This window comes from Cibotium barometz, chromosome 61 (genome assembly GCF_041138505.1).
Source record: "Cibotium barometz isolate CiBa-2024 chromosome 61, ASM4113850v1, whole genome shotgun sequence".
Taxonomy (NCBI): domain Eukaryota; kingdom Viridiplantae; phylum Streptophyta; class Polypodiopsida; order Cyatheales; family Cibotiaceae; genus Cibotium; species Cibotium barometz.
In genome coordinates, this window is record NC_141106.1 from 7936009 (window position 1) to 8008097 (window position 72089).

At 41.0% G+C, this 72089-nt stretch overlaps 2 protein-coding genes across 2 annotated transcripts; one reads left to right on the forward strand and one right to left on the reverse strand.

Moving 5' to 3' along the window:
• Positions 1–20448: 20448 nt before the first annotated feature.
• On the reverse strand, positions 20449–27540 carry LOC147604518 (uncharacterized). Its single transcript, XM_086794740.1, has 2 exons — positions 27140–27540; positions 20449–20543 (listed from the first exon to the last, which is right to left on the reverse strand). Exons 1-2 carry the CDS (start codon positions 27474–27476, stop codon positions 20449–20451), a joined length of 432 nt encoding a protein of 143 aa, XP_086650866.1. The 5' UTR covers positions 27477–27540.
• Positions 27541–52541: 25001 nt separating this feature from the next.
• On the forward strand, positions 52542–53462 carry LOC147604519 (uncharacterized). The gene has a single exon (XM_086794819.1). The coding sequence runs from the start codon at positions 52606–52608 to the stop codon at positions 53338–53340; it is 735 nt and encodes a 244-aa protein (XP_086650945.1). The 5' UTR covers positions 52542–52605; the 3' UTR covers positions 53341–53462.
• Positions 53463–72089: the final 18627 nt, after the last annotated feature.

Below are 72089 nucleotides of genomic sequence, written 5' to 3' on the forward strand. Positions count from 1 at the left end.
TTGTACCAAAATTGTGCATATTTCCCAAAATTCCTAAATTTGAGTTCCCTTGACTAATCTTCTCAAAAAGAATATCCCGTTTCAATGGTCTGCCAGGTGTCAGAGTGCTTTTGATAAGCTGAAGACCGCCTTGGTGAAGTTGCCAGATTTCTCTCTACCCTTTGAGGTAGTAATAACTGATGCCAGTGGTTTTTCCCTGGGAGGTGTGATCATGCAGGAAGGTCATGCAGTGGCCTATGAATCCCAAAAACTAGAACGCATGAGAGAAATTATGTTGTCCATGACCCGGAGCCTCGAAGTTGTGGAGACATTACCTACTGGGTCAAAGATTCACTTTGATGAAAGATCATCAGAGCTTAAAGTGGATTTTCACCCAGAAGGATCTCAACATGCTCCAAAGAAAGTAGATGCAGACCCTACACGAATTTGATTTTGAAATCAAGTATCGCCCAGGCAAAGAAAATGTGGTAGTAGATGCCCTCAGCAGAAAAGCCTCGTTGCTTGCAATCACAGTGGTGTCAAGTCCATTGATTAATGAAGCAAGAGAGAAGATCATGCAAGATAGATTATTTAGCCCTATTGCTACCCTACTTATGCAGAAAAGTAACTCTTGAGGAGCTGAACCGAGTTCAAGGGTACAGCCTGGTGGATGAAGGAGTTATGTATTACAATAGCAGGCTATGCATTCCCAATGATGAGGGAACTAAGGGTCAAATTCTGAATGAAGCCCATGACAGCCTTATAGCAGGACATCCAGGTTTCATCAAGACCTACATGTCTGTAAAGAAAAGCTTCTTTTGGCCTGGACTAAAAAAGGATGTACTTAACCATGTACGTCAATGCCTAGTTTGTCAGAAAGTCAAAGCCAAGAGAGTAAAAATGCCTGGGAAATTACATCCGTTAGACATCCCCCAAATGAAGTGGAAATTACATCCGTTAGACATCCCCCAGATGAAGTGGAAATGTATCCGTATGGATTTTATTACTCGACTACCTTCAGTGCAATCAGGTTACAACTCTGTCTTTGTGGTAGTTGACAGACTAACCAAAGTTGCCCATCTAATTCCAGTAAAAGAAACCTACGTTGTAGTGGATGTGGCCAGAGTGTTCCTCAAGGAAATCTCATAAAAAAAAAGTCATAGTTTTTATAGTTAAGTTTTTGTTAAATGCATAGTATTCTTCTTATGATAATAGAGGGTAAATAGTTATTTTTTTACTTGGCTTATTTTATTTTATTTTATTGAGAGTATGTCAATATCATAATTATCTTCTTCATTAATAATGTTATTATTTTTAGGTGAATTGTGTTGTGAAATTTTTTATTGCTTGATATCTTCTACATTTTTAGTATCGATATTAAATAAAATAGATTTTTTTCTAAGTTTACAAAATGTGCATTATGCCAAACATTGTGCAAAATGCAAGTTGTTCATTTTCTCTTTTGGAGAATGGTACAAAGAGAAATATATTTTCTTTATATAAGAAAATTTGGGTCCTAATGAGAAGCATAATCTTCTATATAAAATGTATATTTAACAAAGTAATATAAGTTGAATTTGTATCTAACTTCTCTTAGTGAATTTTTCTTTAAAATAAACACACGTGATTATTTAATAACTTGAATTCTCTTGATGGTGATCGATGTGATAAATGCTATGTGGGCATTCATCTTGTGTACATTATCTTTCGTAATTTATGGTAAGCTGATATTTTGTAACTGCTCATCTTTCATATTTATGGTAATTTTTCTTCTTCAGATATGTTCATTGTGTTCTTGCAAGTGATTGTTGTTGTTGCATCCATTAAGTTATGTAGGATGTGATAGTCATTGTTGTGTCCATTTGAGTTGTGTAGGGTGTGTAGTAGAGTAAGGAGTAGTATAAGGGTCCATTATATATTAAAGATCCATATTATCTTGCCATAGATAGATCCTTTTGGGATTGAAATTTGTCAATATCTCTTTGGTAAATTGTTTTAATATTAAAGTTGGTATTTCAAGAGAATTGCTTATTGCAAATATGTATAATTTTTCTCTTTAAAGTTTTAGAATAAATTACCATTATCAAAATGTTATATTTTTTAAAACATCTAAGGAATTGTTATATTTACTTTTTTTAAATGTTTACTTAACTCCATGATGGAACTACACAATGTAAAAATTAGATGCACATTAATTGGAAATTTTGGATTCCCAAAACAAAAACACTTCTTAAGTTTTTAGAGCAAGTTTGGCTATGTATATGTGTATGTATGTCCCTTGTATTTGATCGTGAATCATATATGATATAATTATCTATAAATTATATCACTTATTTTGTTGCATCTTCTTCATATGTTTGCACATTATTTGTCCATGGTCATGCTAGCTTCCTCTACTTTCATAGTAATCCATGGTCATGCTAGCTTCCTCTACTTTGAAAACTCAACTACAAAAAACAACTCACTTATTTATCCTATAATTTTTACATAGTTTAATAAATTACTAGAATTTGTTATTTTAATAATGTGTGCATGTTGAAGGGTCTTTTTTACATTTAAAAATAAATCATTTCTATGTAATTTACTAAAATACTAGAATTTATTATTATAATAATGTGCACGTTTTGAAGGGTCTTTTTTACATTTAAAAAATAAATCATTTCTATATAATTTTAGTACTAAATGTTTTTTAGATTTTGGAGACAATTGTTTTAGCACATGATAATGATAATGTGATAAAAAAAGTACGATGACCTATTTGATGCATCATAGCAAATACATTTTTGCTAAATTTTATTTTTAATCAATCACGAAGAAGTTCTTAGGCTTTGAAATCTTTATATCCTAGAGTTGATTCAATATTAGTATTAATGTTAGTGTTAATTAATATAGATTTAATTGTAATATGATATATTTGTAATATGATATATTTGTATATCCCTCTTTTTGTATACCCTTACCCAAATTGAATCTATTGTTATTTTCACAATGCTTTAAAATATTGATAAATTATGTTTGCTATAATTTTTACAAGAATATGACTATTATGAAACATCTCTCATTATGCTACTTGTTGACAGCAGTGAGGTTTAAATATCATGTTACTAAAATGAGGTTCTCCATATAATAATGATGAATTTTGCATTTCTTCACTATCTTTGAAGAAGCTCAGGTGCTATTTTCTTAACAAGGTGCAACCATTTTACATTGTGTTTCATAACCGACAACTTGTTCTACTATTGTTAAATTGTGGCACAATATGTCAGTGGAATTGGCTTTATTACTAGTCTCTTCATCAATTGAAAAATTAAGGTCTTCTTCAACATCTTCTTGTATTGTTCATGTGAATGTTTAACCATAGTTGATTTATCTCTATATTGTCTTGTTTGTGGAGTGTTATTCCAAGCAAATCCTTTAGTGTTGTCATTTCCATAAAAGGCCTTACATGACCCAACATGTAGCTATGTTTAAATTTCATCTTCCTTTTTATTCCTATCATTAAACTAGAAGAAAATTCCTACATGCTTGGAAGAATTATTTGGGATTTGCTTGTATTTAAAAGAATTTCTTGGGATTTTCTTGCATTTGCTAATACATTTACAAAAGACCCATGAATGTCACATTGTTTATTATGACCTAATTCTCATATTTGTCCAATTCTATTCTTGGATATACTAATCTCTCCTCTATATCATTTAGATTTTCTAAGTTGTTTATTAAAAGTCATAAATTTTAGAAATATACATTTCTTAAGAGTATTTAAACAAAAATCAGAAACATTTAATTATTCTTCTTTTTTTGTAGCTACATCTAGGCTTACATTTTCCACAAAAACTCTAGTAAACTTGGATCTATTTTATGAGTTTGTTTCTTCAAAGATAACAAACTACATTAAACACAAACTATAATAGGAATATATTTTACTATCTTTGTTTTTTTTTTGTATTTTAGTAAAAGAAAATTGAAATTTATTTCAAAATTCAATCTAACCATAGTGAAATTTCTTTTTTACACCCATTGTGAATTTTACTTTTTTACTGCTTTGTAATATATTTAAAGAGCTTTATAATTTGAATTATTTATTTCTTATTTTTAAAAATATATTTTATTTTATAATATATTAATCAATTTATTGATTTTAACATGATTATTTTGTATCAATAGGAGGATAAATCTCACTTAATCTATCAATTTTAATTGATTTATTTAAGTTTGATTCCATTTCTATAATTTCATTATATATTTATCTTTTGGAAGAAGGAGATTGATAAATTACTTGTAAAAGATTGTTTAGCATTGTTGTATTAAAGATTCAAACTTTTCCCTTCTTTTATTTATATTTATGAGTATAATTTTTATTATCTCTTAGTTCATTTGTTACCATATCAAAGTAAAAATCAATAGTTGCTACATGGAGTGTTTTAGAAAATATTCTTTCAAATAATTCACATTCTAGTTTTCTATTTTATAGATATTTTTTAAAATTTAATACATTTATTGAATTAGTTTAAGTTTGAAATTACTAACTAAAAACATCATTTCTCCTTAAATATTTATCAAATTTTGTAATATTATATAAAGAATTATATAGAGAATTACTTAGTTACTTTAGTGATGTTTCATCATTTTCTTTTGATTTCCTTAAATAAAAACACTGTTGCGGACAAAATAGGTAATATTTCTTGAAAACGAGAAACATTTGGCATCTTTCAATTCTGTCAAAAAAGTTCAGTTTTTTACTTCTTTTTAAAAAGTGGTCTATGCATGCGTACAACACTGCCAAAAAATGATAATATTTTGGGCACTTTTCACGTTTCTTACAAAAATTGACATGAAAAAAAAGACTTCGTTTTACTTACTTTTTGAGATTATAATTAAAAATCTAATAATAAGTTTTCAAAAAACATGCCAAAATAGAGATAATGTTTATTATTTCCATCTTCAATCCATTAAAAAATGATACAACTGTAAAAAGAAGCCATTTTCTAAATATATAGCTTATGGCATATGTATGGTTCCTCATAATCATCGCTACACAATCATTAGTTGATGTGCCTTTCCCTGAGAAGGTAGACGAGGCATCCTCTTCTTCACTATCACAAATACAATTTTTTTCTTCTCTATGTGTACACTTGAAGTTTAGACTCCTTGGGTCATCTGCTATGTTAGCATGATTGAGGATGTTCTAATTTAGTGATTCCGGTCGCGAGATGACATGCTCAAATGACCTATTCCATAAATTTTGAGTACCAGCAGGACTATGTTTCGATGCGATGTGTAGACGTCACAAAGCGACTTGCTGATGTCGCTTTGTGACATCTGCACATCGCATCGAAACATAGTCATGTTGGTACTCAAAATTTATGGAACATGTCGTCTCAACATGCTTGCGTAAACAGAATTGCTAAAACAGACCGTTTGTAAAAATCAACATCCGATCCTCTAACTTTCTTCTCTAGAGCACCTGAAACTTGATGTAAAACATCAAGTTTTGTGGTAGAGTTCATGTCTTGCATCAACTTTGATGCAAAACATCGAGTTGTGGAAAAGTTGATGTTTTGCATGAAATCGATGCAAAACATCAACTTTTAGCCTAAAAGTTTTCTTTAATTCTATGCAAAACATCAAGTTTTTATGGAAAAGTTGACGTTTTGCATAAAATCGATATAAAACATCAACTTTTTCATAAAACTTGAGCCTAAAAGTTGATGTTCTGTATCGATTTGATGCAAAACATCAATTTTTCCACACAACTCGATGTATGCAAAACATCAAGTTTTATGAAAAAGTTGATGTTTTACATCGATTTTATGCAAAACATCAACTTTTCCATAAAACTTGATGTTTTGCATAGAATTAAAGAAAAAATATACCTAGAATAAGGTGATATAGGTAGAACATAGGTTTATGGCTAAGGATCTGAAAAACACATATGGTCGCAGCCTTTGACTACAAATTTGAGAGGAGGTCATTAAAAAAATTCTTGTCTATGCAACCATGTAACCTTTGTATCATAAATAATATCGCTACATAGTAGATGCCAAAAATTCATGATAATAGAAGAGCTAGATGAGATAATCCATGATGACCTTTAATCCATTGGTTTTAATCCAGATGTGTAAGGCTCCATTGAATTGAAATACCATGAGTCGATTGATTTGCCAATCCTGATTTTTGTTCTACAATTCAATTTTAAAGCTGAAGAACTATAAGCAAATACACATGGTACGACCATCTATGTCGAGGAGGGGGGTGCATGTGAGCGTGGACTCTGCCATGCCTATGTGCAGTAGTATGCTCTCCAGCACAGGGGACCTTGAATCTACCATCATCATGAAAGCTCTAAGCTCTTCTTTACCACCATTCCAGAAGCCCTAAGCTCCTCTCTTTTCTCTTTGTACACAAAGACAATGTCTTGCATCTCTTAGCATCCTTTGCATTTCCTCCAAATAATTATAACCAGAGTTCATTCTACACTACCCTTAGACATACCATCTTTCAACATCCTTCACATGTGCTATAAATAATTATAACAAGAGCTCATTTCTACACTACTCTTAGATATACCATCACCTATGTTCATGATAATGGCTATCTGGATCAAACATCAACATATGCATACTATGAATTTTTACCACCACCACATATGTACATGATATAGGCTACAATTTCTTCCCGCCACTCCTATCCATATTGTATAACAAAATTCCCTTCATGAAAACAAATGCCTATGTGGGTCGAAATTTACATCCATAGACTATATGATGTCTGCCTCTAAGATTGTCCTGCTGAAAAAATATTTCAATTTTATACTCTTTAACATGCTTAGGTTTACTTAGAGGCTCCATAGCTACCATCTTCTATATATATATATGAATACAAGTCTACCTTTGCACACCTATAAGTTGACCTCTTTAAACTCTTGGCATTAGTTATATACCATACCCACTATCTGCTTATAAATAATATAGCAAATAATTATGTCATGCAAATTGTCAAGGAAAATATATACTAAAGGCTTTACTATTCGGGTCTAGAGATAGACTGAAGGATGTTTGTAGATTTTTTCATAAATTATGGAGCTTATATTATTATGTATTCTAATAGTTTTTGAGTGCTATCAAATAATGTGCATATTTATACATAGTGGTAGAATTTGTCCCAAGAAAATCCATTTAAAAAAGTGTCTTATATTCATAAAATTTATAAAATAATTTTTTATTTAAAAAAGATTAATATTTCTTTAAGTTATGAAGACTCATGTGTCATTTTGTAAGTCAAGTTTATTTTTATGTCACAAACAACAGTAGTTTATAAATATACGAAGGTCACACGTGTTTTCAATTTTAAATTATGTAGCAAAATTCATGTATTTTTTAAATTTATACATGGAATTCTAGATGTGTTTTCAAAAAACTATGTTTTTAAGCCATTTTTGAGATTTCATACATTTTGGGAGAGAATCTTTTTAGGTAATCCTTGTCAGTTATCTATTTTGCTCGCAACAGTGTTTAAAACTTAACTTATTATTTCCTTATGTTCAAAGGAGCAACATGATAACCTATGAGATTCAAAAATGAACCTAAAATATGAAGAACTATTTTTCTCCTTTATAATCATGTGTTTCAAGCTCCACCTCCACACTGTCACTGTAGAGTTGCTCACACCACCACACAAGGCAATCGCTCTCTCTCACTCCTCCACACAAGCATACAAGTATAGAGAAGGAACATGTGCTAGAGTACTCTCTCTCTCAAGACCAAAGTAAGAACTCTCATAACACAAAGGTGGATTGTGTCCATTCATTATGAGAAAATGCCTTATATACAATTGGCCCTTATTCATACTTGGGCGCCCAAAACTTACTTAACTAAGGCCTTGGGTGGCCAATATCTCATAATGTACACCTTTTATAATGCTTTTGCATGACACTTATTAATCTCCTTAAATGGAGGAGCATATTTGTTAATTCAAAATGGGATTAATGCATAGTGTTCTTGGTCATTACACAAACTTGGGCACAACCATCAATGTACAGTTTGGGAATTCAGCTGAACTCCTTTCTTCTCCTTCTTGGAAACCCTTGTGCTAACCAGTTTGCTCCATGTCCTTCTGAGTTTAGGGCACATCTAAAACAACTGGGGCCAAGTCAAAGTGGGTCCCTTTTGGGGGAGATCCCTCTTCAGATCATACTCTTCTTCGTGAACCCCTAAGGGAAAATCTTGCATTCCAATATGCCTCCTGGGTCTTCTCTTCCACTCACCTTCTTTGAAATGGTCATCTACTTGCTTTCCCTTCTTCCTTCTAGATGGTCCTGCTTCATCTTCACCTTCTGCACCCCTAGTTCTTTTGTTAGCTAACATATCGGCTTCTTCATCCATTCCAATTAGATTAACCTCACTTGGTCTAGGCCCATTTGCTGGTTGTGGTGGCTAAACCTAAGGTCCTTGTTGAAATCTTCTCTTCCCTTTTGACATCTCGCCTTTCCTCCTTTCTAGGTGCCACAGAATATACATCTCCTCCCATTCTCATGGGGTAAGGACACTGAGGAGAAATATGACCCCTTTCCATACAGTTGAAACATTGGATGGAGAAATATGACCCCTTTCCATACAGTTGAAACATTGGACATTCATGTTGGGTCCTCCTCTACCTCTGCCTCTCATTCCTTCTCTTTCACCTGCCCTAGGGGTAGTTCTCCCTCCTTGCAACAAACTCATATTTAAATTCTCCATTTGCTAAGTCAGCTGATTAATACCTTGCATCAATTGGTCAACAACCATTGGAACTAGAGCAATCCTCCATTTGTCTCTCAGATCATAGTAGGTCTGTTCTCAACTAGAACCTCCTTTTGCTTCTGAGCCAACCTCTAAAAAGCTTGCATTTCTTCTCCCTTGCAATCCTCAAGGATTATCAAGGATTCATTAAAGGTACCTGGTCTTTTTAACTCTACCTTCTTCTTCAGATCAGCATGAAGGGATTAAATGAACATATCCTTTTTAAGGAGTGCAGGTGGGTGCTCTACTCCCAAGGAAGCATCCCATCTTCCCCATAGATCCTCAAAATGATCTATAAATCTATCAAATACATCCGATAGACTATGCTTCAATTTTTGTATATCTTGCCATATAGCATCTGGGGATTCACCTTTTTTGTAATGCTACACTAGAGCTCCTTTAACATCCTCATATGCTTACCTTTGATGTGGCTGACCCCTCCAAGTATGGAACCACCTTTTTGCATCCCCTTTCAATAACATGGACATCAGTGTCAATTTGTCCTCATCTCTATCCTTTCCAAATGTAAAAGATGCCAACTCCATCTCGGCCAAAAAGTCCTCTGGATCCTCATTAGCATGACCATGAAACACGGGATAAGACATCATGTTACAACCATCTCAACAGCCGTGACACTTCTCAGCTTCTACCCAATAGTGTGAAGGGTGCCTTAAAAGCCCTCCTCAGTGGGGGCACCAAAACAATGATAGCTTCGGGAGAAATTGCCCTTTTAGCCCCATCCCAATCTCACCACCGTGAGAGGAGACAGCACCACAACCCAGCAGAAACACCACTACAGGGCACCAACACACCTAGCTGACGTTCTCTGGTCCTCAACTGCCCCAATTGTATACTTCAAAACCCTCCCAACCTCCCTATTCAATCTGGCTACTTACTCAAATTGTCCTCTTAAGGTCAGCTCTAACCTCCAGTACCTTTGATCAATCAACCAAGAGCACCTCCTAACCTCCGCTGACTCCTAGCTGAATAGAACAACTTCCAACTTCCACAGAACTAGCTAAAACCTGCCTCCGAAGTCCTCTACTTGTTTCATGTCAGCAATCTGCTTTCTAGAGTCCCAAAATGTCCTCCACGGTCAACTAGCCTCAAAACCTAGTCTTAAAACCTCTCAGGACCAAGCAGCTGTGGAGGTAAAACCTCCTATCTCCTTTGTAGAGTCCCAAAATGACCTCCACGGTCACCTTGTGGAGGTAAAACCCCACTAGGTACTTCCTCTGTGGCATCGTCTACGCACATTTAAAAAAATGCCTAGTAGAGGTGAAAACAGTAGAAAAAATTCAAGTGTAAAATTTTAACATAAAAAGAAAATGCAGAAATGACTTTCCAGCAAGGCCGAACTATTATGCTCCGTCTCTTTCACATAGTTGAGAAAATTCCACCATGTTGAAGCCTGTTTTGTGTTGAGAATTTTCCACGTGGAGCGATGTTGTACGAGGCTTCCCATTTCTTTGAGACAGGTTAAAAATTGTGCTGCTGATCCATTAGATTGTACTTCGTCGTTACAACGTAGATTAACGGTGGATTGTGATCAATGGCCGCTGTGAAAGATATGCTAGTGGTGGCCTGTGGATGATGAAGGCGCGCTGCAGGCAATGACGTGGGCGGCGCAAGCCAAAGACGTTGCTAGTACGGCGGAGTTGTCTGCGGGCGGCGCTGGAGGAGAAGGCCAATGCAACGACTCAGAACAGGGCGCTGGAGGCGGAGGAGGCGGCACTGAGACGGCGGGCGGAGAAGGGAGAGGAGGCGGAGGAGACTCTAGATAGGAGGCTTTGGAAATCTTAATTGAGGAGGCCAACATGCGCATTGCCTCCCTACACCTTCAACAGCCACAAAGACAAAGGGGAGAAGGTGCGGGATGCAGACAGCTCAGCATCGACGCAGGGCGCAACCACAATCAGCCACCTGTTCAACCAGCTGGCCGAGATGCAGAGGAGGCTTGTGTTGGCATATAAGCCATATCACACTTGTCACTCACGCATGTAACTGTCTCAAAGGCTATAAATAGCCCTCTCGTGCATGTAAGCGCATAACAACATCTGATCAACGAGAACCGCCTTATGTAACTGTCTACCTCTCGTTCTTGTTCTTGTTCTTGTTTTCTTTTTCATGTTTGTCTAACAGCCAGCACCATGGCTTTCTTCCTCAATCTCTTGAGGCCACCAGGCTTTTATACGTCCAGTCGTCAACACCTCACGTGCCTGTGGAAGCGCCCGTCCCTGCTGCGCCCTGATTCTTTCAATCTCTCTCATGCTGACTTCATCTTGGGCCTTCTCGATCAATTTCATACCCCGAGAACCTGTGCAAAAGTTTGCACCAGAAGAAGATCAAGCAGATGATGCTCTTCTATTCGAAGAAAAGAAAATAAAGAAGAGGTGCCCACAATGCATGAAATCACTAATGCAGAAGCCCTGGTCCGGCAAGGTGTAGACAAGGCAAATGATTCCCTGCTGCCCATAGAAGACCCAGACGCAAAGGAGGATGGATATCAGGCAAGAAGCCCGTATGCTGCTTCGAACCAAGGCGCCCATATTACCCTTACTGCTGCTGTTGCGGACGCAGCCCATCCCGGCACTCATGCCGATGTATAAGTCAACCCCAGTTCGCCCTCTACTGCGTTTCCAAGAGACCCACAATGAAGATGCAAAAACAACCCACGCAACAGATCATGTCTCCCCTGCTTATCAACATGAAGACAAGACTGTTCAAACACCACAATCGGCAATTCTTGCAAAGGGCAATCTTTTGCCTACGACTTCCTCACAGGCAAGCCAAGATGTAAGTGGTGAAACCCCTGCACCCTACATTAGCAGCACATGAACTCACTGCCATACAAAGGGATGCAAAGAGACTATTCTGGTCATCAAGCAAGAGCATGTAAGCGCAAAGCCACTGCTCACCGAAGATGGAAAGGCAAACACACATGATGTAAGGCAGATTATATCTATTGGTACGAATCCTGCTGCCATTTATTTTGCTGCAAAAGCACCAATAGCAGCACAACAAACACGTGGCCATGCCACAAAGGTAACACAAGAAGCGGATCAAAGCCAAGCGGCGGAACTAACCGCTCACATGCAACCTGAATTTGATGCCCATCATCCTGAAGATTCAGCGTCAGCAAATGTTAGATATCATGCAATCTCTAACCCTGCACACAATGCAGAAGAGCACCCGCATGGTGCTCAAGGAGGAAAACCCACTGCTATTCCAGCAGCTCATGCCGATGGTCTAATCCATGAAACAAGCAATGCTACCGATGCAGTCCAAGAAGCTATTTTCAACATGGTTTATGTTCAAGTTTATTTGCCATTTTCATATGCAGGAAAAGATACAGCTTCATATGTTTCTCAAGTGCAATTCATTGCCTTGCCTCATGAACAAGTGATGATTTTCTCCTTCTGTATTGAAGGCTTTACACTGCAGCTTCCCTCTCCCTTTGGGGGGGATTATGATGAATTAAAAGCTCGAGTGAAGCTGCCCAACATTGCTGCAGTTTTCAGGATATACATGCACATTACGATGGAGTTCAAAGCCCAAGTGAAGATGAAATCAGAAGTAATCATATTGCTTCTCATCTTGATCCGGGCATAAATTGATGTAATCATATTAGCCTAGACTGTACTGTGCATAGGGTGCAACTCACCACACCCTTCACCAAAACGGGTGATGCACGCATGTCGCTCACTAGGAGTTCATGACAATGAAAACCATATAGGCACATCTTTAGCACTGTAATAAGTACCCTCTCATTTAGACGATAAGTCTTGTGGGGGGTATTGGCAATAAGCGATATCATCTAAAAGGCTTTTCACTCATGTATGTAACCGTCTCAAAGGCTATAAATAGCCCTCTCATGCATGTTTTTCTTTTGCATGTCTGTCTAACAGCCAGCACCATGGCTTTCTTCCTCAATCTCTTGAGCCCACCAGGATTTTATACGTCTACAGCTTGCAGACACAGAGCTTGCACTACAATCTGCCCAGTCGAAGCTCCAAAAGCTAGCTCGTGAAGCGCGTCTGAAAAGCTGAACGATTCGCTCCAGCAACTCTTGGCCCTAGCTGGCGAGCCCTCCCAAGGCCAACAAGGAGAAGCCGCAAAAAAAATAAATAGATCAAGCTCAAGAACAAGGGAGTAGTCTCGCGGGAGCTGTGATCCCTGATGCAAGAGGCCACACGCTTGTCTCTCTATCCCTCCAGACCATGCCGAATTTGTGAAGCTCAAGCTGTGATGAAACCCTTCCTCCATTGGCCTTTATCTATAGATACATTTGTATGTGCACACATGTGATAGGGAGGCCAAAGTTGTATTTGTTACACTTACTGCATACAGTGGTCATTGGATATTTGGCTATTTGTATTATTAGGGCCACATGGTTTTATTTCATATGATACATTCCATGGGGCTGAGGGGTTGTCCACGTGTAGCAGTGTAGTTGGCTATTGGAAGAGATTTCATTCCTTCATGCGAGGTTGGAATCACATGTTGCTTTTGGGGTTTTCTTGTGTGCTCTAATAGGTTCCCGATGCCTCAAGTGGAAAGACATCTAATGGGGTAAGATTTCTTTTTCAAATGAGCCAATCTATGTATAGAGATGGAGAGAACTAGAAAGGGCTTGTTTTGTGTGTCGATTGTTCATTTGGTTAAAGCTTGTTCTTTTTCTTTCCCATGGAGTGAAGAGTTGAGTGCCAGGGATTTGGTAGTTCCTCATTTGGTATAACTTTAGATTAGGATTAAGTGTGTGAGAATTGACAAAATGTTTGTGTAATCAAGAGGTGAGATTGAGATTAGGATTTTACATTTTCTTACACTATTATTCTCCTCTTTACCATCGAGTTGGTGAAAGCAACAAGGTACGTGTTTCCTCCACACTTGTGCCATTGACACATGTCTAATCGAGGGAAAGAGGCTACTTTGGCGGTTAGCAAACAGATTTGGTGCAAAATTTTAGTCTTGCTAGTTCATACAAATGTGGCCAACTAACCTTTATTATTTCCTTCTCATCCCATTCAAGCTTGATTGAATTCTTAATTTGCAAAATGTAAGTCATAACCAACTACATTAAATTTCCTCCTTAATAGCTTTTAAAAGTTATGAAAAAGACATACATGTCATCCAACTTTTCAAATTAAAACGTAAAGAAAGTAATAAGAAAGACATTTTTACGCAAAAAGAACAATTTGTTACAGGTGTCCTTATGAAATTCTCAATGTCATATTTTTTAGTAAAGTTAAGTTTGAAACCAAAAATGCAAGGAGAACACTAGGTCTTGGCAAGACCAAAAAATTTAGACCCCCAATCCATGTGAATTAGAGCAACCTTCTGGTACAATGACATCATTTCTTGTTCTTATGGAGGTCGATCGAAACGCCTCTAGAGTACTTCTTGCTTTTTATGAGGTCAAGTGAATTAGCATTGATTAATGAGCACCTGTGGTATTTAGTAGCATTATGTGTTTGCTTGTTTTTATCTCAAGGAATGCATATTGACACATTCTTATTTATTTCTGTTTTGCAAATATTACCACCTCTTCAAGTTGCCGCATCTAGCAATTACATCTAGCAATTATGCTCAAAGAGGTGCTTATTTGAAAAGAGACTCATGTTGAGGTTCCAAAAAAGGTACTTGATAAAAGACCTTGAAAAGGGACTTGATAAAAGACCTTGTGGTTAACACCTCTATTGGCATGCATTTTTATGTGTAAGACAAAATTAAGATGGCCAAATAAGGACCTCTTGGCTATGGTTGCCCAAATAGGGACCCCCATATAGCTTTAAAGTAGCTAAGAAGCTATGCTAGTCCATGTTATGGGCCTTCTTCCTAATTAAGATTGCCAAATAGGAGCCTTCTTGGCATAGAAGTATATGACAGTTCATGATCTATTGTTAATAAGCATGGAAGTATATGATCTATCGTTCGTAAGCATAGAAGTATATGCCAGCCCATACATGGGTGGGCTTGGGTACTCACTAACCCCCTTCCTCTTGACATGACAAGCATGTGATAGATCAATCTCACTACATGAGTACTAGAAGAGGCAAAGGCCTGCCAGTATGCACACCCCATTGATATGATAAGAGGTGACTTTGACTTATAATACATGAAATGCCTTGAACCAGTGCTTTGTGCTTCATTCCAAAGCACCCATCATTGCAAGAGGGAAATAGGACACAAAAATCATTTTTGATGGTATTAGTTAGTTAGTTTAAGGTTAAACTTTTTTATCAAGTAAGGTTGGGAAATAGTTTCAAAAAGTTGAGAAATAATCCTATATATAGAATTAGATCCAATATAATCTACTCAAATTGTATCTTTTTACGAATGTCGTCTTTGCATCGTTTCTACCTTTATACAGTATTAAATTCAATATAATCTACTAAAATAGTATCTTTTTACAAATGTCATTTTTGCATGGTCTCTGCCTTTTGAGATTCTTCATGCGCACTCTCTTTCTCCCTCGAAGAATCATGAACCTCTCTCTCCATCTCTCTCGCTTGTAGACTTGTGTAGGAGAAGAGCGCTTACTATCACTGATGTTCTCTCTTTGGACCTACGTAGTAGAAGACTACTCTCTGTCCTCATCCATCTCTTTCTCTCTCTCTGTCTCTCTCTCTCTCTCTCTCTCTCTCTCTCTCTGTGTCTCTCTCGAATTGCAAAAAAGAAGGTGATTCTCTTTCTGTGTGCCTTACAGGTTGGGCCTTTATGTGGCTCGAGGTTGAGGTCGCTGGTGGAGACAAAAGAACAAAGTGGGAGGTTGGGACGGCATGCTCCCCGCATGCATAGTCTTTCTTAGCCCAAGCATTGTCTTTTTTGTCCCACATCATATCAAATCCAGGAGTCTCTCTCATGCAAGTGGCGGTGAGGAATAGTGTGGAGGTGAAGGATGACGGTTGGAGAATGAGCCGGCAAGGGAGACCGACAAGAGGGTGGAGCGTTGGTGTTGGGTGTACTAAAAGTGGTTGTGATGGTGTAGACCTTAGAAACCCCTCAGGTAAGGACATTAATTAAGTAATGCCACAATAAAAAACCTAAATAAGGACCCACAATACTAAGTTGAATAAGGGGGCCCTAAAACTCTTATGCCTAAAGAGACTAAAATGCTCAAAATTGTAAACTTTATTATAATTGAGCCATGTGAACAAACGACAGCCTTGTTGTGTGTAAATTCCTTCTTTTATTTAAAATAATTATCTATATAGTCTTTCAATTAAAAAAAGAGGAGGATAAATTTGGGCAGTATAAAATGTGGCAAATTGCAAAATGTTCTTGTCCTGGCAATCATCTAACAAATGCTATTTAGGCACGACAAAGGACATGAAACTTTTACTAAAATTGGAATCGATTTCGAGGGCTTGATGGGTCCAATTTTCATACCAAAATTGGCATGTGTTGTTACGAGGGGGAGGGGTTTTTGAGCGTTGAGGAGGACAGGTTCTACAGCTTGAGCTTGGCAAGATCTTGGAGGGAGAGAGAGACGAGTGTATGGTCTGCATTGGGGTCATCATCTTAGACAAGTTCTTGATTTTTAACCATAATTTCTTCCAGGTCCTCCTTGTTGGCCTTGAGAGGGCTCGCCCATCGCCAACAAGCGTCGCTGTCGCGAATCGTTCAGGCACATATGATAGTGCGTCCATGCGGCCTGCGAGCCTCCTCTACATCTCGGCCTAGCTGGACATGCGACTGATTGTCGCTACCTGAGTGGATGCTGAGCTGTCGAGCGTCGGGCACATAGATACTCCTTGTGCTGTTGTTGGTTTTAAGAGAGGCGATGAGTCTATTTGCTTTTGAATGCTCCCCCTTTGTCCATCCCTCCCTCTTTTACTTTCACGTTCTAGAGGGACCCCTTATTGCACATTGTAGAGAGAGCTATAAGTCATGATACAGACCCAAAAGAATCCCAAAAGCCTAGCCCACACACATTAGAGCTTGAACATGTGCGAGCCCATTACATTAGACCCAAAAGAATCCTAAAAACCTCACACCTCATGCTCGGTAGCCGTGCCCTCACACCCCCGACACACCAAGTTGCCTCCTCCTATTGGCATTGCCTTCGTCTTGGCTCCATCCTTGCTAGAAGTAAAAGTAGCAAAAATCTTGAAAACAATGCTAAAATAAATATTATAAATGCATTAAATAAGGAAAAACAAAATCAATTAGAGAGGACGAAGACATTGCAATTGAGGGAACAACCACATTCAAGTCCTATAGCTTGTGCCACCTATCATGGAGGTGTTAAGATATCGAGCTTAACTTGTGTTGGGTAATAGCTTTTGCACTTAAGTCACTAGAGATTACTTTCCCTTATCTTATGTTATGGTTGTAGAGAAGAGATATAGAAGAAAATTTAGCCATCCATCTCTCTTGTGTGCTTGTTTACTCTTGTGAGTGTGTGTGTGTGTGTGTGTGTGTGTGTGTGTGTGCGCTTGCAACAAGGAGCTCAAGTTCTCCCTCTCTCCTGTATTCTTCTCCCTCTAATTCTTTCTCACCCCATTCGGCCACATAACTTCTTCTCACCCCATGCAAGCTTGAGTGAATTCACAATTCTCAAAATGTAAGTTATAAGCAACTGTATTAAATTTTCTCCTTATTAATAGCTTTTGAAACTTCAAAGGGCTATGCAAAAAATCCATAAATGTAATCCAACTTCAAAGATAAACATAAAAAACTAATAAGAAAGTGTAAACACACGAAGAAAATTTTTAAATGTATTCTCAATGTTATATTTTAGTGAAGTGCTTTGAAACCCAAAATGCAAGGAGAACACTAGGTCTTGAAAACCATGGGCTCTAGGCTATGTAGGGATGTTGGGGGGATTGGCTATGCTAGGGAGATTCACTGAAACTGAAGGGGCTAGCAATCTGATTTTTTGCCTTATTAGATATTATTGTTTGTGGGAGATCTGGCACTCGAGGAACTGCTTAGTGTTTCAAAAAGAGCCAAATAAGGGGCTAGATGTGACTGAGTTGATGTATAGATATGTTCACCAATGTTGGTATGTATATTATGTTAATAAAATGAATGATAGCTCCTTTATTGAGGTTGTTCAGGCCCTTCAACTTGGAATTGGTTGAGCTACTCACTGACTGTGGAGGTTTCAGGACATACTAGGGTGACCTAACAAATCTTGATATGTGGTAGGGCTACACTAGAAAGGACTTGAAGGCAAGATGACCAATGTTTGGACCTAAAATGAGGAGATGTTATTTGAAGGAGTAGCAGTCGATTTATACTTTTGTAGCCTTCGTTGTGAATCCCATGAGACTTGATGTGAAGGTTTGGATAAAGAAAATTATATAGAGGCGCTAACTCCCAAAGGTTGTACTACTACTTGTGGTATGTATACAGTTGGGCTACCATCTTTCTTGGCAACACTCTTCCTTTGTTTGGAAGGATCAAATCTGTTGCTTGCTGAATAGAGATTGGGTGGGACAGATGTGGAAAAAGGTCTTTTGTAAATGACTGCTTTTAAGTTATAAATATAACTATTTTATGTTTGCCCCCAAAAAAAGAACACTAGGTCTTGGCAAGGCCTAAAAATTTAGACCTCCAATTCAAGTGAATTTAGATGGTCTTGTTGATCAATAAGTGCCTCGTGGTAATTAATATCGTACGTAGTATTATGCATTTGCTTGCTTTTATCTCAAGGAATGTCTTTTGACACATTGTTTTTTATTTCTCACTATTTTTGCAAATATTACCCCCTCTTCATGTGGTTGCATCTAGCAATTGTGCTCAGAGATGCTTATTTGAAACTAGATTCATGTTGATGTTGCAAAAAAGAGACCTAGCAAAAGACCTTGTCCACAAGTTTAGTTTAGTTTGCACTTGCATAATTTCAAAAATACCTTCAAATTTAAAACTTAAAGGTACAAATACCTTTAGATTTTGAGAAATTATAGAATAAGATTTCAAGATTTTCTTTTATAAACAATTTCAAAATTTTTAGATAAAGGTTTTTCACTTTTTGAGAAAATACTTTTTTTTTGGGGAAACACTACCTTGTTGTTGTGGTCATCTTTGTTGATGTGCATTTCTCCGTCTTATAGAAAAAATTAAGATGGCCAAATAAGGGCATCCTTGCTCTCGGGGGGAGGGGGGTTAGTATATGTAAACCCTCTATAGCATGTGCGTTCAAGGCCTATTAAAAAACCCCTTATCTGTGAATGTTTCATGAATAAAATGTACCCTTTTTCTATTCAATTTGTGAATACCCCTTTTAAATGGTACCTTTTTATATATAAAAAATGTGTAAGATAAGGATTTTAAAAATCCATTCTGTTGAACTCATGTGCTATGTTTATATATTTATGAGTGACCCCCCGAGTCCTTACTAAGGTTGCAAAATAGGGACCCCCTTGTACCTTTAAAGTAAATAAGAAGCTCACTGATAAGACTGCATGACTAAGTGCCACGGGTCTTAAAGACCATTGCTAGGTGATATCAATTGATGGCATTGATCAAAATCACAATGCTTTTTTTGGATTGTCGGATAAAGTAGACTAAGGTCAGTAAACTAGGGCCAGTAAACTAGGGGTGAATAATATAGAATATAATGGCTTGAAACCACATGGTTTTTTTGCTTGAAGGTATAGTGTAGTGGTAAGATGTTTCCATTGGTGACCTGAGGTCTTGAGTTCAAATCTTCTTTCGCACATAACATTTTGCTCCAAAATTTTCTAAGTCTCAAACCCAAGTTTACCCTCATTCCATGATGTAAACTAGAAAGTAAACTATGCTCGTTTAGTAAACTAGAAAGTAAACTATGCCCGTTTAGTAAACTAAGAAGTAAACTATGATTACTTAGTAACCTAGTTTATTGGCCCTAGTTTACTGGCCTTAGTTTACTTCATCCGACGGCCCGAAAAAGGCGTCGTGGTTTTTGCTCAATGACATCCATTGATATCACTTGACAAGGGTCTTTAAGACCCCGTGGCACTTAGTCCTGAGGCTGATAAGCGGTGACTTTGACTTCGAATATGTAAAAGCCCTTGAGATTGCGCTCTGTGCTTCATCCCAAATTGTCAGATCAGATTCACAACTGAAACAGAAGGAGCCCACACAACGGCGAGATATGCCTAAGAAAGAGACAAACACTCAAAAAGTGCAAAAATGCAAGCTTTGTTATATTTAGCCACTTCAAAGCACAGACGACAAACTTGCTGTGAGCCTGTGTGTATATGTCCTTTAAAAAGAAGTAAAAAAATCCTTGTAGTCTCTTGAAAAAAAAAGAGGAAGATAAATTTGGGCAGTGGCAAATTGCAAAATTGTCTTGTATTGCCAAGGTCGTACACGAAAAATTGTTGAAGCTCCCTGTCAGAAAATTTTAGCAGAATTGGAATGGGTTGTTACGAGGGTGAGGGGTGTCTGAGCGTTAAGGAGGAAAGGTTCCAGAGCTTGAGCTTCACGAGGCCGGCCAGGTCTTGGAGGGAGAGAGAGACGAGTGTGTGGTCTGCATCATCAGGGTCAACATAGTTCTTTATTTTTAACCATAATTTCTTGCGGGTATTCCTTGTTGGCATCGCCACCTGAATCGTTCAGCATGTAAAACTGGTCAAGCTGCTTCCGAGCGGCCTGCAAAAGGAGCTCTGCGTCCGCGACCCTCCTCTACATCTCGGCCAGCTGGCTGGACAGGCGGCTGATTGTCGCTGCCTGAGTGGGTGCTGAGCTGTCGGCGTTAGGCGCAGAGAGGTCCCGGGCCTCCACCTTGTGCTGTTGTTGGTTGAGACACCTTGTGCTGTTGTTGGTTGAGAGAGGCGATGAGTCTGTTACCTTCCGTTATGCGTTCGAATGCCTCGACCTCCAGTTCTCCCATCTGCAGCGCCAGTCTCTCCTGCATTCCATGGGGCTAAGGGGTTGTCCACATGTAGCAGTGTAGTTGGCTATTGGAAGAGCCTTCATGTGAGGTTGGAATCACATGTTGCTTTTGGGCTTTTCTTGTGTGCTCTAATAAGTTCCCTGAGAGTTTTTCATGCCTCAAGTGGAAAGACATCTCATAGGGTAAGATTTCTTTTTCAAATGAGCCAATCTATGTATAGAGATGTGCTTGAGCCCGGATTTGCTGTCTTTTTGTGTGCTTGGAAGGTACATTCATTTGGTGCGTTCGCCGCCGGGAGGGGCTAGCCATGAAATTTGCAAGATATGTGAGCTGATTTTCTTGGGTCAAAGCCAAATTTGTTCTCTCTGTTATTTTCTCTTGTGTGTGCTTAATTGAGTGAGTGAGGGTGAGAGAGAAAGATACTTTTCTCGGGCTATCATACTTAGCAATTCTCTATTGATGAAAGGTTCATAATATTTGGGAATTGGGAGATTTTGGAACTGCGGGGGTTATGGCAGAAGAAGAAGGAGTAGAAGCGAGGGGAGAGCAACAAGAAAGCATGCAGAAGGGAGAGAAGAAGAAGCGCATTCAGACTGCATATTGGCACGCCAGCAACATGTCTATAGTGGAACCCAATATATAAAGAAGGTAGAGGCTCAGACAAGATATGGGGGCTGCAAGGACTGCCGCAATGTAAGAGAAGAAGCGGGAGGGACAGAAGGCCTGGCTCGTGTGTAGAAGAAAGCAAACAGCGCTGCCGTGCCTACCAAAGAATGAAAAAGAGAGTTTCTGCTGCCTGCGCATCGCTGGAGGAAAGAGAGCCTGAGCATGTGACTTGTGTGCGTGTCTGCAGAGAACGGTGGAGAAGATAGTGAAGGACTTGCGCTGGCTGCAGTATACCACTGTAGAGAGGAGAAGAAGAAGCTCCAGATCCGTTGATTGAAGGACAAGACCACCATGAAAGCATAGCAGAACTGAGTTGACTGAAGGTTCTATGTGTATGTGTGTTTAGTGCTGCAGTTGCGCAGAGGAAGGGAGAGAGGAAGAGAAGAAAAGTGTGAGAGCATCCTTCAGCCAAATTCAAAAGCATGTTTGAGCGGCTATTAGCATTGTGCGCATCAGATGGAGGGAAGGAGGTAGAAATCGACGTTGCTCTGTGCTACTAAAGAAGGGCAATTAATGAAGAAGCTGGCTGCAATGTCGTCAAGTGCTCGCTGCCAAGTAAAGGAGGATTGGCGCTACCCTGTGAGCCTGAGAAGGAGAAATGAAGCTGTTGCACTGTTGTACTGCTATCTGCGTGTGGAATAATGGGAGCAAAAGCACGTGGTTGTGCCTTTTCAAGAACGCTGCCGAGTGTGTGTTGAGCACGTCGTTTTCCAGAAGATTTTTGTCTTTTTATTTAAGACCCATCACCTAATTTTTAAGGGGCCACTCCTACCAAGGTATCACCAAAAACACACACATTTCATAATAGTGAGCTTGGGTACGCCGGAGAATTTTTCCGCAGCAAGGCTGATGCATCGGGTGGCTGGGCTTTGTTGAAGATGTTGTGTGAGGGAGCGCTTATATGTTTGTATCTATTGTTGGGGATGGTGTTCGATGTTGGGAGTTGATGTTTTTTTTCTTTATGAAGTTTGTGGGTTTGTTGTGAGCAAGAGGTTGTTGTTGTATCTCCTTATCCTATGTGTTTGGAAGATGAAGTAGTGTAGAAGTAGGAGATGGAGTAGGAGTTTAGAGTTTGGGGATGTTTGGGAGAAGTTTGATGAAGCTGTGATGTTTGTTGAAGAAGTTGTGAAGAAGGGTGTGAGAGAAGTGATGATTGGGTTTATTAAGTATGCTGAATAGTGGGGTTCTTCATCAATTTGTTGTTCGCGGGAGCTCACAAGCTAAGTGTGGGAGGAATGATAGCCTCCAATTTTGACATCAAATAGGCTAAGAAGATGCAGCTTTTCTCAAATAAGAATGATGTTATCCCATGTTTATTTTGTATCCAAGCCTAGACATACGCTTGTTGCCATGTAATTTGTACGCATGTCCAACTTTGTAAATGCTTGGCAATTTAGCGGGTCCACACTTGTAAAGCCAAAGCATGGAAACTCTCTCTAGCTATTTTGTAAGGTTAAAAGCCATGGTCTATGTATGCACAAAAATGAAAGCTAAACCTAAGGTTTCAAAAAGCTTATGTAACAAACTTTTCAAATTCAATAAAGAAAGAAAGAGAAAGGAGTCGTGTGATTTGGGAGGTTGGGAAGTTGGAAGTTGGTTACAACCTCTCTCTACCTTTATCTACCAATCACACGTTTCTTTTCAAACTCTCTCATTTGGCACAAACTCTTGCTTTCTTGTTTCTTGTTTCTTCCATCTCTCTTGTGCTTCAACGCCATATCCATGGAGGAAGAGAGTGAAGAACAAGATGGTGAGGATGATCTCCATGCTTATCTTTTGTGTGCCATAACCTAGGTCTAGTTTCTTTTTGTGTGTGCATGGCTGTAGTTTCTTAGAGAGAGAGAGAGAGTGTGTGTGCCATTCTTGTGTGTTTCTTGAGTGTTTCTTGCAGTTTTCATGGCTATGGGGCACCCCAATGCGTATATTTCGCATGCTTGAGCCCGGATTTGCTGTCTTTTTGTGTGCTTGGAAGGTACATTCATGAGTGACCTCCTGAGTCCTTGCTAAGGTTGCAAAATAAGGACCCCTTGTACCTTTAAAGTAAATAAGAAGCTCACTGATAAGACCTCAGGACTAAGTGCCACAGGGTCTTAAAGACCCTTGTCAGGTGATATCAATGGATGGCATTGATCAAAATCGTGACTTTTTCTTGGATCGTCGGATAAAGTAAACTAGGGCCAGTAAACTAGGGTCAGTAAACTAGGGGTGAAAAACATAGAATATAATGGCTTAAAACTGTATGGCTTTCTTGCGTGATGGTATAGTGTAGTGGTAAGATGTTTCCAATGGTGACCTGATGTCTTGTCATGAGTTCAAATCCTCTTTTGCACACATAGCATTTTGCTCCAAAATTTTCTAAGTCCTAAACCCAAATTCACCCTCATTCCATGATGTAAACTAGGGAGTAAACTATGCCCACTTAGTAAACTAGAAAGTAAACTATGCCCGTTTAGTAAACTAAGAACTAAACTATGATCGCTTATTAACCTAGTTTATTGGCCCTAATTTACTGGCCTTAGGTTACTGACCCTAGTTCACTGTATCTGACGGTCCAAAAAAGTGTCGTGGTTTTTGATCAATGCCATCCATTGATATCACCTGACAAGGGTCTTTAAGACCCCGTGGCACTTAGTCCTGAGGCTTATAAGAGGTGACTCTGACTTTGAATATATAAAAGCCCGTGAGACTGAGCTCTGCGCTTCATCCCAAATTGTATTGAGCTCTGCACTTCATCCCAAATTGTTACATCAGATTCACCACAACTGAACCAAAAGGGGCATAAGGGGGCCCACACAACGGAGAGATATGCCTAAGAAAGAGACAAACACTCAAAAAGTGCAAAAATGCTAGCTTTGTTATATTTAGCCACTTCAAAGCACAGACGTGTGTATATGTCCTTTTAAAAATATATATATATATTTTTTAGTCTCTTTTAAAAAAAAAGAGAGGAAGATAAATTTGGGCAGAATAAAATGTGGCAAATTGCAAAATTTTCGGTCGTACACGAAAAATTGTTGAAGCTCTGTCGGAAAATTTTACGTGTATATGTCTTTTTAAAAATATATATATATATTTTTTAAAAAATATATATATATATATATTTTAGTCTCTTTTTAAAAAAAAGAGGAAGATAAATTTGGGCAGAATAAAATGTGGCAAATTGCAAAATTTTCTTGTATTGCCAAGGTCGTACACGAAAAATTGTTGAAGCTCTCTGTCAGAAAATTTTAGCAGAATTGGAATGGGTTGTTACGAGGGCGAGGCGTGTCTGAGCGTTAAGGAGGAAGGGCTCCAGAGCTTGAGCTTCACGAGGCCGTCCAGGTCTTGGAGGGAGAGAGAGACGAGTGTGTGGTCTGCATCATCAGGGTCAACATCTCCGACAAGGTCTTTATTTTTAACCATAATGTCTTGCGGGTACTCCTTGTTGGCCCTGCGAGGGCTCGCCACCGCGAAGCGTGAATCGTTCAGCATGTAAAACTGGTCGAGCTGCGTCCGAGCGGCCTGCAATAGGAGCTCTGCGTCCGCGAGCCTCCTCTGCATCTCGGCCAGCTGGCTGGACAGGCGGCTGATTGTCGCTGCCTGAGTGGATGCTGAGCTGTCGGCGTTAGGCGCAGAGAGGCCCCGGGCCGCCTCCTTGTGCTGTTGTTGGTTGAGAGAGGCGATGAGTCTGTTACTGTGGAAATCGAAGGGGAGGCTACAGCCATGCTGGTGTTGCCATGGCTGCAGCAGGAAACGCGCAAGAAGGGAGATGGAGAGAATCGCGTTGCAGATGAATCGTTGTTAATTGATTGATCGATTGGTTACATTTATATAGAAGTAGAAGCACCCATTCATTTGCATCACTTCGTGATGGGCGTTCACACTCGTATAGGGACACGAGCATTAATTCCAACACTCCCCCTTAATGCGAATGTCCGCATGAGGGTGAATGAGGAAATGTGATGTGTGCATTATGAATCCATGTGTAATGCTATCTATCTTTACATCATGAGTCGATGATGATATAACTGCTTTGGTAATCGCAAGGCATTTGTTTTGTGATTATCTCGATATGCTTTTTGTCGAAGTTGATCTCCTTGACAACCACAAGACACATGTTCCAATATGATGTTGAGACATTGTGCTTGGTAGTAAGTGCAACATGTGTGTTTCGATATGATGTCGAAACACAAGTTCTTCCACTCTCAGACTTGCCATCCGTATTCTCCCCCTCAAGTTGAGTAGTGGAATTCCAAGTATTGCATTGGGTACATGTCAAAAGAGAAATTAATATATGAGTATGAGTTGAATTATCAAAATATATATGTGATATGATGTTATTTACAAGTGTATATGTACAATTAAGTTTAATTTGTCATCGCTCAGAGGCTGATTCGTTTTCAGCTTGTCGAAGATAATGTTTAATTTTGGCCTCATGGATGCTGTAGACACTCCAATGGGCTCAATTGCCTCTTTGGGCATAGTTGTTTCCCTCTTGGGGATTCACAATTCTCTGTTTGGGTTGTTGTTTCATGCCACTTTGGGCGTTTAGGGTGGACGATTATATCACCCATAATTTTGTTTTAATATCATACCTCGTGGGTGTGGCCAACACTCCAACGGGTTGATGCCTCTTTGGGCTAACTTTTGGGCATATTTATTTGCCCAGGTCTTATATTAGTGTCCATTGTAGGACGGACCTCTTTGGGTCTTTTTACGGGTCACTGCCCATTGGTAGGTCTTTGCCTTTCTGTGGGTCTTTGCCCATTTGTGTTGTTTAATTATTTGTTTGTTTCTTTTAATCATTATTATTGTTATTATTTGAAAGGTTTTTATCATTTTTGTATAAAATGTCATGTGTGCACGCAAATAGCCTGAAAGAGTAGGCATGTTTGCGCTCACGAATAGCCTGAATGTTTAGGCATGTTCGTGATGTGAGTAAATTATTAAATATAAAATTAATTTTTAATTGATTATAAAGAAAATATAATTATTATTATTATTTTAACTTTATGTATTTGTTGATTTGTTATTAGTATATATATTGTGATTATGCTAATGGGAAAAAAAAACACAAATAGCCTTAGAAAGTAGGCAGGTTTGTGTTCACGAATACCCTTAATATTTATGTAGGTTCGTGTATTTGTTTAAAAAATATATAATTATTGTTAGTAAAAGTGTGTGATAAAAAGGATTTAGAATATTTGATGATGGTTTTTTTTTATTATTATAATTGAGATTTATTACTATGCTACCTAGTTGAAGATGCTAGAGTCTTGAATGGTACGCTACCTGGTACGCATCTCGTCTGCTGACGTGGGTGCATTTATCAAAAGGTCGAGGCTTCAAGGTGGAGGACGCGAAAGCCTGGAAAGTGGAGAGCCGTGTAGAGAGCCTTGTAGATTATAGTGGGTTGCAAGGTGGAGGTTGGTGAGAGAACAAGGCTGGTTGATGCTTCTCGTAAATGTCTGGTTGGCACAGAAGCGTAGAAGGATGGCTGGCGGTGGAGAAGCGTAGAAGGATGGGTTGGCGGATCAAATAGGGACAGGTCAGAGAAAAAATGGTTGGCAAGCCAACATAGGCGCACTAGGAGGAGGCGATGGCAGTTGGTGGCGATGCTGAAGGCGGAAGCATGCAAGGCAGGCACCACAAGCACTCCAGGAAAGAGGCGATGATACCATGTGGAAATCGAAGGGGAGGCTACAGCCATGCTGGTGTTGCCATGGCTGCAGCAGGAAACGCGCAAGAAGGGAGATGGAGAGAATCGCGTTGCAGATGAATCGTTGTTAATTGATTGATCGATTGGTTACATTTATATAGAAGTAGAAGCACCCATTCATTTGCATCACTTCGTGATGGGCGTTCACACTCGTATAGGGACACGAGCATTAATTCCAACAGTTACCTTCCGTTATGCGCTCGAATGCCTCTACCTCCAGTTCTCCCATCTGCAGCGCCAGCCTCTCCTCCGCTTCCTCCGCCCTGTCCGCTCGCCGCTCCAATGCCGCCTCCCGTGCCCGGCCCTCCTTCACCTTCGCCTCCAGCGCCCGACTCCGGGCTGCCTCTGCTTCCCCCTCCTCCAGCGCCGCCCGTAGCCTGCTTTCTAACTCGGCTATTGCAGCGTCCTTAGCTTGCGCCGCCCAGGTCATCGCCTGCAGCCTGGCCCTCATCAACCACAATGGCTCTTCCTCATCTCCTTTTCCCACTGCATCGCGCTCTACAAGTGGGCTCCCAATTGCCATCGCGGCCGTTGATCAAAATCTCCCTCTTCCTTGTAAGGAGCAGAAACATCATATAGGAGAGACTCCTGTATGTAGGGCGCAACGCCGTCGTGTCCCGATGCAATGCATCCAAACACACCTTTAAAGTTCACACCGTTTCTTCGCCCCTGCCTTCTTCTGCTTCCACGTGGCAATTCCTGGCCTTTCGCAAGGACAACCACAGATTTCAAGACGGGTCACTCGTGGGCAAGCCTAGGGACTGTTTTAGCCTTTTCTAGAAGCCTGGGGATTCCTAAAAAATTTTTTAAAGCCTTTTAACGCTTTCACATTGTGAAGAGAGTTACATGTCATGATGAAGACCAAAAAGAAGCCCAAAAGGCTAGGCCATGCATATTAGAGCCTAAACACCCAAACCCATTAAGTGGAGCAGGGATGCACCAACTACCAAGTTGCCTCCTCCAAGTGGCAGTGCTTGGCTATATCCTTGTTGATAGTAAAATCAACAAAACTCATGAAAACAATCAAATAAGGAAAGGATCAAGATGGAGGGTTTTAAAGTGTGCAAAGCTCTTCTACACTAGGTACCCTCATACATTTTGGGGAGGAACCCTCATAGATCCTACACGCCTTCCTCTCTTGACAATTTTTGAAGCTTGAGGAAACTTCTAGTTAATGCGGGCATTCTAACCAAAAGTCGCCTAGGGAACATATCTTAGAGCCTACAAATTCATTTTGTTATAGATGTATTGGTGCTAATTACACATATTGACCCCACCTATGGTCTCTTATTAGTGTTGTGTTGTAGATGTCTGAGTGCTAATTACACATATTGACCACCTATGTTTCTTATTAGGACTATCTCAAACCAACTGCCGCCTATGGTTTCTTTTTACACATATTAACCACCTATGTTCTCTTAGTAGGACTAGATCTCAAACCAACCATGGGGGGCACTAAGCCTATGGTCTCTTTTTACACATATTAACCACCTATGGTCTCTTATTATTTAGCACTATCTTAAACCAACTAACCATGTGTGAAAGAAGAGGCCCACCTTAGGGATATGAATATACCTCATCCAAAAAATCAATCATTGATGAGGTTGCTATGGTAGCCTTGGCAATGGTCATGGCTCTTATGCTCTCGATGGGACCACTTCTTCACATTCGGCATTCTATGGCCTTGACGCTAGTGGAGGAACCGATCGAGGTGATTTTTCTAAGGGAGCCGCCTTCACACCTAGCCTTAGGGACGTGGCCCCTCTTACCAGTCTCGTCAAGGGGCACATGAAATCCACCACATGCACAAGGTCCCTCTGCCCCCATTGACATTCTTCCCTTCTCCGGTCACACGAGTATGGGATCCCCCACTAGTGGGTCCCCTCTCAAAAATAGCCCATTTCATGATCCCTAGCCCTTCACCAAAGCTCGAAAATCTCTTTCACACTTCCTTTCCTCGTCAACAATCCCATCTTCCCCTATTCCTCTACTTATCTCTCTCTCCCCCTGTTCCCAACCCCAATCCTTGCTTCTCCTCACCTACAAGCTTCCCATCTTTTTTCTTCTTAGCCCCCTTCGTCATTCTACATCTACATTAAAGGGGGTGTTTTCTCAATAACAACATGGGTGTGTTCCCTATACAATAACATGTGCTTGTTTCCACTTAGTGAGTATTGTTTCTCACTAAATGCTTGTTCTTTCCACTAACATGGGTGCATTTTCTGACTAACATGGTAACTGTTAAAACCCTAAGATCTCTCGAGATAATTAACATGCATAAACATGCATAATTCAGGCATAAACTCTACCACCCAACCACCCCCAAGCCCAAGGGTTGCACACATGAAATATAATGGAGTACCACATACCTTAACCTTAGTGTCCCATTCCACCAAGAGGTATAACTCCAATACAATAGCACTCAGCTCTATAGTGAAATGGCAAGAATGTAGATACAATCCTCTACACAAGAGAACATCCCTTGAGTGTGCCCCATGCCCCTATTATATAGGAGGGCCCTCAAATGACTCTTGACTCTCCATTTCCCATGTGTGAAGCTTGGATGCATGACCCTAACCTTAACCCTTAAGGTTAGTCCTAACTCATGCTCCACTAGAGCTTGTTCCCATGCTCCCATGCTCACAAGCCTAATGTGGGTTAGCCTCCTAGTATATGCACATATAATGTGTACATAACAGTAACATGGATGATTTTTCTACAATAATGTCTTTTCACTAACATGGATCCATTTTTTCTTCCATTTTGGGCTTGTAACATCATGTGGATATAATAATTTCTAATGTACACCTTATGTGGACATCAAGTGGACTTTACCTAATGCATAGAGCTCTATGCATTTGCATAAGGGATCTACCTTCTTATGCGTAGAGTTATTATGATTAAAAGCTCTTTTCAAATGAGTTCTATGAAAATGAGAAACCTCATGCATAAATAGGTGCTCTATGCATGTGAAAAAATAAATAAAAGAACTCCCATAGCACTCGAGGGTGCGGCATTCTAAAAAAGAGAGTTGGTGGGTTTAGAACTTCCACAAATAGAATGGAGAGAACAATGAAGACTTACATGGACTAGGGAACAATGAGGAATTAACTGACGAACGATAAGGACCATGAAGTAGGGTGAGGACCCACATGAAGTAAGGTGAAAAAATAAGAGAATATTATTTGCATGCTCTTTATGCATATGAGAACTCTTATGAATTTTCATAAGGGCTTTACCTTATGCATAGATCTCTCCTTGATCCCCATTAGGAACTCAATGGAGTCTTCTTGGGCCCTTTTATTTGGCAGTTTAAGGGAGTCAAACCTTTTCTCTTAATAAGAAACGTTTTCTAATTTGAAGCTTCAAAACGGCTACTTTATTCGAATTTGAATTTTGGGGGAAAAATGGAATTTAAAATCTAGCGGATAAAACCATATCATGTAACATATCTATGGAAAGCTCTTGATGTGTAGATCACGGATCTGTAATCTCAGCTCAAATCGGAGCTTGTATGTAGAAGTTATGGAGGTCCGAAAATTGTAAAATTGCCCCCTCCCCTTTTTGGGAAAAAAAGTGCACCCTTTGACCACTCTTACACCTCTCTTACAAACCATTGGTTTTTGCTTACATGGCGGGCTCCTATTTGTCAAAAAGTTAAACGTTTCCATAACCTCATGGCAAATTAAAGGGCCCAAAAAGACTCCATTGAGTTCCTAATGCTTATGCAAATGCATAGAGATCTACACATTTGCATAAGGGCTCTACCTTATGCACATGTCTCTCATTAAGAGATCTTATACATAAGGTAGAGCCCTGCTATAAATGCATACAATTATTACAAATGAGAGATCTTACAAATGAGTGCTTTCATGCATATGAAAGAAAGGAACTCCCATAGAACTTAAGAATGCGGGCATTAAAAAAAGAGCATTGGGTTTAGAGCTTGTTGTAAGAGAGGGGAGAGCCGATAAGTGAAGACCTAACCAAAGGAAAGTGATGACCTACAAGAAGAACATGCAACAAAACAAGATAACATTATTTACATACTCTTATTTTCATACTCTTCAAAGAGAACCCCGGTGCATAAGTTAAAGCCCTTATGCAAATGCATTGAGCTTTATGCATTTTGATAAGGGCTTTAACTTATGTATAGAGCTCAAAGGGAACTCTATGCATTTTGATAAGGGCTCTACCTTATGTATAGAGAGAGCTCAAAGAGAGCTCTACCTTATGATTGATCTCTATGCATTTTGATAAGGTCTTTAACTTATGTATTGAGCAAAGATAACCCTACCTTATGCATTGAGCTCTATACATTTTGATAAGGGATCTACCTTATGTATAGACCTAAAAGAGAATTCTATGTATAAAGTAGATCCCTTGTGAAAATAGAGCTCCATGGATAAGGTAGATCTCTATGCAGAATGGCTCTATGCATACGGACTATAACTTATAAGTAGAGCTTTATGCATAACAATTATACCATCTAAGTGGAGCTTTATGCATAACGGCTCTACCTTATGCATAGAGATGGGATAGAGATCTATGCATTTATATAAAGGCTTATTTCATGCATAGAAATCCCTTAGAATGAGCCTTGGGACACCTGGATGAAGATGTACAATACAAACACTCAAGCTTGAAAGATGTAGCTAAAGTAAGCGCTGCATAATGTGACAAGAGGGAAGCTAAGTATAAATGATAGCAAGAATGCAAAATCAATGATAATGTTGATGATGGTGTTGAAGTTGAGCTCGAAGAGGGTGCTAGACATGGAAGCCAATTGTTTAGTCTTCCTTGATGGTGACCACCTTGTAGGTGTGAATATATGAACTTTAACTTCTTGGTATATTTTATACTCACACCCAAGATAATAACATGGAGAGAGATGTAATACTTCTAACCCCCAAGACTAAGCCATATGGGGAAAGAGTTGAGCTAATGATGTCATTATAGCTTTTAGGTAGATTTGCACCATTAGTACATACCTTGAGGTGCACCAAGTCACACACAAAATGCTATTTTCATGATATTCAATAAAAATATGAACTTGTATAAAATTACTTCTTGTGGTTAGAGCATGCAAGCTGAGATACAATGTTTAAGCATCACTTTTAAATTTCCCAAAAGATATGATGTGGTGGCTTATTTGTTGCTTGGATCAATAAACATTTGTTATCTTTTCTATACAACTATCCCTCTCCCTATAGGTGGTTTTTAAAGTACGATTTTACTCATCCATCACTTTAAGGGAATTTATAGCCACTCTTGATCTAGTAGTCGTATTTGAAAGTTCTAGGAAGCTTTTACAAGGAAGATTTTTTATGGTTTGGGTAGTAGGCCTCTCACTAAAGCGGTACGGAGATTGCTTGATGCTTCAATGTTTAGTGGTAGGCCTTGCAAACTTTGATGAAAGTAAGGATTGCAAAAATCATGAATGATAGGAAAAATTTCTTCTCAGAATAGTTAGAAGATTAACCTATGAAGCTCTAGAGTATAGAGGGTTTCATATTGAATGTATGATAATCTAAATTCCAAAGGATGGACTTTGAGATTTACTGACATGATGCCATGCAACTAAAGAAGAAATCTTGTGTGCTCGTTCCTTTTTGACAACCATAGAACCCCTTTAATGTGTGTGACCATGACCATTGCAATGCTTTTAAAAAAACTGTAGTTTGCACCGGCTAAAATTCAAAGAATGCAGCTATACTTTGCACCGACTAAAATTCAGAAAAGGTGTGGTTTGCACTGGCTAAAATTCAAAAAAACCCGGCTACAGTTTGACCTTATTTTTGAAGAAAAAATATGAAAATTGAATATTTTTAGTTGTAAAACTAGCTAGGAGAAAGTGTTTTTTTTGGACGGCAATGCATGACTAGCAAGATCATGTATTTTTTGTATCGATATCTGCTCTTTATTAAACACAACTTATTCCCTCTTCATGTGACCAAACTAGAGGGAGAAAAGAGGATTTTAAAATTTAAAAATGAAGGTATAATTTTTCATGCTTGGGTTTTTTTTTGGTAAGGGGACTCACAGACTCACAAACTCATTACAAACTAAAAACACTCGTGATGACAAGTGTCTTCGCAGCAGCACCAATGAAAGGGAGCAAGGTGTTGATCTTTCTCCTACTCCAGTTCAAGCCTTGTAATGGCGCGAGTCTGCAGAACTAGCATCACAACAAAAACAATAAAAAAAAACAGGTACTCATCGACTTCCTAGGCGTCTCCCAACACAACTCACAATAGGCAAGTGTCCCCTTTCTTTTTTTTCTTTTTTTCTTTTTAAGAATTTCACTAATGAGAGATCAAGGTTGCCCATGAATGTTAAAGAAATCGTAAGCTCTACACTTGCAAAGATCCCCGTGGATCCTCTTTCCATGAGCTCCCTGAAAACAAAGGTATTTTCTTTTTCCCAACTTAATATTAGTAAGACAGTAATCGCAATCCACAATTCAGTTGGCATTTAAATTTGATCTGGTGAAATTCTTTATGTAATTAACTAATTTTTGGTGATTAAAGAATTAAGGTGACTAATATATATTGTGCTATCTTAACTGTAGCTTCTGTAGGAGGTGCTGCTATAGCAGGTGGGGTTGCTGTGGAAAGGGGAATTAGCAAAGATCCCCCACCCATCAGCAGCTTGATGCACTTGGGGAAGATTTTTACAAAATTATCCTTAGAGAAGAGCCTTTCAAATCAATCAAGGCAAAAAAAATATTGGGTTTTATATGACAATAATGTTTTTTTTTTGCATGTACCCCTTTGCCTATCTAATGGCTACTATTTGATGAAGACATCCTCTCAAGACTCCATGCTTTACACACTATGCACAACAAAATCCATGAAACAATCTTTTTGTGCAAGTTTCGGATGTCACAAAGATGTATAGGTGGATGCCGTTTCTTCCAATAAAGCCAGATGACTCCATGGCACTGACCTTCTTTCAAAGTATTGATTATGAAGTATTCCAATCATAGAGATGGACAAGCCAGATATACAAAACTATATCACACCAGCGGTGATTGGGAGGGTCCTATGCCAATGAAATGGACAAGCCAGATATACAAAACCATATCACATGAGCGGCAATTGTGAGGGGCCTATGCCGGTGCAAGGGGCGTGATTGGTTTAAGGAGATGGCATCTAAGACACTTGAAGAACTTGCTCTGCCTGTGATGGGCCCTGATGAGGTACACATCTACTTGAGATACCCATGGAAATAGGGAGGGGGTAGCCTCAGGAATTACCCAGCCACCGCCGATGTAATGGCCAAGCAAAAAAGAAATAAACCAACCCATATCTACATCTCTTCCTGATAATTCTAAGATCATACATAAGAATATGTGTTTATGAACCTTTTATAAACCTTCCCTATGATGTCCCTATTAAGAGAATAGTGGCGAAGTTTTATGTGTTCTAAAGGCCTTTTAACTGTTTGAGGGTCTTCTTGGGTGTGAGTAGTCCCATGCATTCGTGTGTGACTCTTTTTCTGGCATGTCAACGAGTATGGTCATCTCTTTTTGACCTGAAAAAGGTAGGACTAAAAAGGTAGGACTAAAAAAATCCTCTAATATTGTCTTTTTAAAGAGAAAATAATCAAGAGAATAAAAAGACAAAAAACCATTTAATTAGAAATTTTTTAAATCCAGTTTTTCCTCAAAAGGAAAGACATGCCTTGTTGAAGAGAATCCTTCTCTTGTTTCAATTGTTTCAAGAAAAATAAGAGGAAAACGACATAGGAAGGCCAAAACTAACCTAAGAGACCAAAATTTCATGATGTGTGCAAGAAACTAGGGTTGGGAAATCAAAGCATGGAGTGACAACATGGGTGTGGGTCACCATCCTAAGGCAATAGCCAAGAAGGCCATGAAAGCTTGGGCATGAGCACCAAGAAGACATAGATGTCTATAGAGTGAATATGATCAAAAAGGTACAATGCCTATAATCCCTATGCCTAATATAGCCCAAGGCCCCCAAAAGTACACATGTAAATGACCCTAAGGCCCAAGTGCCTAGGCCCCATTCTCCATGCGCATGTGCAACCAAATCTACTTCATTACAAACCATCCCTGTTATTACGGCTCACCACGCTAACCCTCCTTGAAACACATCCAAAAAGAGATTACCTACTGAACTGTAACTGTCGATCTTTCCAATGCTTGAGCTCGTAACCCTTGAGGTCTCCAAGCTCTACAACTCCTTGAGAAGCAATTCCACCACATCTCACCCGCCGCGAGCATTATCACACCACCGCGTTGCACTATGGATCCTTGTCCCTCCTCTCACCTCACTTCACTCACACACACTCACTAGCATACATTAGGGAGAGCGATTAGCAAGAGGATTAGTAAGAACAAGACTCAATTGCACAATGGGAGAGTATGTTGTATTAAGAGAGAAATTCACTTACATACATGGCCATAAGTGTTCACACTCACTTAAACTGTGGTCAGTCGGGTACTTTAGGCTCATGAGAGGCCTAATGCTATGTCACGTAGGCTATAACGCCTGTGACCGATGGTAGACCGGATGGCCAAGGACGTGGCCATCCGAGGTTCAGTGGGAGACCATGCGAAGTCATGGGCGGCCGGGCTAGTGTGGACGGCAGGCCACACACTATATAGCCTGGGGGATGAGGGGCAATCCTAATTCTTCCTCTATGGCTGGGCGGTGAACCAGAGGCCATCCCCTCCTGTGGTAGCGCTCGTAGCGGTGTTACAACGATCTAACACTGGTATCAGAGCGTCAGTTCGATTGGGTCAGGGTCTGTGTGTGACCGGAGTCCACTCATTGGTTTTCAACCATTCAAAAATCTTATCCTTATATCCACAATGGATTGTGTGGAGGGAGGCTACCAGAATTGAAAGGAAGAATTCTCTCTCTCTCTCTCTCTCTCTTCGTCGCACACACCAAATCGCTCCATTTTTGCAGGTAAGCGCAATGTCCTTGTTTTTTTGCGTTGAAGCTTGTCTGCGAAAAAATATTTTCGTTTTGGTGTAGAGAGAGAGGTCGTCTGGTGTAGAGCAAGTGGCTGTGAAGAGAGAGATGCCACTGGAGCTATGCGTCGGGTGAGTGCGGCTATGAAAGAAAAATAAGCGTCTGACCCGGCGGCGGCCATGAAAACAGTTGAAGTTATCTGGTGTAAACCGCTATTGTGCAGAGGGGGGGCGAAGACCACCCACGTGGCCGGCCAGCTGGAAACGGACGAACCACTGCGCAGAGGGGGCGAAGACCACACAGGCGGCCAGCTAGCTGGGAATGGACGAAAGCTCTTAAGGGGGCGAAACCAGGTAGCCACAAGCGCAGCCAAAGCCGGCGCGGCCAGCCACGACGACGAGCGACCAGCCACGACGACCGGCGCAGCCATAGCCGGCGACCAGCCTTGACGGGCGGCCGGCCCACAGGCGATCATTTTTTTTAAATTTTATCCAAAGAACGCTGAGAAATAAAATAAAACGAACGATTTTAAGTGGAGGGATAATCCTGGAGGTAAAGGGATAATCCTAGGTGGCTCAAGCACAGCATCCCGAGGAGATTAATTTTTTCATTATTATGAGCTGCAGGCACTTTTCTCTCGAATCAGAGCATCCCGGAGTAGCGACGCTTGTAGAGGCTCGTAGCGCAACACAAATGGGCAGTCGACGACAGTCTCGCAGGCGACCGTAAGGGGGGTGACTATTCTCTCTCCACCACTGCTCATTTTATTAGCATTTTTTTTGTAATTTCCTAGTTCTCGCATTTTTCTTTGTGCAAGAATTAAAGATGTCTGTGTCCCCACCGCCTTCTACTTCTCTAGGGTTTTCTGGTCTCTTATCCTCGGTCGCGGGTTTGACCCTGACCAACTTGTCAGGCCATATACACCCGACCGTTGTCCGGTCCGGAGTGCGCTCGTCGATCACGCGTGATCTGCCAGCCCCCTCCTCGTCTGTTGACCCCGCCTTAGGACCCAGCGAGCCCGCAGCGGCTGCAATAGCAGATGACCCCTTTTTGGCCGCGATGAGCCAGATGACGAACACCGACGTCGCCGAGGGGACCGAGGAGGACCTCTTGGAATATGGCGACGACGATTATTACGTATTGGACCCTGCCGATGTCCTGACAGAGACGGAGCTCTCTAGTGGACTTTTAAAATATCTTAATGCCAAACTGAACAATATGGGTAAAGTCGAGGATGACTTAGTCACGATGTTATAGAGCATCTCCACACGGTTAGTAGATGCACTGACAGCCGCCTCGCTAGTACTCCGACTCCTCATGAGATAGACGAACTCCTGCGGCACGGGTTAGCATAACCTTGCCAGTGGTTATAGGAGTACAGGCCGATGCGCCTGCGGGGCCATCCGTAGAGACAGCTTCATCGTTATTGAAAGACTTAAAGCCGCCTAGTTTTGGTGGCAAGGAGAAGGAGAGAAACAAGAACTCGGTCAACATGTTTCTAGCGAAGTGGTCAGATTTGCACGCGCTGTGAACAGCAGCCTAGCCGGATACAGCCCGTAGAGGCTAGCCTCTCATTAACCGTCAAAGGTACAAGTGGTGGATGAGTTTGACAACTCGTCCTGCCACTTGGACGGTGTTTAAAATGATGTTTCGAAAAGAGTTTTTGCCTGTTAATGAGGCGGAGAGAAGCTGGGAGTTATGGGACAAGTGCTCGATGGAGAACAAATCCCTGACTCAATACATCTCAGACTATAGGGAGATAGTACTCAAGCTAAAGGGGATCGATGCATTCCAGACATTGCGAGGCTTTAAAAGAGGCCTCAAAGATGATTACCTTGAGTACGTAGAGCCCTTACAGCCTAAAGACTTAGCAAAGGCAATTAAGTATGTGCAGATATTCGATGACATCAAGCGTCGTAGTGTGCGTGGTGGTTTGAGCAGGGCCGAGGGTAGTGAAAAGAGGAGGTCAGGCCTTAAAAGAAAAGGGTTCCGTAGTGATAAACAAGGGGATAGGATGGACTAGGAAGGACAGGGTGGTCATTGGTCTAAAAAACCGCGACCATCCAAGAAGAAAAGAGACATCGAAATCCAAAAGAAAGAGTAGTATATTAAAGTGCGAAAGGAAAATCGCTGCTTTAATTGCAATGATGTAGGGCACACGAAGGCTGAGTGTCCAAAGCCTAAAGCCAGCACGAGTGGCAACGAGCCCAAAAAAGATGGTAAATCCTCTAGGCAGTTGCATATAGTGCAGAGACTCCCTCTCAGTTCCGCAGAGTTCAGAGAGGTGACAGTGTGTCATTGTGATGTGCATCACGCTTGTTCAGTGACACCAGCGATGTGGCAGCCTACTGTAGGTCCGCATGACATGGTGCACATGTATGGCACCATAGGTGGCCGTAGAGTCACAGTTTTTATTGACTAGCCACAACTTCTTGAACTACTCGTTAGTCAAGAAGTTGGGGTTGACTGAGACCCGCCGAAGTGATCATGAGTATACTGTTGGCCTAGCCAACGGATATGACAAAACGGTATGATTGAACATCTCTATCTACAAGCTATATGGCCTACCGTGCAGATATAGTGTTGGATAGAGATAGAAAGTTCAACAGTCATTTTTGGAGGGAAGTCTTCAAAAAGTTGGATACTACTCTGAGTATGAGTACAGCAGATCATCCGGAGTCTGATGGTCAAACTGAAAGACAACCAAATTCTAGAGGATATGTTGCGTTCTTATGTTAGTAAGAAGTAATCTAATTGGGAAGAGTACTTGCCCTTATTGGAGTTTGCCTACAACAGCTCCAAACACTCACCGACTGGATTTACACCATTCATGTTAATGTATGGATTCGAGTCAAGATCTCCAATGGTTGTAGGTCCAGAAAAGGAGAAGATTCAATCTGTCAAGGATTTCCTTGAAGATATGAATGATATGATCAAAGCGGCACGTGAGAGCATTTGTAGCGCTCAGGATCGCGTTAAAACTTATGAGGATACAGAACGTAGAAAGGTGACCTTTGCAGAAGGTGACTTTGTATTCCTCAAGGTTCCTGCGCAGTCAGAAACCATGAAAACGGGAAAGTGTGATAAACTTTCTCCAAGATATTGTGGTCCTTTAAAATCGTTAAGAAGATTGGGGACATAGCATATAAACTTGAGTTACCGGAGAGTTCTCAATCCTGTCTTCCATGTCAGTAAACTAAAGAAATCAATTCATGGGTTAGAGAACGCAGTTTCTCCAGAGATTTTGGTGGACTTGATAGAGCCACTAAAGATACCACATGAACCTAAAAAGATTCTAGAGTTTCGTGACAGACAAACCCGACATAAAGTGTACCAGGAGGTATTTGTTAAATGGACAAATAGGGATGAGGAGGTAGCTACCTGGGAACGCCGTAGTGTAATTTCCAAGAGGTTTCCCTAGTTTGTTTTCGAGGACGAAAACTCTTCTTAAGGGGGGGTAATGTCACATAGGCTGTAACGCTTGTGAGACCGACGGCAGACCGGATGGCCAAGGACGTGGCCATCCAGGGTTCAGTGGGAGAGGACGCCCATACGGAGTCATGGGCGGCCAGGCTAGTGTGGATGACACGCCACACACTATATAACCTGGGGGATGAGGGGAAATCCTCATTCTTCCTCTATGGTTGGGCGGTGAACCAGAGGCCGTCCCCTCCTATGGTAGCGCCCGTAGTAGCGGTGTTACAACAGCGATCTAACATGCTATTACAATGACTACTCTCATAATATATACATGAAGTACATCACTTAGGACTTCATCCTAACTTGCTACCACATGCTCTTGAAGTGGGAATTGCCATAAACACTCCGTCACACCATTACGGGCACCCATCCAAGTTGTAGCTTTGGACACTATTGCTTTATATTTTAAATGTATGACCCTTTGGTGTATCTACCATGACTCCTTGATGTAAGATAATGGCGGTAGCTCTTGTTAATCCCAAAATTGGATTAACAATCCTGTCCTACAATGATTTCATCCTTGAAATCAAAGGGTGGTCATGCACAAAACAAACAAAGGCTATATACAACAAACCAAATACATGACCGAATGTCACCATCACAAAGCACCAATACAAATACATGAATCCCATGACCCTTGGGGTCAAATGGAAAAGATAAAGGACTCATGTCGATGATGAGGCTAATCGGGCATCCTCCAGGGTCAAATGGAAAAAATACGAATGTCACCCCGAAGATGAAGTAATCCATACAACCGCATCCGCCTGGATAAAAGAGAACCCAAGCCATGTAAACTCCAAAGCAATGGCCCTCAAACCACCTCGATCAAATGGAAAATGTGAAGAGCCAATGTTGATGACGTGCTTGGTCAACCCTCCTGTGTTAAACTCACCGATGTAGTAGCTCCTAGGTCATAAGGAAAACTGGTAAGTCTATCCTCACGACCAAAAATGTAAATCTAAAATCTGTGGAGTCCACCGAATGTAACCATCACACATGGTCAGAATGAAAAATGGTCATGTTCACAAAAGAATTATCATGTAGGTCAAGACAAAGATGTGTCGCAAGTGCATTTGAGTGTTATGCCATATAATCATCCACCATACATCCCAAGTGGCATAGCATGCACCCAAAGATGAATATCCCAACTCCAAAGATCATAGGATCATGTAGAAAGTCATGGGAGAGCCAAATGAACTCATCTTGAGGTCGACCTCATGTAGAATCAAGTGTGAACCCATGCCATCGTCCCATGTAGCACCACTCGAAAAAAGTCAAAGGTATGATCCACCATATCAATGTATGTATGAGTATGATCTGACCCATACATAATATCTCCATGTGTTTGCAAGACCCTCCATGTGTGTATAATCATCCAAGATATCAACATAATCACCAGCATCATCATAGTCATCACTAAAAAGTGAAGAGGTATCCTCACATGAAAGATAAATGGTATCATATCCTAAATCATCAACTACAACATCCCTAAGGCCTCCAAGGTCATCCTCATAAACATGGTTTGCATGTGTACCATCGGTGGATATAATATGGCCAAGGTAGTGAATTTTTTTTTCAAAAAATTCACATTTGCTCTTCTTTGCAAATAGTTTGTGCTTTCGCAACACTAGACACAAATGCTCTATGTGTTCTTTCTGTGTCTTACTGTACACAAGAATATCATCTAGGAAAACTACTACAAATTTTCCTAGATATGGACGTAAAATGCTGTCCATCAGCATCATAAACATCGCTGGAGCATTGGTTAGCCCAAATGGCATAACCAAAAACTCAAAATGCCCGAAACGGGTCCTAAATGTTGTCTTCGCAACATCTTCTTATTTAATTCTAACCTGATGATATCCTGATCTCAGGTCTATTTTTGTGAAGTATCTCGATCCATAGAGTTGATCAAACAACTCATCCATACGTGGCATCGGATACTTGTTCTTAATCGTTATCTGATTAAGAGCCCTATAGTCTATGCACATCCGCATAGATCCGTCTTTCTTCTTTACCAAAAGAATAGGTGATGCCCACGGACTTGAACTAGGCCGAATGAAGCCTTTGCTCAAATATTCCGTCAATTGTTTTTCCACCTCCTGTGCCTAGGAGTGGCTTAATCTATAAGCAGGTTTGCTTATAGGTTTTGAGCCTGGCATAACTTCGATGCCATGGTCTACTTCTCTAGATGGTGGTAAGCCATCTGGTAAATCATCAGGAAAAACATCCTGAAATTCCTCTAATAAATTCATTAAAGTATCTACGTACTTTTTCTTTATGTCTCTTTCACCTTGGATTTTTTCTTGTTTGAATCGCATGCATGCCAAACAAGGTTTTCAAATAGTGGGTCTCGTCCAAGGCTATTTTGTTTTCCTTGTTTGTCTACGTAAACATCATTTATAGTTTCATCTACGGAAACAGAATTTAAAAGAGGGTAACAAGCATATACCTCTGCTATCTGGTCTCTGCAGACCGCTGTGCACAGCCCCATGGAGGAAATAAGTGGTGTGGCGGGGACAGTACGGTCGCCCTGCATAGTAATGAATCTACCTCCATGCTCAAAACATAGCGTATTATGTAGGTAATTCCGAGCTAGACTAAGGCCCAAGCCATACAGCCACTCCCTGCTTAGATATACGTCTGCTCTGGCTAAGTGCATGACCTGAAAGTCAAGCGGAGTCTCGTAGTCCTACATAGATAATGGGACCCCCAATACTACGGTATTCCATACCGTTTTGTCATATCCATTGGCTAGGCCAACAGTATACACCCCAACTTCTTGACTAACGAGTAGTTCAAGAAGTTGTGGCTAGCTCTATCATCAATAAAAACTATGACTCTACGGCCACCTATGGTGCCATATATGCACACCATGTCATGCGGACCTACAGTAGGTTGCCACATTACTGGTGTCACTGAACAAGCGTGATGCTCATCACAATGACACACTGTCACCTCTCTGAACTCTGCGGAACCGAGAGGGAGTCTCTGCACTGTATGCAACTGCCTAGAGGATTTACCATCTTTTTTGGGCTCGTTGCCACTCGTGATGGCTTTAGGCTTTGGACACTCAGCCTTCGTGTGCCCTACATCATTGCAATTAAAGCAGCGATTTTCCTTTCACGCTTTAATATACTACTCTTTCTTTTGGATTTCGATGTCTCTTTTCTTCTTGGATGGTCGCAGTTTTTTAGACCAATGACCACCCTGTCCTTCCTGGTCCGTCCTATCCCCTTGTTTATCACTACGGAACCCTTTTCTTTTAAGGCCTGACCTCTTCTTTTCACTACCCTCGGCCCTGCTCAAACCACCACGCGCACTACGGCTCTTGATGTCATCAAATATCTGCACATACTTAATTACCTTTGCTAAGTCTTTAGGCTGTAAGGGCTCTATGTGCTCAAGGTAATTATCTTTGAGGCCTCTTTTAAAGCCTCGCAATGTCTGGAATGCATCGATCCCCTTTAGCTTGAGTACTATCTCCCTATAGTCTGAGATGTATTGAGTCAGGGATTTGTTCTCCATCGAGCACTTGTCCCATAACTCCTAGCTTCTCTCCGCCTCATTAACAGGCAAAAACTCTTTTCAAAACATCGTTTTAAACACCGTCCAAGTGGCAGGACGAGTTGTCAAACTCATCCACCACTTGTACCTTTGCCGGTTAATGAGAGGCTAGCCTCTACGGACTGTATCCGGCTAGGCTATTGTCACAGCGCGTGTAAATCTGACCACTTCGCTAGAAACATGTTGACCGAGTCCTTGTTTCTCTCCTTCTCCTTGCCACCAAAACTAGGCGGCTTTAAGTCTTTCAATAACAATGAAGCTGTCTCTACGGACGGCCGGCCTGTACTCCTACAACCATTGGCGAGGTTACGCTAACCCGTGCCGTAGGAGTTCGTCTATCGAGGAGTCAGAGTACTAGCCGAGGCGGCTGTCAGTGCATCTAACCGTGTGGAGATGCTCGGTAGCATCGTGACTAAGTCAGCCTCGACTTTACCCATATTGTTCAGTTTGGCATTAAGATATTTAAAAAGTCCACTAGAGAGCTCCGTCTCTGTCAGGACGTCGGCAGGGTCCAATACGTAATAATCGTCGTCGTCATATTCCAAGAGGTCCTCCTCGGTCCCCTTGGCGATGTCGGTGTTCGTCATCAAGCTCATCGCGGCCAGAAAGGGGTCATCTGCTATTGCAGCCCCCGCTCTGCGGGCTCGCTAGGTCCTAAGGTGGGGTCAACAGACGAGGAGAGGGCTGGCGGATCACACGTGATCGACGAGCGCACTCCGGACCGGACAACGGTTGGGCGTATACGGCCTGACAATTTGGTCAGGGTCAAACCCGCGACCAAGGATTAGAGACCGAAAAACCCTAGAGAAGTAGAAGGCGGTGGGGACACAGACATCTTTAATTCTTGCACAAAGAAAAATGCGAGAACTCAAAAATTACAAAAAAAAACGATAATAAAATGAGCAGTGGTGGAGAGAGAATAGTCACCCCCCTTACGGTCGCCTGCGAGATTGTCGTCGACTCCTGCCAATTTGTGTTGCGCTGCGAGCCTCTACAAGCGTCATTACTCTGGGATGCTCTGATCCGAGAGAAAAGTGCCTGCAACTCATAATAATAAAAAAATTAATCTCCTCGGGATCCTGTGCTTGAGCCACCTAGGATTATCCCTTTACCTCCGGGATTATCCCTCCACCTGTAGGCCGGCCGCCGGCTGTGGGGGCTGGCCGCCTGCTATGGCTGCGTCGGTCGTGGCTGGCTGCCTGTCGTCGTGGCTGGCCGCCGGCTATGGCTGCGCGCATGTGGCTACCTGGTTTCGCCCCCTTAAGAGCTTTCGTCCATTCCCAGCTGGCTGGCCGCCTGGGTGGTCTTCGCCCCCTCTGCACAGTGGTTCGTCCGTTTCCAGCTGGCCGGTCGCGTGGGTGGTCTTCGCCCCCCCTCTGCACAACAGCGGTTTACACCAGATAACTTCAGCTATTTTTGTGGCCGTCGGGTTGTGTTTAGGTTGGCCGTAGACTGGCCGCTCTGTCGACAGTACCAGGCAGACGCTTGTTTTTCTTTCATAGCCGCACTCACTCGACGCATAGCTCCAGTGGCATCTCTCTCTTCACAGCCACTTGCTCTACACCAGACGACCTCTCTCTCTACACCAAAGCGAAAACGTTTTTTCGCAGACAAGCTTCAACGCAAAAAAACAAGGACATTGCGCTTACCTGCAAACGGAGCGATTTGGTGTGTGTGACGGGGAGAGAGAGAGAGAGAGAGAGAGAGAGAATTCTTCCTTTCAATTTTGGCAGCCTTCCTCCACACAATCCATTGTGGAGATAAGGATAAGATTTTTGAATGGTTGAAAACCATTGAGTGGTCTCCGGTCATGCAGACCCTGACCCAATCGAACCGACACTCTGATACCAGTGTTAGATCGTTGTAACACCGCTACAGGCATTACCATAGGAGGGGACGGCCTCTGGTTCACCGCCCAGCCATAGAGGAAGAATTAGGATTTCCCCTCATCCCCCAGGCTATATAGTGTGTGGCCTGCCGTCCACACTAGCCTGGCCGCCCATGACTCCGCATGGGCATCCTCTCCCACTGAACCCCGGATGGCCTGCCGTCCACACTAGCCTGGCCGCCCATGACTCCGCATGGGCATCCTCTCCCACTGAACCCCGGATGGCCACGTCCTTGGCCATCCGGTCTGCCGGTCGGTCACAGGCGTTATAGCCTACGTGACATAGCATTAGGCCTCTCATGAGCCTAAAGTACCCGAGTGACCACAGTTTAAGTGAGTGTGAACACTTATGGCCATGTATATAAGTGAATTTCTCTCTTAATACAACATACTCTCCCATTGTGCAATTACGTCTTGTTCTTACTAATCCTCTTGCTAATCGCTCTCCCTAATGTATGCTAGTGAGTGTGTGTGAGTGAAGTGAGGTGAGAGGAGGGACAAGGATCCATAGTGCAACGCGGTGGTGTGACAACGCTCGCGGCGGGTGAGATGCGGTGGAATTGCTTCTCAAGGAGTTGTAGAGCTTGGAGACCTCAAGGGTTACGAGCTCAAGCATTGGAAAGATCGACAGTTACAGTTCAGTAGGTAATCTCTTTTTGGATGTGTTTCAAGGATGGTTAGCGTGGTGAGCCATAACAGGGATGGTTTGTAATGAAGTAGATTTGGTTGCACATGCGCATGGAGAATGGGGCCTAGGCACTTGGGCCTTAAGGTCATTTACATGTGTACTTTTGGGGGCCTTGGGCTATATTAGGCATAGGGATTATAGGCATTGTACCTTTTTGATCATATTCACTCTATAGACATCTATGTCTTCTTGGTGCTCATGCCCAAGCTTTCATGGCCTTCTTGGCTATTGCCTTAGGATGGTGACCCACACCCATGTTGTCATTCCATGCTTTGATTTTCCAACCCTAGTTTCTTGCACACATCATGAAATTTTGGTCTCTTAGGTTAGTTTTGGCCTTCCTATGTTGTTTTCCTCTTATTTTTCTTGAAACAATTGAAACAAGAGAAGGATTCTCTTCAACAAGGCATGTCTTTCCTTTTGAGGAAAAACTAGAGAAAAAAAATTTCTAATTAAATGGTTTTTTGTGTTTTTATTCTCTTGATTATTTTCTCTTTAAAAAGACAATATTAGAGGATTTTTTTAGTCCTACCTTTTTCAGGTCAAAAAGAGATGACCATACTCGTTGACATGCCAGAAAAAGAGTCACACACGAATGCATGGGACTACTCACACCCAAGAAGACCCTCAAACAGTTAAAAGGCCTTTGGAACACATAAAACTTCGCCACTATTCTCTTAATAGGGACATCATAGGGAAGGTTTATAAAAGGTTCATAAACACATATTCTTATGTATGATCTTAGAATTATCAGGAAGAGATGTAGATATGGGTTGGTTTATTTCTTTTTTGCCTTGGCCATTGCATCGGCGGTGGCTGGGTAATTCTTGAAGCTACCCCCTCCCTATTTCCATGGGTATCTCAAGTAGATGTGTACCTCATCAGGGCCCATCACAGGCAGAGCAAGTTCTTCAAGTGTCTTAGATGCCATCTCGTTAAACCAATCACGCCCCTTGCACCGGCATAGGCCTCTCACAATTGCCACTCATGTGATATGGTTTTGTATATCTGACTTGTCCATTTCATTGGCATAGGACCCTCCCAATCACCGCTGGTGTGATATAGTTTTGTATATCTTGCTTGTCCATCTCTATGATTGGAATACTTCATAATCGATACTTTGAAAGAAGGTCAGTGCCATGGAGTCATCTGGCTTTATTGGAAGAAACGGCGTCCACCTATACATCTTTGTGATATCCGAAACTTACACAAAAAGATTGTTTCATGCATTTTGTCGTGCATAGTGTGTAAAGCATGGAGTCTTGAGAGGATGTCTTCATCAAATAGTAGCCATTAGACAGGCAAAGGGGTACATGCCAAAAAAAAAACATTATGTCATATAAAACCCAGTATTTTTCTTGCCTTGATTGATTTGAAAGGCTCTTCTCTAAGGATAATTTTGTAAAAATCTTCCCCAAGTGCATCAAGCTGCTGATGGGGGATCTTTGCTAATTCCCCTTTCCACAGCAACCCCACCTACTATAGCAGCACCTCCTACAGAAGCTACAGTTAAGATAGCACAATATATATTATTCACCTTAATTCTTTAATCACAAAAAATTAGTTAATTACATAAAGAATTTCACCAGATCAAATTGAAATGCCAACTGAATTGTGGATTGCGATTACTGTCTAATATTAAGTTGGGAAAAAGAAAATACCTTTGTTTTCAGGGAGCTCATGGAAAGAGGATCCACAGGGATCTTTGCAAGTGCAGAGCTTACAATTTCTTTAACATTCATGGGCAGCCTTGATCTCTCATTAGTGAAATTCTTAAAAAGAAAAAAAGAAAAAAAAAGAAAGGGGACACTTGCCTATTGTGAGTTGTGTTGGGAGACGCCTAGGAAGTCAATGAGTACCTGTTTTTTTTCATTGTTTTTGTTGTGATGCTAGTTCTGCAGACTCGCGCCGTTACAAGGCTTGAACTGGAGTAGGAGAAAGATCAACACCTTGCCCCCTTTCATTGGTGCTGCGAAGACACTTGTCATCACAACGAGTGTTTTTAGTTTGTAATGAGTTTGTGAGTCTGTGAGTCCCCTTACCAAAAAAAAACCCAAGCATGAAAAATTATACCTTCATTTTTAAATTTTAAAATCCTCTTTTCTCCCTCTAGTTTGGTCACGTGAAGAGGGAATAAGTTGTGTTTAATAAAGAGCAGATATCCATACAAAAAATACATGATCTTGCTAGTCATGCATTGCCTTCCAAAAAAAACACTTTCTCCTAGCAAGTTTTACAACTAAAAATATTCAATTTTCATATGTTTTCTTCAAAGATAAGGTCAAACTGTAGCCGGGTTTTTTTGAATTTTAGCCAGTGCAAACCACACCTTTTCTGAATTTTAGTCGGTGCAAAGTTTAGCTGCATTCTTTGAATTTTAGCCGGTGCAAACTATAGTTTTTTTAAAAGCATTGCAATGGTCATGGTCACACACATTAAAGGGGTTCTATGGTTGTCGAAAAGGAACGAGCACACAAGATTTCTTCTTTAGTTGCATGGCATCATGTCAGTAAATCTCAAAGTCCATCCGTTGGAATTTAGATTATCATTCATTCAATATGAAACCCTCTGTACTCTAGAGCTTCATAGGTTAATCTTCTAACTATTCTTAGAACAAATTTTTCCTATCATTCATGATTTTTGCAATCCTTACTTTCATCAAAGTTTGCAAGGCCTACCACTAAACATTGAAGCATCAAGCAATCTTCGTACCACTTTAGTGAGAGGCCTACTACCCAAACCATAAAAAATCTTCCTTGTAAAAGCTTCCTAGAACTTTCAAATATGACTACTAGATCAAGAATGGCTATAAATTCCCTTAAAGTGATGGATGAGTAAAATCATACTTTAAAAACCACCTACTACAGGGAGAGGGATAGTTGTATAGAAAAGATAACAAATGTTTATTGATCCAAGCAACAAATAAACCACCACATCATATCTTTTGGAAAATTTAAAAGTGATGCTTGAACATTGTATCTCAGCTTGCATGCTCTAACCAACAAGAAGTAATTTTATACGAGTTCATATTTTTATTGAATATCATGAAAATAGCATTTTGTGTGTGACTTGGTGCACCTCAAGGTATGTACTAATGGTGCAAATCTACCTAAAAGCTATAATGACATCATTAGCTCAACTCTTTCCCCATATGGCTTAGTCTTGGGGGTTAGAAGTATTACATCTCTCTCCATGTTATTATCTTGGGTGTGAGTATAAAATATACCAAGAAGTTAAAGTTCATATATTCACACCTACAAGGTGGTCACCATCAGGGAAGACTAAACAATTGGCTTCCATGTCTAGCACCCTCTTCGAGCTCAACTTCAACACCATCATCAACATTATCATCGATTTTGCATTCGTGCTATCATTTATACTTAGCTTCCCTCTTGTCACATTATGCAGCGCTTACTTTAGCTATATCTTTCAAGCTTGAGTGTTTGTATTGTACATCTTCATCCAGGTGTCCCAAGGCTCCTTCTAAGGGATTTCTATGCATGAGATAAGCCTTTATATAAATGCATAGATCTCTATCCCATCTCTATGCATAAGGTAGAGCCGTTATGCATAAAGCTCCACTTAGATGGTATAATTGTTATGCATAAAGCTCTACTTATAAGTTATAGTCCTTATGCATAGAGCCATTCTGCATAGAGATCTACCTTATTCATGTAGCTCTATTTTCACAAGGGATCTACTTTATACATAGAATTCTCTTTTAGGTCTATACATAAGGTAGAGCCCTTATCAAAATGCATAGAGCTCAATGCATAAGGTAGGGTTATCTTTGCTCAATACATAAGTTAAAGACCTTATCAAAATGCATAGAGATCAATCATAAGGTAGACCTCTCTTTGAGCTCTCTCTATACATAAGGTAGAGCCCTTATCAAAATGCATAGAGTTCCCTTTGAGCTCTATACATAAGTTAAAGCCCTTATCAAAATGCATAAAGCTCAATGCATTTTCATAAGGGCTTTAACTTATGCACCGGGGTTCTCTTTGAAGAGTATGAAAATAAGAGTATGTAAATAATGTTATCTTGTTTTGTTGCATGTTCTTCTTGTAGGTCATCACTTTCCTTTGGTTAGGTTTTCACTTATCAGCTCTCCCCTCTCTTACAACAAGCTCTAAACCCAATGCTCTTTTTTTAATGCCCGCATTCTTAAGTTCTATGGGAGTTCCTTTTTTTCATATGCATGAAAGCACTCATTTGTAAGATCTCTCATTTGTAATAATTGTATGCATTTATAGCAGGGCTCTACCTTATGTATAAGATCTCTTAATGAGAGACATGTGCATAAGGTAGAGCCCTTATGCAAATGTGTAGATCTCTATGCATTTGCATAAGGGCTCAAGGAGAGATCTATGCATAAGGTAAAGCCCTTATGACAATTCATAAGAGTTCTCATATGCATAAAGAGCATGCAAATAATATTCTCTTACTTTTTCACCTTACTTCATGTGGGTCCTCACCCTACTTCATGGTCCTTATCGTTCGTCAGTTAATTCCTCATTGTTCCCTAGTCCATGTAAGTCTTCATTGTTCTCTCCATTCTATTTGTGGAAGTTCTAAACCCACCAACTCTCTTTTTTAGAATGCCGCACCCTCGAGTGCTATGGGATTTCTTTTATTTATTTTTTCACATGCATAGAGCACCTATTTATGCATGAGGTTTCTCATTTTCATAGAACTCATTTGAAAAGAGCTTTTAATCATAATAACTCTACGCATAAGAAGGTAGATCCCTTATGCAAATGCATAGAGCTCTATGCATTAGGTAAAGTCCACTTGATGTCCACATAAGGTGTACATTAGAAATTATTATATCCACATGATGTTACAAGCCCAAAATGGAAGAAAAAATGGATCCATGTTAGTGAAAAGACATTATTGTAGAAAAATCATCCATGTTACTGTTATGTACACATTATATGTGCATATACTAGGAGGCTAACCCACATTAGGCTTGTGAGCATGGGAGCATGGGAACAAGCTCTAGTGGAGCATAAGTTAGAACTAACCTTAAGGGTTAAGGTTAGGGTCAGGCATCCAAGCTTCACACATGGGAAATGGAGAGTCAAGAGTCATTTGAGGGCCCTCCTATATAATAGGGGCATGGGGCACACTCAAGGGATGTTCTCTTGTGTAGAGGATTGTATCTACATTCTTGCCATTTCACTATAGAGCTGAGTGCTGTTGTATTGGAGTTATACCTCTTGGTGGTATGGGACACTAAGGTTAAGGTATGTGGTACTCCATTATATTTCATGTGTGTAACCCTTGGGCTTGGGGGTGGTCGGGTGGTAGAGTTTATGCCATGTTTATGCATGTTAATTATCTCGAGAGATCTTAGGGTTTTAACAGTTACCATGTTAGTCAGAAAATGCACCCATGTTAGTGGAAAGAACAAGCATTTAGTGAGAAACAATACTCACTAAGTGGAAACAAGCACATGTTATTGTAGGGAACACACCCATGTTGTTATTGAGAAAACACTCTCTTTAATGTAGATGTAGAATGACGAAGGGGGCTAAGAAGAAAAAAGATGGGAAGCTTGTAGGTGAGGAGAAGCAAGGATTGGTTAGGAACAGGGGGAGAGAGAGATAAGTAGAGGAATAGGGGAAGACGGGATTGTTGACGAGGAAAGGAAGTGTGAAAGAGATTTTCGAGCTTTGGTGAAGGGCTAGGGATCATGAAATGGGCTATTTTTGAGAGGGGACCCACTAGTGGGGGATCCCATACTCGTGTGACCGGAGAAGGGAAGAATGTCAATGGGGGCAGAGGGACCTTGTGCATGTGGTGGATTTCATGTGCCCCTTGACGAGACTGGTAAGAGGGGCCACGTCCCTAAGGCTAGGTGTGAAGGCGGCTCCCTTAGAAAAATCACCTCGATCGGTTCCTCCACTAGCGTCAAGGCCATAGAATGCCGAATGTGAAGAAGTGGTCCCATCGAGAGCATAAGAGCCATGACCATTGCCAAGGCTACCATAGCAACCTCATCAATGATTGATTTTTTGGATGAGGTATATTCATATCCCTAAGGTGGGCCTCTTCTTTCACACATGGTTAGTTGGTTTAAGATAGTGCTAAATAATAAGAGACCATAGGTGGTTAATATGTGTAAAAAGAGACCATAGGCTTAGTGCCCCCCATGGTTGGTTTGAGATCTAGTCCTACTAAGAGAACATAGGTGGTTAATATGTGTAAAAAGAAACCATAGGCGGCGGTTGGTTTGAGATAGTCCTAATAAGAAACATAGGTGGTCAATATGTGTAATTAGCACTCAGACATCTACAACACAACACTAATAAGAGACCATAGGTGGGGTCAATATGTGTAATTAGCACCAATACATCTATAACAAAATGAATTTGTAGGCTCTAAGATATGTTCCCTAGGCGACTTTTGGTTAGAATGCTCGCATTAACTAGAAGTTTCCTCAAGCTTCAAAAATTGTCAAGAGAGGAAGGCGTGTAGGATCTATGAGGGTTCCTCCCCAAAATGTATGAGGGTACCTAGTGTAGAAGAGCTTTGCACACTTTAAAACCCTCCATCTTGATCCTTTCCTTATTTGATTGTTTTCATGAGTTTTGTTGATTTTACTATCAACAAGGATATAGCCAAGCACTGCCACTTGGAGGAGGCAACTTGGTAGTTGGTGCATCCCTGCTCCACTTAATGGGTTTGGGTGTTTAGGCTCTAATATGCATGGCCTAGCCTTTTGGGCTTCTTTTTGGTCTTCATCATGACATGTAACTCTCTTCACAATGTGAAAGCGTTAAAAGGCTTTAAAAAAATTTTTAGGAATCCCCAGGCTTCTAGAAAAGGCTAAAACAGTCCCTAGGCTTGCCCACGAGTGACCCGTCTTGAAATCTGTGGTTGTCCTTGCGAAAGGCCAGGAATTGCCACGTGGAAGCAGAAGAAGGCAGGGGCGAAGAAACGGTGTGAACTTTAAAGGTGTGTTTGGATGCATTGCATCGGGACACGACGGCGTTGCGCCCTACATACAGGAGTCTCTCCTATATGATGTTTCTGCTCCTTACAAGGAAGAGGGAGATTTTGATCAACGGCCGCGATGGCAATTGGGAGCCCACTTGTAGAGCGCGATGCAGTGGGAAAAGGAGATGAGGAAGAGCCATTGTGGTTGATGAGGGCCAGGCTGCAGGCGATGACCTGGGCGGCGCAAGCTAAGGACGCTGCAATAGCCGAGTTAGAAAGCAGGCTACGGGCGGCGCTGGAGGAGGGGGAAGCAGAGGCAGCCCGGAGTCGGGCGCTGGAGGCGAAGGTGAAGGAGGGCCGGGCACGGGAGGCGGCATTGGAGCGGCGAGCGGACAGGGCGGAGGAAGCGGAGGAGAGGCTGGCGCTGCAGATGGGAGAACTGGAGGTAGAGGCATTCGAGCGCATAACGGAAGGTAACAGACTCAGCGCCTCTCTCAACCAACAACAGCACAAGGAGGAGGCCGGGGGCCTCTCTGCGCCTAACGCCGACAGCTCAGCATCCACGCAGGCAGCGACAATCAGCCGCCTGTCCAGCCAGCTGGCCGAGATGCAGAGGAGGCTCGCGGACGCAGAGCTCCTATTGCAGGCCGCTCGGACGCAGCTCGACCAGTTTTACATGCTGAACGATTCACGCTTCGCGGTGGCGAGCCCTCGCAGGGCCAACAAGGAGTACCCGCAAGACGGGGATGTTGACCCTGATGATGCAGACCACACACTCGTCTCTCTCTCCCTCCAAGACCTGGACGGCCTCGTGAAGCTCAAGCTCTGGAGCCCTTCCTCCTTAACGCTCAGACACCCCTCGCCCTCGTAACAACCCATTCCAATTCTGCTAAAATTTTCTGACAGAGAGCTTCAACAATTTTTCGTGTACGACCTTGGCAATACAAGAAAATTTTGCAATTTGCCACATTTTATTCTGCCCAAATTTATCTTCCTCTTTTTTTTAAAAAGAGACTAAAATATATATATATATATATTTTAAAAAAAATATATATATATTTTTAAAAAGACATATACACACGTCTGTGCTTTGAAGTGGCTAAATATAACAAAGCTAGCATTTTTGCACTTTTTGAGTGTTTGTCTCTTTCTTAGGCATATCTCTCCGTTGTGTGGGCCCCCTTATGCCCCTTTTGGTTCAGTTGTGGTGAATCTGATCTAACAATTTGGGATGATGAAGTGCAGAGCTCAATACAATTTGGGATGAAGCGCAGAGCTCAGTCTCACGGGCTTTTATATATTCAAAGTCAGAGTCACCTCTTATAAGCCTCAGGACTAAGTGCCACGGGGTCTTAAAGACCCTTGTCAGGTGATATCAATGGATGGCATTGATCAAAAACCACGACACTTTTTTGGACCGTCAGATACAATAAACTAGGGTCAGTAACCTAAGGCCAGTAAATTAGGGCCAATAAACTAGGTTAATAAGCGATCATAGTTTAGTTCTTAGTTTACTAAACGGGCATAGTTTACTTTCTAGTTTACTAAGTGGGCATAGTTTACTCCCTAGTTTACATCATGGAATGAGGGTGAATTTGGGTTTAGGACTTAGAAAATTTTGGAGCAAAATGTTATGTGCAAAAGAGGATTTGAACTCAAGACATCAGGTCACCATTGGAAACATCTTACGACTACACTATACCATCACACAAGAAAGCCATACAGTTTCAAGCCATTATATTCTATGTTTTTCACCCCTAGTTTACTGACCCTAGTTTACTGGCCCTAGTTTACTTTATCCGACGATCCAAAAAAAAAGTCACGCTTTTGATCAATGCCATCCATTGATATCACCTGACAAGGGTCTTTAAGACCCTGTGGCACTTAGTCCTGAGGTCTTATCAGTGAGCTTCTTATTTACTTTAAAGTTACAAGGGGTCCTTATTTTGCAACCTTAGCAAGGACTCAGGAGGTCACTCATAAATATATAAACATAGCATGTGAGTTCAACAGAATGGATTTTTAAAATCCTTATTTTGTACATTTTTTACATACAAAAGGGTACTATTTAAAGGGGGTACATTTTATTCATGAAACATTCACAGATAAAGGGTTTTTTTACTAGGCCTTGAACCCAAATAATATAGAGGGTTTACATATACTGACCCCCCCCACGAGAGCAAGGATGCCCTTACTTGGCCATCTGGAATTTTTCTATGACGGAGAAATGCATGTCAACAAAGAAGACCACAACAACAAGGTAGTGTTCCCAAAACAAAAAAGAATTTTCTCAAAAAGTGAAAAACCTTTATCTAAAAATTGTGAAATTGTTTATAAAAGAAAATCTTGAAATCTTGTTCTATAACTTCTCAAAATCTAAAGGTATTTGTACCTTCAAGTTTTGAATTTGAAGGCATTTTTCAAATTATGCAAGTGCAAACTTAACTAAACTTGGATTTTTTTCGAACAAGGAACAAGGTCTTTTGCTAGGCTCTTGTTTCCAACTTCAACATGAGTCTCATTTCAAATAAGCATCTTTGAGCACAATTCCTAGATGCAAAAACATGAAGAGGGGGTAATATTTGTAAAAATAGTGAGAAATAAAAAACAATGTGTTAAAAGGCATTCTTTCAGATAAAAGCAAGCAAATGCATAATACTACTTAAAAGATTAATTACCACAAGGCACTCATTGATCAACAAGACCATCTAAATTCACTTGAATTGGAGGTCTAAATTTTTAGGTCTTGCCAAGACCTAGTGTTCTTTTTTTGGGGGAAAACATAAGATAGTTATATTTATAAATTAAAAGCAGTTATTTACAAAAGACCTCTTTCCACATCTATCTCACCCAGTCTCTATTCAGCAATTTGTTGCTTTTACTTCCAACAAGGATGGAGCCAAGACAAAGGCGATGCCAATAGGAGGAGGCAACTTGGTGTTGGAGTTGTGAGGGCACGGCACGCGGGCATGAGGTGGGAGGGTCTAATGTAATGGGTTCGTGAGGTGTGAGGCTTTTGGGTGTAATGTAATGGGTTCGCACATGTTCAAGCTCTAATGTGTGTGGGCTAGGCTTTTGGGAATCTTTTGGGTCTTCATCATGAAATATAACTCTCTCTAGAACATGCAAGTAAGGGGTCTTTCTAGAACGTGAAAGTAAAAGAGGGAGGGATGGACGAAGGGAGGAGCATTCAAAAGCAAATAGACTCATCGCCTCTCTCAACCAATGCTCAGAAACCCCTCCCCCTTGTAACAACACATTCCAATTTAGGTATGAGAATTGGAACCCATCAAGCCCTCAAAATCGATTCCAATTTTAGTAAAAGTTTCATGTCCTTTGTCCTACATAAATAGCATTTGTTAGATGATTGGCAGGTCAAGAACATTTTGCAACTTGCCACATTTTATACTGCCCAAATTTAGCCTCCTCTTTTTTTGTTTGAAAGACTATATAGATAATTATTTTAAAAAAAGGAATTTACACACAACAAGGCTGTCGTTTGTTCATATGGCTCAATGATAATAAAGTTTGCAATTTTGAGCATTTTAGTCTCTGTAGGCATACCTTGTCGCTGTGTGGAGTTTTAGGGCCCCCTTATGCCCCTTATTCAACTTACTATTGTGGGTCCTTATTCAGGTTTTTTATCGTGGCATTACTTAATTAATGTCCTTACCTAAGGGGATTCCAAGGTCTACACCATCACAACCACTTTTAGTACACCCAACACTAATGCTCCTCCCTCTCGTCGGTCTCCCTTGCCGGCTCATTCTTCTACTGTCATCCTTCACCTCCACACTATTCCTCACCCCCACTTGCACGAGAGAGACTCATGGATTTTATATGACGAGGGAGAAACAAAGACAATGCTTGGGCAAAGAAAGACTATGCATGCGAGGAGCATGTTGTCCCAAACTCCCACTGTTCTTTTGTCTCCATCAGAGACCTCAACCTCCAACCACACAAAGGCCCAACCTGCAAGGCACCCAGAAAGAGAATCACCTTCTTTTTTGCAATGAGAGAGAGAGAGAGAGTACTCTCCTACTACGTAGGTCCAAAGAGAGAACATCAGTGATAGTAAGTTCTCTTCTCCTACACAAGTCAAGGAGCGAGAGAGAGGTTCATGATTGTGTGAGGGAGAAAGAGAGTGCGCACAAATAATCTCAAAAGGCAAAGACCATGCAGAAATGAGATTTGGAAAAGATTCTATTTTAGTAGATTATATTGGATTTAATACTGTATAAAGGTAGAGATGATGCAAAGACGACATTTGTAAAAACATACTATTTGAGTAGATTATATTGGATTTAATACTATATATAGGATTATTTCTCACCTTTTTGAAACCCTTTCCCAACCTTACTTGATAAAAAAGATTAACCTTAAACTAACTAACTAATACCATCCAAAAAGATTTTGGTGTTCTATTTGTTCTCTTGCAATGATGGGTGCTTTGGAATGAAGCACAAAGCACTGGTTCAAGGCATTTCATGTATTGTCAGTCAAAGTCACCTCTTATCATATCAATGGGTGTGTGTACTTGGCAGGCCTTTGCCTCTTCTAGTACTAATGTAGTGAGATTGATCTATCACATGCTTATCATGTCAAGAGGAAGGCGGTTAGTGAGTATACTTATATGCTTACTAATGATACCGTCATATACTTCCATGCTTATTAACAATAGTTTATGAACTGTCATATACTTCTATGCTTATTAATGATGTATACTGGTCAAGAAGGCTCCTATTTGGCAATCTGAATTAGGAAGAAGGCTCAAAAACATGGACTAGCATAGATTCTTGGCTACTTTAAAGCTATATGGGGGTCCCTATTTGGCAACCATAGCCAAGAGGTCCTTATTTGGCCATCTTAATTTTGCCTTACACATAAAAATGCATGTCAACAGAGGTGTTAACCACAACAAGGTCTTTTATCAAGTCCCTTTTCTGGAACCTCAACATGAGTCTCTTTTCAAATAAGCACCTCTTTGAGCGTAATTGCTAGATGCGGCAACTTGAAGAGGTGGCAATATTTGCAAAATAGAAATAAATAAGAATGTGTCAATATGCATTCCTTGAGATTAAAGCAAGAAAACACATAATGCTACTAAATACCACACAGGTGCTCATTAATCAATGCTAATTCACTTGACCTCATAAAAAGCAAGAAGTACTCTAGAGGCATTTCGATCGACCTCCATAAAGAACAAGAAATAATTTCATTGTACTAGAACGTTGCTCTAACTCACATGGATTGTGGGTCTAAAGTTTTTGGTCTTGCCAAGACCCAGTGTTCTCCTTGCATACTAAAAAATATGACATTGAGAATTTCATAAGGACACCTGTAACAAATTGTTCTTTTTTGCGTAAATTAGTCTTTCTTACTACTTTCTTTACGTTTTAATTTGAAAAGTTGGATGACATGTATGTCTTTTTCATAAGTTTCAAAAGCTATTAAGGAGGAAATTTAATGCAGTTGGTTCTGACTTACATTTTGCGAATTAAGAATTCAATCAAGCTTGAATGGGATGAGAAGGAAATAATAAGGGTTAGTTGGCCACATTTGTATGAACTAGCAAGACTAAAATTTTGCACCAAATCTGTTGCTAACCGCCGAAGTAGCCTCTTTCCCTGGATTAGACACGTGTCAATGGCACAAGTGTGGAGGAAACACACACCTTGTTGCTTTCACCAACTCGATGGTAAAGAGGAGAATAATAGTGTAAGAAAATGTAAAATCCTAATCTAAGTCTCACCTCTTGATCACACAAACATTTTGTCGATTCTCACACACATAATCCTAATCTAAAGTTATACCAAATGAGGATCATACAATGAGGAACTCCCAAATCCTATGGCACTCAACTCTTCACTCCATGGGAAAGAAAAAGACCAAGCTTTAACCAAATGAGCAATCCACACACAAGACAAGCCTTTTCTAGTTCTCTCCATCTCTATACATAGATTGGCTCATTTGAAAAAGAAATCTTACCCCATGAGATGTCTTTCCACTTGAGGCATGAAAAACTCTCAGGGAACTTATTAGAGCACACAAGAAAAGCCCAAAAGCAACATGTGATTCCAACCTCGCATGAAGGCTCTTCCAATAGCCAACTACACTGCTACATGTGGACAACCCCTTAGCCCCATGGAATGCAGGAGAGACTGGCGCTGCAGATGGGATAACTGGAGGTCGAGGCATTCGAACGCATAACGGAAGGTAACAGACTCATCGCCTCTCTCAACCAACAACAGCACAAGGTGTCTCAACCAACAACAGCACAAGGTGGAGGCCCGGGACCTCTCTGCGCCTAACGCCGACAGCTCAGCACCCACTCAGGCAGCGCCTGTCCAGCCAGCTGGCCGAGATGTAGAGGAGGCTCGCGGACGCAGAGCTCCTTTTGCAGGCCGCTCGGAAGCAGCTTGACCAGTTTTACATGCTCAGGTGGCGAGGCCAACAAGGAATTATGGTTAAAAATAAAGAATGTTGACCCTGATGATGCAGACCACACACTCGTCTCTCTCTCCCTCCAAGACCTGGCCGGCTTCGTGAAGCTCAAGCTCTGGAACCTTTCCTCCTTAACGCTCAGACACCCCTCACCCTCGTAACAACCCATTCCAATTCTGCTAAAATTTTCTGACAGGGAGCTTCAACAATTTTTCGTGTACGACCTTGCCAATACAAGACAATTTTGCAATTTGCCACTGCCCAAATTTATCTTCCTCTTTTTTTTTTTTCAAGAGACTACAAGGATTTTTTTACTTCTTTTTAAAGGACATATACACACAGGCTCACAGCAAGTTTGTCGTCTGTGCTTTGAAGTGGCTAAATATAACAAAGCTTGCATTTTTGCACTTTTTGAGTGTTTGTCTCTTTCTTAGGCATATCTCGCCGTTGTGTGGGCTCCTTCTGTTTCAGTTGTGAATCTGATCTGACAATTTGGGATGAAGCACAGAGCGCAGTCTCAAGGGCTTTTACATATTCGAAGTCAAAGTCACCGCTTATCAGCCTCAGGACTAAGTGCCACGAGGTCTTAAAGACCCTTGTCAAGTGATATCAATGGATGTCATTGATCAAAAACCACGACGCCTTTTTCGGGCCGTCGGATGAAGTAAACTAAGGCCAGTAAACTAGGTTACTAAGTAATCATAGTTTACTTCCTAGTTTACTAAACGGGCATAGTTTACTTTCTAGTTTACTTCCTAGTTTACTTCCTAGTTTACTAAACGAGCATAGTTTACTTTCTAGTTTACATCATGGAATGAGGGTAAACTTGGATTTGAGACTTAAAAAATTTTGGAGCAAAATGTTATGTGCAAAAGAAGATTTGAACTCAAGACCTCATTATATTCTATATTATTCACCCCTAGTTTACTGACCTTAGTTTACTTTATTCGACAATCCAAAAAAAACATTGTGATTTTGATCAATGCCATCAATTGATATCACCTGGCAATGGTCTTTAAGACCCTGTGGCACTTAGTCATGCAGTCTTATCAGTGAGCTTCTTATTTACTTTAAAGGTACAAGGGGGTCCCTATTTTGCAACCTTAGTAAGGACTCGGGGGGTCACTCATAAATATATAAACATAGCACATGAGTTCAACAGAATGGATTTTTAAAATCCTTATCTTACACATTTTTTATATATAAAAAGGTACCATTTAAAAGGGGTATTCACAAATTGAATAGAAAAAGGGTACATTTTATTCATGAAACATTCACAGATAAGGGGTTTTTTAATAGGCCTTGAACGCACATGCTATAGAGGGTTTACATATACTACCCCCCCCCCCCCCCCCCCCCCCCCCCCCCCGAGAGCAAGGATGCCCTTATTTGGCCATGTTAAATTTTTCTATGACGGAGAAATGCACATCAACAAAGATGACCACAACAACAAGGTAGTGTTTCCCAAAAAAAAAGTATTTTCTCAAAAAGTGAAAAACCTTTATCTAAAAATTTTGAAATTGTTTATAAAAGAAAATCTTGAAATCTTATTCTATAATTTCTCAAAATCTAAAGGTATTTTTACCTTTAAGTTTTAAATTTGAAGGTATTTTTGAAATTATGCAAGTGCAAACTAAACTAAACTTGTGGACAAGGTCTTTTGCTAGGTCTCTTTTTTGCAACATCAACATGAATCTAGTTTCAAATAAGCATCTCTGAGCACAATTGCTAGATGCAACAACATGAAGAGGGGGTAATATTTGCAAAAATAGTGAGAAATAAAAAACAATGTGTCAAAAGGCATTCCTTGAGATAAAAGCAAGCAAATGCATAATACTACGTAAGATATTAATTACCACGAGGCACTTATTGATCAACAAGACCATCTAAATTCACTTGAATTGGAGGTCTAAATTTTTAGGCCTTGCCAAGACCTAGTGTTCTTTTTTTGGGGGCAAACATAAGATAGTTATATTTATAACTTAAAAGCAGTCATTTACAAAAGACCTTTTTCCACATCTGTCCCACCCAATCTCTATTCAGCAAGCAACAGATTTGATCCTTCCAAACAAAGGAAGAGTGTTGCCAAGAAAGATGGTAACCCTATATAATTTTCTTTATCCAAACCTTTGGGAGTTAGCTCCTCTATATAATTTTCTTTATCCAAACCTTCTTCTATATCTCTTCTCTACAACCATAGATAAGGGAAAGTAATCTCTAGTGACTTAAGTGCAAAAGCTATTACCCAACACAAGTTAAGCTCGATATCTTAACACCTCCATGATAGGTGGCACAAGCTATAAGACTTGAATGTGGTTGTTCCCTCAATTGCAATGTCTTCGTCCTCTCTAATTGATTTTGTTTTTCCTTATTTAATGCATTTATAATATTTATTTTAGCATTGTTTTCAAGATTTTTGTTACTTTTACTTCTAGCAAGGATGGAGCCAAGACGAAGGCAATGCCAATAGGAGGAGGCAACTTGGTGTCGGGGGTGTGAGGGCACGGCTACCGAGCGTGAGGTGTGAGGTTTTTAGGATTCTTTTGGGTCTAATGTAATGGGCTCGCACATGTTCAAGCTCTAATGTGTGTGGGCTAGGCTTTTGGGATTCTTTTGGGTCTGTATCATGACTTATAGCTCTCTCTACAATGTGCAATAAGGGGTCCCTCTAGAACATGAAAGTAAAAGAGGGAGGGATGGACAAAGGGGGGAGCATTCAAAAGCAAATAGACTCATCGCCTCTCTTAAAACCAACAACAGCACAAGGAGGATCTATGTACCCGACGCTCGACAGCTCAGCATCCACTCAGGTAGCGACAATCAGTCACATGTCCAGCTAGGCCAAGATGTAGAGGAGGCTTGTAGGCCGCACGGACGCATTATCATATGTGCCTGAACGATTCGTGCCAGCGACGCTTGTTGGCGATGGGCGAGCCCTCTCAAGGCCAACAAGGAGGACCCGGAAGAAATTATGGTTAAAAATCAAGAACTTGTCTAAGATGATGACCCCAATGCAGACCATACCCTCGTCTCTCTCTCCCTCCAAGATCTTGCCAAGCTCAAGCTGTAGAACCTGTCCTCCTCAACGCTCAAAAACCCCTCCCCCTCGTAACAACACATTCCAATTTTGGTATGAAAATTGGAACCCATCAAGCCCTCGGAATCGATTCCAATTTTAGTAAAAGTTTCATGTCCTTTGTCCTGCCTAAATAGCATTTGTTAGACGATTGGCAGGACAAGAACATTTTGCAATTTGCCACATTTTATACTGCCCAAATTTATCCTCCTCTTTTTTTGTTTGAAAGACTATATAGATAATTATTTTAAAAGAAGAAATTTACACACAACAAGGCTGTCGTTTGTTCACATGGCTCAATTATAATAAAGTTTGCAATTTTGAGCATTTTAGTCTCTTTAGGCATAAGAGTTTTAGGGCCCCCTTATTCAACTTAGTATTGTGGGTCCTTATTTAGGTTTTTTATTGTGGCATTACTTAATTAATGTCCTTACCTGAGGGGTTTCTAAGGTCTACACCATCACAACCACTTTTAGTACACCCAACACCAACGCTCCACCCTCTTGTCGGTCTCCCTTGTCGGCTCATTCTCCAACCGTTATTCTTCACCTCCACACTATTCCTCACCCCCACTTGCATGAGAGAGACTCCTGGATTTGATATGATGAGGGAGAAAAAAAGACAATGCTTGGGCAAAGAAAGACTATGCATGCATGCCGTCCCAACCTCCCACTTTGTTCTTTTGTCTCCACCAGAGACCTCAGCCTCGAGCCACATAAAGGCCCAACCTGTAAGGCACACAGAAAGAGAATCACCTTCTTTTTTGAAATTCGAGAGAGACACACACATAGAGAGAGAGAGAGAGAGAGAGAGAGAGAGAGAGAGAGAGAGAGAGAGAGAGAGAGAGAGAGAGAGAGAGAGAGAGAGATGGATGAGGACAGAGAGTAGTCTTCTACTACGTAGGTCCAAAGAGAGAACATTAGTGATAGTAAGCGCTCTTCTCCTACACAAGTCCACGAGCGAGAGAGATGGAGAGAGAGGTTCATGATTCTTCGAGGGAGAAAGAGAGTGCGCGTGAAGAATCTCAAAAGGCAGAGACCATGCAAAAATGACATTTGTAAAAAGATACTATTTTAGTAGATTATATTGAATTTAATACTGTATAAAGGTAGAAACGATGCAAAGACGACATTCCTCTCCTAGGCATTTTTTTAAATGTGCGTAGACGATGCCACAGAGGAAGCACCTTGTGGGGTTTTACCTCCACAATGGAGGTCATTTTGGGACTCTACAAAGCAGATTGGAGGTTTTACCTCCACAGCTACTTGGTCCTGAGAGGTTTTATTGACAGTGGAGGACATTTTGGGACTCTAGAAAGAAGATTGTTGACATGAAACAAGTAGAGGACTTCGGAGGCAGGTTTCAGCTAGTTCTGTGGAAGTTGGAAGTTGTTCTAGTCAGCTAGGAGTCAGCGGAGGTTAGGAGGTGCTCTTGGTTGATTGATCAAAGGTACTGGAGGTTAGATCTGACCTTAGAGGACAATTTGAGTAAGTAGCCAGATTGAATAGGGAGGTTGGGAGGGTTTTGAAGTATACAATTGGGGCAGTTGAGGACCAGAGAACATCAGCTAGGTATGTTGGTGCCCTGTAGTGGTGTTTCTGTTGGGTTGTGGTGCTGTCTCCTCTCACGGTGGTGAGATTCAGATGGGGCTAAAAGGGCAATTTCTCCCGAAGCCATCATTGTTTTGGTGCCCCCACTGAGGAGGGCTTTTAAGGCACCCTTCACGCTGTTGGTAGAAGCTGAGAAGTGTCAGCTGTTGAGATGGATGTAACATGATGTCTTATCGCGTGTTTCACGATCATGCTAATGAGGATCCAGAGGACTTTTTGGCCGAGATGGAGTTGGCATCTTTTACATTTGGAAAGGACAGAGATGAGGACCAATTGACACTGATGTCCATGTTATTGAAAGGGGATGCAAAAAGGTGGTTCCATACTTGGAGGAGGGGTCGGCCACATCAAAGGTAAGCATATGAGGATGTTAAAGGAGCTCTGGTGTAGCATTACAAAAAAGGTGAATCCCCAGATGCTATATGGCAGGATATACAAAAATTGAAGCATAGTCTATTGGATGTATTTGATAGATTTGTAGATCATTTTGAGGATCTATGGGGAAGATGGGATGCTTCCTTGGGAGTAGAGCACCCACCTGCACTCCTTAAAAAGGATATGTTCATTTAATCCCTCATGCTGATCTGAAGAAGAAGGTAGAGTTAAAAAGACAAGGTACCTTTAATGAATCCTTGAGGATTGCAAGGGAGAAGAAATGGAAGCTTCAGAGGTTGGCTCAGAAGCAAAAGGAGGTTCTAGTTGAGAACAGACCTGTTATGACTGGAGAGACAAGGACATAAAAATGGAGGATTGCTCCAGTTCCAGTGGTTGTTGTGACCAATTGATGCAAGGTATTAATCAGCTGACTTAGCAAATGGAGAATTTAAATATGACTATGTTGCAAGGAGGGAGAACTACCCCTAGGGCAGGTGAAAGAGAAGGAATGAGAGGCAGAGGTAGAGGAGGACCCAACATGAATGTCTAATGTTTCAATTGTATGGAAAGGGGTCATATTTCTCCTCAGTGTCCTTACCCCATGAGAATGGGAGGAGATGTATATCCTCTGGTACCTAGAAAGGAGGAAAGGCGAGATGTCAAAAGGGAAGAGAGGATTTCAACAAGGACCTTAGGTTAAGCCACCACAACCAGCAAATGGGCCTAGACCAGGTGAGGTTAATCTAATTAGAATGGATGAAGAAGCCCATATGTTAGCTAACAAAAGAACTAGGGGTGCAGAAGGTGCAGATGAAGTAGGACCATCTAGAAGGAAGAAGGGAAAGCAAGTAGATGACCATTTCAAAGAAGGTAAGAGGAAGAGAAGACCCAAGAGGCATATTGGAATGCAAGATTTTCCCTTGGGGGTTCACGAAGAAGAATCCTCCCTGATGCTTGTTTGTTCAAACTGGACATGGTGCCCGAATGGAGCGAAGCAATATCAGATTATCTAGCTTATGGTTTTTCGCAAGAACGATCGTTGAATAAAGATAAAATGCATAGGCTTGTTAAGCTGGCTGCACCTTATCAATTATTGGCTGGAGAACTATACAAGTTAGGTAAGGACAATGTCTTAAGGAGATGCGTGTGGGAAGACAAATTCGTCAACAATATTGGATGAAGCACACTCAGGGATAGCTGCAAGACATTTTTCTGGGAAGATTACAGCTTCCAAGGTGCTTCAAACAAGACTATGGTGGCCTACATTGTTCGGGGACACCATAGAGTTTGTTAAAAGGTGCAAAGAGTGTCAGCGAGATACTATCCTACAACAAAGGGACATGATGCCACTTACCCCTATTATTGTAAGACAACCTTTTGAGAAATGGGGAATTATGGGCTCTAGAAAGCAGATTGTTGACATGAAACAAGTAGAGGACTTCGGAGGCAGGTTTCAGCTAGTTCTGTGGAAGTTGGACGTTGTTCTAGTCAGCTAGGAGTCAGCGGAGGTTAGGGGGTGCTCTTGGTTGATTGATCAAAGGTACTGGAGGTTAGAGCTGACCTTAGAGGACAATTTGAGTAAGTAGCCGGATTGAATAGGGAGGTTAGGAGGGTTTTGAAGTATACAATTGGGGCAGTTGAGGACCAGAGAACATCAGCTAGGTGTGTTGGTGCCCTGTAGTGGTGTTTCTGCTGGGTTGTGGTGCTGTCTCCTCTCACGGTGGTGAGATTCAGATGGGGCTAAAAGGGCAATTTCTCCCGAAGCCATCATTATTTTGGTGCCCCCACTGAGGAGGGCTTTTAAGGCACCCTTCACGCTGTTGGTAGAAGCTGAGAAGTGTCGGCTGTTGAGATGGATGTAACATGATGTCTTATCGTGTGTTTCACGGTCACGCTAATGAGGATCCAGAGGACTTTTTGGCCGAGATGGAGTTGGCATCTTTTACATTTGGAAAGGACAGAGATGAGGACCAATTGACACTGATGTCCATGTTATTGAAAGGGGATGCAAAAAGGTGGTTCCATACTTGGAGGAGGGGTCGGCCACATCAAAGGTAAGCATATGAGACTGTTAAAGGAGCTCTGGTGTAGCATTACAAAAAAGGTGAATCCCCAGATGCTATATGGCAGGATATACAAAAATTGAAGCATAGTCTATCGGATGTATTTGATAGATTTGTAGATCATTTTGAGGATCTATGGGGAAGATGGGATGCTTCCTTGGGAGTAGAGCACCCACCTGCACTCCTTAAAAAGGATATGTTCATTTAATCCCTCATGCTAATCTGAAGAAGAAGGTAGAGTTAAAAAGACCAGGTACCTTTAATGAATCCTTGAGGATTGCAAGGGAGAAGAAATGGAAGCTTCAGAGGTTGGCTCAGAAGCAAAAGGAGGTTCTAGTTGAGAACAGACCTGCTATGACTGGAGAGACAAGGACATAAAAATGGAGGGTTGCTCCAGTTCCAATGGTTGTTGTGACCAATTGATGCAAGGTATTAATCAGCTGACTTAGCAAATGGAGAATTTAAATATGACTATGTTGCAAGGAGGGAGAACTACCCCTAGGGCAGGTGAAAGAGAAGGAATGAGAGGCAGAGGTAGAGGAGGACCCAACATGAATGTCCAATGTTTCAATTGTATGGAAAGGGGTCATATTTCTCCTCAGTGTCCTTACCCCATGAGAATGGGAGGAGATGTATGTCCTCTAGTACCTAGAAAGGAGGAAAGGCCAGATGTCAAAAGGGAAGAGAAGATTTCAACAAGGACCTTAGGTTAAGCCACCACAACCAGCAAATGGGCCTAGACCAGGTGAGGTTAATCTAATTTGAATGGATGAAGAAGCCAATATGTTAGCTAACAAAAGAACTAGGGGTGCAGAAGGTGAAGATGAAGTAGGACCATCTAGAAGGAAGAAGGGAAAGCAAGTAGATGACCATTTCAAAGAAGGTAAGAGGAAGAGAAGACCCAAGAGGCATATTGGAATGCAAGATTTTCCCTTGGGGGTTCACGAAGAAGAGTCCTCCCTGATGCTTGTTTGTTCAAACTAGACATGGTGCTCGAATGGAGCGAAGCAATATCAGATTATCTAGCTTATGGTTTTTCGCAAGAACGATCCTTGAATAAAGATAAAATGCATAGGCTTGTTAAGCTGGCTGCACCTTATCAATTATTGGCTGGAGAACTATACAAGTTAGGTAAGGACAATGTCTTAAGGAGATGCGTGTGGGAAGACAAATTCGTCAACAATATTGGATGAAGCACACTCTATGAAGCACACTCAGGGATAGCTGCAAGACATTTTTTTGGGGAGATTACAGCTTCCAAGGTGCTTCAAACAAGACTATGGTGGCCTACATTGTTCGGGGACACCATAGAGTTTGTTAAAAGGTGCAAAGAATGTCAGCGACTACTATCCTTCAACAAAGGGACATGATGCCACTTACCCCTATTATTGTAAGACAACCTTTTGAGAAATGGCCACTTATGGACTCTAGAAAGTAGATTGTTGACATGAAACAAGTAGAGGACTTCGAAGGCAGGTTTCAGCTAGTTCTGTGGAAGTTGGAAGTTGTTCTAGTCAGCTAGGAGTCAGCGGAGGTTAGGGGGTGCTCTTGGTTGATTGATCAAAGGTACTGGAGGTTAGAGCTGACCTTAGAGGACAATTTGAGTAAGTAGCCAGATTGAATAGGGAGGTTGGGAGGGTTTTGAAGTATACAATTGGGGCACTTGAGGACCAGAGAACATCAGCTAGGTGTGTTGGTGCCCTGTAGTGGTGTTTCTGCTGGGTTGTGGTGCTGTCTCCTCTCACGGTGGTGAGATTCAGATGGGGCTAAAAGGGCAATTTCTCTCGAAGCCATCATTGTTTTGGTGCCCCCACTGAGGAGGGCTTTTAAGGAACCCTTCACGCTGTTGGTAGAAGCTGAGAAGTGTCGGCTGTTGAGATGGATGTAACATGATGTCTTATCGTGTGTTTCACGGTCATGCTAATGAGGATCCAGAGGACTTTTTGGCCGAGATGGAGTTGGCATCTTTTTTATTTGGAAAGGACAGAGATGAGGACCAATTGACACTGATGTCCATGTTATTGAAAGGGGATGCAAAAAGGTGGTTCCATACTTGGAGGAGGGGTCGGCCACATCAAAGGTAAGCATATGAGGATGTTAAAGGAGCTCTGGTGTAGCATTACAAAAAAGGTGAATCCCCAGATGCTATATGGCAGGATATACAAAAATTGAAGCATAGTCTATCGGATGTATTTGATAGATTTGTAGATCATTTTGAGGATCTATGGGGAAGATGGGATGCTTCCTTGGGAGTAGAGCACCCACCTGCACTCTTTAAAAAGGATATGTTCATTTAATCCCTCATGCTGATCTGAAGAAGAAGGTAGAGTTAAAAAGACCAGGTACCTTTAATGAATCCTTGAGGATTGCAAGGGAGAAGAAATGGAAGCTTCAGAGGTTGGCTCAGAAGCAAAAGGAGGTTCTAGTTGAGAACAGACCTGCTATGACTGGAGAGACAAGGACATAAAAATGGAGGATTGCTCCAGTTCCAATGGTTGTTGTGACCAATTGATGCAAGGTATTAATCAGCTGACTTAGCAAATGGAGAATTTAAATATGACTATGTTGCAAGGAGGGAGAACTACCCCTAGGGCAGGTGAAAGAGAAGGAATGAGAGGCAGAGGTAGAGGAGGACCCAACATGAATGTCCAATGTTTCAATTGTATGGAAAGGGGTCATATTTCTCCTCAGTGTCCTTACCCCATGAGAATGGGAGGAGATGTATATCCTCTAGTACCTAGAAAGGAGGAAAGGCCAGATGTCAAAAGGGAAGAGAAGATTTCAACAAGGACCTTAGGTTAAGCCACCACAACCAGCAAATGGGCCTAGACCAGGTGAGGTTAATCTAATTGGAATGGATGAAGAAGCCGATATGTTAGCTAACAAAAGAACTAGGGGTGCAGAAGGTGAAGATGAAGTAGGACCATCTAGAAGGAAGAAGGGAAAGCAAGTAGATGACCATTTCAAAGAAGGTAAGAGGAAGAGAAGACCCAAGAGGCATATTGGAATGCAAGATTTTCCCTTGGGGGTTCACGAAGAAGAGTCCTCCCTGATGCTTGTTTGTTCAAACTGGACATGGTGCCCGAATGGAGCAAAGCAATATCAGATTATCTAGCTTATGGTTTTTCGCAACAAGAACTAAGCTGGCTGCACCTTATCAATTAATGGCTAGAGAACTATACAAGTTAGGTAAGGACAATGTCTCAAGGAGATGCATGTGGGAAGACAAATTCGTCAACAATATTGGATAAAGCACACTCAGGGATAGCTGCAAGACATTTATCTGGGGAGATTACAGCTTCCAAGGTGCTTCAAACAAGACTATGGTGGCCTACATTGTTCGGGGACACCATAGAGTTTGTTAAAAGGTGCAAAGAGTGTCAGCGATTTACTATCCTGCAACAAAGGGACATGATGCCACTGACCCCTATTATTGTAAGACAACCTTTTGAGAAATGGGGAATTATTTTGTTGGACCTATTAGTCCAATTGTGCATCCATCTCAAGCCCGATATGTGATCATGGCCCCCACAGACTATTTCATGAAATGGGTAGAGGCCAGAGTCTCTAAGCGAGCTGATGCACAAATAACAGCTAAGTTAATATATGAACAAATCATTTCGAGATTTAGCTACCCATTAGAATTAGTTAGTGATTGTGGTTCACACTTCATTAATGAGGTGATTGATCACTTACTTGCTGAATTCCTTGTAGTCCACTAGAAGTCAGCCCCTTATTATCCACATGCTAATGGAGAGAGTACAAACAAGATTTTGTCTACTATCTTGACAAAAACATTACAAGCAAGTTGAATGGATTGAGAACATAAGCTAACGGCAGCTCTATGGCATATCGAACATTGTATAAGGTCACGAAACGAGATATACTCCCTTCCATCTAGCTTATGGTATTAAAGCAGTAATGCCCATGGAGTACCTAGCTCCAAGCCTAAGAATTGCAGTGCAAGAACGATTGACTGAGAATGCATTAGCTGAAAGGCTAATAGACTTAGAGAAACTTGATGAAACTAGATTAATTGCATCACATGGTCTTATGGTCAAAAAATTATGAAGAAGATGTTGGTTTGACTTGAAACAAATGGAACTAGAAACGGGGGACCTTGTCCTCATGTATGGTGTAGGAAGGACCAGAGAAAAGAAACTCAAGTACAGAGGATTAGGACCTTTTCGAGTGTCCAAAATCACACCTCAAGGATCGGTTATAATTGAAATAATTGAGGGAATACAAATGGAGGGTTATGTAAATGGAAGCAAGCTTAAAAAATATTTTGGACCATTGACCCAAGAGATTCTCATGCAAGAACATCTTTTAAAACAGCGGGAGGATCTCGCAAAAGAAATAATCAAGCAAGCTCAAGAAGAAGCTAAGGCGAGAGAGGCCAAGGCCAAATAGATACTCCAAAAGAGGATATTGCATGTGAACATGGCTTCACATTAGGAACTCAATGGAGTCTTCTTGGGCCCTTTTATTTGGCAGTTTAAGGGAGTCAAACCTTTTCTCTTAATAAGAAACGTTTTCTAATTTGAAGCTTCAAAACGGCTACTTTATTCGAATTTGAATTTTGGGGGAAAAATGGAATTTAAAATCTAGCGGATAAAACCATATCATGTAACATATCTATGGAAAGCTCTTGATGTGTAGATCACGGATCTGTAATCTCAGCTCAAATCGGAGCTTGTATGTAGAAGTTATGGAGGTCCGAAAATTGTAAAATTGCCCCCTCCCCTTTTTGGGGAAAAAAGTGCACCCTTTGACCACTCTTACACCTCTCTTACAAACCATTGGTTTTTGCTTACATGGCGGGCTCCTATTTGTCAAAAAGTTAAACGTTTCCATAACCTCATGGCAAATTAAAGGGCCCAAAAAGACTCCATTGAGTTCCTAATGCTAACCCTCCCTGATGAGGATGAACTGGACATTGAGCCAGCACGGCTCAAGGTGGAAGTCTCTATGACTAAAAGTCATACGACGAGTATTTCATTAATAGATATGGGGATTAAGTCATAACTTAATCTCATATGAGACATGGGTAGCTCTAGATAAACCATACCTTGAGGCCACAAATGCACAAGTATGAAGCGTGCACTTGACTACTACAAAAGCTGAGGGATTTCTAAGTGTTAATATTATTAATAGATATGGGGATTAAGTCATAACTTAATCTCATATGAGACATGGGTAGCTCTAGATAAACCATACCTTGAGGCCACAAATGCACAAGTATGAAGCATGCACTTGACTACTACAAAAGCTGAGGGATTTCTAAGTGTTAATATTTCCATCATAAATAATCCCTTGGTTGGGAAGGTGTTTGTTATGCTTGCAAGATCTATGGAGGAGGAAATGATCCTGGGACGATCTTGGATTTGCAACACCAGTAACTATAATATCCAACAGGAAAAGAGAACAGCACAACTAAATGAGGGAAACAATGTCATTTTTGTGCCCTGAATTGGACATAGGTTGCCTTTATAACATTAGGCGTACAAGGTTTAGGAATATAGGTGTTGTTACATTGAGATTTAAAACAGGTGCTCAGAGGAGTTAGAGGTTGATACAAAGTTAGCCTCTATCTCTTTGTTAGGACTATGTCCCGTTTGTTTACACTTGTTACATTTCATTTTGTTGGGATATTTGATCCAACAATTATTTGCCAAATGACCCACCTTTTTGCAATGGGCACATTTTACTTTGACCACTTGATGTGACAAAGCTTGTTCGATATTCGATGAAGTGGTTGCATTTGAAGATTCAGCTCCTCCCTTTGGCCTCTTTTCTTCATCAAGACAAGATTGAATGACTCCTTCGAGGGTGGGATTAGGTATGTTCTTCAGGGTGGTGACTAAGGTGGGGTACACCTTCTTGACTGCTTTTAGCAAAACAGCCACTGTATCATCTTCATCCATTCTCTCATTCAGTGATGCAAGTTGAGCCATAAGGCCCTTCAAATGAGAGATGAAGGCTCCAATGTCGTCTCCCTCTTTGAATTCCAAGCTGAAAAATTCAATTTTAAGTGAGATCTTGGAATTCT

Excerpts from the sequence above, each read along its gene's own strand:
- LOC147604518 (XM_086794740.1), bottom strand. The coding sequence starts at position 27,476 with ATGGCAATTGGGAGCCCACTTGTAGAGCGCGATGCAGTGGGAAAAGGA. Across the intron at positions 20,544-27,139 it reads ATTCGAGCGCATAACGGAAG|GTAACAGACTCATCGCCTCT; the intron begins GTAACTGTTGGA and ends GCATAACGGAAG.
- LOC147604519 (XM_086794819.1), top strand. The coding sequence starts at position 52,606 with ATGGCAATTGGGAGCCCACTTGTAGAGCGCGATGCAGTGGGAAAAGGA.